Raw genomic sequence first — 72,089 nt, forward strand, 5'->3', positions numbered from 1 at the left:
GTTTTGAGTGATCATCATTTCCCTCAAGGACCACATAAGTGGGTAAACAAATATGAATTATGTGTGCGGTATAAACACTTCGGAGAGCCCTCGGGACATTCCAGTGACACTCTATGTGTGTGCATGCTGCTCCTCAGCTCCACTGTCTCTTCTGCTGCCTTTCACTTACACTTGTGAAAGCTCCCTCTCTGTGATTTCCAACGAATCTGTGTGCATACTCATGCTGTGGCTGATGTCTTGTATTGTCTATTATCCACATCAATGCACAATTTTCATATGACATGGGTGTTCTTCTGGAATGCGAATCACATTTCATGGTAGCTCAGGTAGGCACACAAGTAGGTAGCTGCTTTTTCTGCTGTTGTCTTACAAATACCATCGTAGTGTTGCACACTCCAATGGATGTTGCAAGGTGATGTGAAGGCCGGTATCAACATATTTCTGCTTCTGATCAGCTCAGAGTCAGAACAGAGAGGGTGTGAATTTAACATTTGGATTTTAGAGACAATTACATTTATTTCAGTTAGCCTGAAAACGAGCCACCATAACACAACAAGAATTCCCCCTCTGGGTACTGAGGTGGGTGGAGCGGTCACCCTTTCACCAGAAGATCAGCGGTTCAAGCTCAGTCCTCCCAATTCCGCATGCTGAAGTGTCCTTGGGCAAGATACTGAACCCCAAAATTGCCAAGAGATAATGAATATTGCCCCGCCTCATATAAAAAAATGCTGCCTGTGCATGAATGCATTGTCTCATCTCATCTCATTTTCATCCGCTTATCCGGGGTCGGGTCGCGGGGGGAGCAGCTCAAGCAGGGGGCCCCAGACTTCCCTTTCCCGGGCCACATTGACCAACTCTGACGGGGGGATCCCGAGGCGTTCCCAGGCCAGTGTTGAGATATAATCTCTCCACCTAGTCCTGGGTCTTCCCCGAGGTCTCCTCCCCACTGGACGTGCCTGAAACACCTCCCAAGGAAGGCGCCCAGTGGGCATCCTTACCAGATGCCCGAACCACCTCAGCTGACTCCTTTCTAAGTGAAGGAGCAGCGGCTCTAATCCGAGTTCCTCACGGATGGCTGAGCTTCTCACCCTATCCCTAAGGGAGACGCCAGCCACCCTTCTGAGAAAACTCATCTCGGCCGCTTGTACCCGTGATCTCGTCCTTTCGGTCATCACCCAGCCCTCATGACCATAGGTGAGGATAGGAACGAAGATCGACCGGTAGATCGAGAGCTTTGCCTTGCGGCTCAGCTCTCTTTTCGTTACAACGGTGCGGTAAAGCGAACGCAATACCGCCCCCGCTGCTCCGATTCTCCGGCCAATCTCACGCTCCATAGTACCCTCACTCGCGAACAAGACCCCAAGGTACTTGAACTCCTTCACTTGGGCTAAGGACTCATTTCCTACCCGGAGTAAGCAATCCATCGGTTTCCTGCTAAGAGTCATGGCCTCAGATTTAGAGGTGCTGATCCTCATCCCAGCCGCTTCACACTCGGCCACCAGCCGATCCAGTGAGTGCTGAAGGTCACAGGCCGATGATCCAATGAGGACCACGTCATCTGCAAAAAGCAGTGACGAGATCCTCAGACCACCGAACTGCAACCCCTCCCCACCCCGACTACGCCTCGATATCCTGTCCATGTATATCACAAACAGGATTGGTGACAAGGCGCAGCCCTGGCGGAGACCAGCATCCACTGAGAACGAAACTGACTGGCTGCCGAGGACGCGAACACAGCTCTCGCTTTGGGAGTACAGGGATTGGATGGCCCTGAGGATAGACCCCCTTACCCCATACTCCCGCAGCACCTCCCACAGTTTCTCCCGGGGGACCCGGTCATACGCCTTCTCCAGATCCACAAAACACATGTAGACCGGATGGGCATACTCCCAGGCCCCCTCCAGGATCCTTGCGAGAGTGAAGAGCTGGTCTGTAGTTCCACGTCCGGGGCGAAAACCGCATTGTTCCTCTTCAATCTGAGGTTCGACGATCGGCCGAACCCTCCTTTCCAGCACCTTGGAGTAGACCTTACCAGGGAGGCTGAGAAGTGTGATGCCCCGGTAATTGGCACACACTCTCTGGTCCCCCTTTTTGAACAGGGGAACCACCACCCCAGTTTGCCACTCCTTTGGCACTGTACCCGACTCCCACGCGATGTTGAATAGGCGTGTCAACCATGACAGCCCCTCAACACCCAGAGCCTTTAGCATTTCTGGCCGGATCTCATCAATCCCTGGGGCCTTGCCACTGCGGAGATGTTTGACCACCTCAGTGACCTCCACCAGGGAAATTGACGATGAAACACCATCAACCTCGAGCTCTGCCTCCAACATAGAGGGCGTGTTATTCGGATTCAGGAGTTCCTCAAAGTGTTCCTTCCAACGTCCGACAACCTCCTCAGTTGAGGTCAACAGAGTCCCATCCTTACTGTACACAGCTTGGATGGTTCCCCGTTTCCCCCTCCTGAGGTGCCGGATAGTCTTCCAGAAACACTTTGGTGCCGACCGAAAGTCCTTCTCCATGACCTCTCCGAACTTCTCCCACACCCGCTGCTTAGCCTCCGACACGGCAGCAGCTGCAGCCCTTCGGGCCTGTCGGTACCCTGCAACCGAGTCAGGAGTCCTCCAGGATATCATATCCCGGAAGGCCTCCTTCTTCAATCGGACGGCTTCCCTGACCACCGGTGTCCACCACGGTGTCCGAGGGTTACCGCCCCTTGAGGAGCCTAAGACCCTGAGGCCACAGCTAGCCGCCGCAGCTTCAGCTGCTGAAGCTGAATGCATTGTATGAAAGAATATGTAAACCTTACTGTAAAGGGCTTTGAGTGGGCATCAAGACTAGTAAAGTGCTATATTAATACAAACAATCAAAGACAGACAGACGGACCAATGGACAGACCATTGCCCCGCCTCATATAAAAAAATGCTGCCTGTGCATGAATGCATTGTATGAAAGAATATGTAAACCTTACTGTAAAGGGCTTTGAGTGGGCATCAAGACTAGTAAAGTGCTATATTAATACAAACAATCAAAGACAGACAGACGGACCAATGGACAGACCAACATTTTAATTTCATGCTCAACTAAAGTCCATTGCACGATGTAAATACATTTTTTATGTTGATCTGTTTAGGGAGAAACCACCTGCTTGTTAAGGAAGGAGGATTCAGTGGTAGATAAGAGGTCCATATTGTCAAACCATCATAGCGGCATGGTGTGTGTACAGAGCAGGGCCCTGTGCAATGGAAAGTCAGTATTTTAGGGGTGGACTGCAGACGGTCCAGTTACTAAAGGGGCTGGAAAGCCCAGGCTAGTGGCTGACATCAAGCCCTGGCCCTGTGTCTGTGTGGATATCACAGTGATGAAAGCTGAGGCAGACCCAGTCATGTAGAACTAATGGACAGGTGGGGCTGAGAGCGGGGAACTGTTGACACCCCGCTACACACACACACACACACAAACACACAACACCACAGCTCATCGCATCAATACTGACACTACACATATAGATACACACACATGGACATGAAACCCCATTGAAAATGGGTGGGTAGTGGGGGGTTGGGGGAACCAAGGAATAAGAGGTGAGCTAGTAATCAGAGAACACTTCAGCAGCGTAATCAGCAGCGCTTGTCTGATGAGGAAGAATGCTTCTGTTTTTTGGGCAAGAGCCTTCATTAATCATCCTCAAAAGAAACACCACTCCACTACAACTTGAGTGGAGGACCCACTTTTTTCCGGGTGCCGTCTTTGTGAAGCAGAGCTGAGGGTTTAAGAAAGTGGAAGCAGAATGCAAAGGAAAGCAATTCATGCTCTTTTTCCAATCAGTCCAATCATCATTGGTTGGCCTCGGTGTCCAGAGGTTTAATGTTTCAAATGAAGACCAGACATCTATATGGCTTGGTTTGACCGCTTTGCCATACTTTTGAAGACAGACCTTCCATGACAGTGTTCCCTGTTATTTTAGATCCACAAGGCTGTTCTCATTTTTTTTTATTCATCAACTCCAAACGTGCCGACTGCGGTAGTATTTCCGAAACTATCATGCTACAGTAATCCATTCCTTTTTTTCATGTGAATGAGATTTCACAACAAATGATATCCTCCACGACATGAAGTGGCCTTTATAGAGCAAACAAACTTGGACGGCTCAGGGTGGGAGTTTGGCCGTTCATCTGAGACCCTGAAGCCTGAGCAGTCTTATATTTCCAGGACACGTACATGCGAGGAGATGCAGTAATCTGACTCATCCAGGGAGTAGGACATAATTAATATCACGGTGTTATTTAATTAAAACCTGAGCATGAGTACAATAAGCAACAAATTATTATTATTTTCAAATGATCACACAGCCCAGCTTCAGCACAGTCCAACTTGGAGATTGATTAAGTGGAAAACTGAGCGAGTAATCTTCATGAATTGTTGTTTTTCTGATCTGAAGTGTGGTAATTTCTGCTCTCTCACTTACATGGAGAAATAAATTGCTTCAATTACTTCCTCATTTACATTTTATATTTTGATAATTAAGTCAACGTACTCGACATGCTCCTAAAGCTACAGTCTTTTTATCAATTGAACTGGAACGGGAGGGTTTGGGACCCCTCGGTACAACAGTGGCAACACGAACAAAAATTCAACATTTGATCTGCTTAGGACGGATGAACAAGGTGACGTGAGCAAGAAGAACTTCTTCAATAGCATAGATAATTATTGCTAACTTGTACTGTGTGATACACCATGCTTATTTTTGACAGTTACTCTGTTTTGCCACATCAGCTTTGAAACAACATAATGACTTTTAAATATATATATTTTAAATAAATTAGAAAAATCCCACAGGGATGCAGAAAAATTGACAATAATAACAAGTATCATTTTTCTACAGCTGGATTTGTAAGTAACGTAACTTTTAGCTACCTGGTTTGCATGTCAGCCATGTAGCATAGCTGTAGCTGTATACCAGCTATCTCTTGTAGCTAGCAAACAGTTAGCTCCAGTGTTGAGTACAGGAAAACTACGGGCATCCAAACACAGGCTTGGGAAATGTTGGCCTCCTAGCTGTATACAATTCACGAGGAAATTCATTAATATAATAAAGGATGGAAAGCACAACATTTCTCAGGGCAGCACATTTTTTTGAACCAAGGAAACTAATATAAAACATGTCCTTCAGAGTGGTTCCCTTCAGCTGTATGCCTGTCAGGACACAGCAAGTGCAATGCACATTTGGCTGTTGTAGTATTACTGACAACGATCTTGATAACGGTCGGGATAAAATAAGTAGATGCAGAATGTACAACTTGTAAGAAGGACAACAAATACTTTGTAAGTAAAAAAACAAATGACTGTGTTTTATGGTTACATTGATTTAAAAGTGCTTCTTGAGTAAAACAGTTTTGATAGGGGTTTTAGTTAAATCACACGGGTTTTTTTCTCTGTTATGCGATGAAACAGAAAATTCAGACTAGCAAGAGATTATTCTGCATGTGGGATGGCTTCTGAGTTTTAAAACGAGGTAGGAATGCCATGCATGTTTCGGTAAAATCTGAGATGGATTTGAGCAAGTTGCTTTTGCTAAACACAACCGTGAATTGCATCATCGTCATCATCATCATCACCATCTCTACCATCTGACTTCAGATGGCTCGCCAAAGGGAAGCTGGTTCAGACATCACATCAGAGTCGAGTGTGATATACTGCATGTGCTCATTAATTTAGGGTGACCCCCGAAGGATGTTATAAAAACTGAAATGTTCCTTGATAAAAATAGGTTCCTCAACCCTGCTTTAAAGTCATACACTCACCAATACCACAATCACACACCCAAACACACACACACAGATGTTTAATGCATTTGGATGCCTTTTTGTAAGTTCACTGTGTGACTGGGCAAACCACACTGTGTTTACTTAGACAATCCTGGGGGACTGCTCTGCCTCCTGGGTTTCCTTTTACATCCTCTCATCTCCAAAGTTTTTAAAAACAAAGTGTGCCTCATCCCACAAGTTTGAATGTAGCACTTAGTGGAAAGTGGCAAAATCTGAGACAAAGCTGTTTCTGCATGGCTGAACATTGTACTGTGAAGTAGCCTGTATCTTTATGCAGCAATGTGAATGTGAAAGTAGTCCCAGGAAAAGCACCTGAAAGAGCACAGGACACAAACACACTATCCAATTTACACTTGAATCCTTGCTGATTACACATTGAACATCTGAATGACTTTCAGTGAAGACACAGCTTTAAGGTAACACCAAGGTGAAAATGAGACAGACATGCATTCCAGACACACATGCACATAAGACAGAATAATGAGTTTGCCTTTGCTAATGATATCCCACACGTGTGCAACTAATAAGCTCCCAGCATTAGCTTATTTTATGTGTTGCCTTCCAGTGCATGTCACTGTCTGATGTGACACCATCCATGTTTATATGCCATGATATAGCCTGCACCCATTATGTAACTAAATCCATATTCTCTCTGAAGCAGTGTCCTTTCCTATTGATTGCACTGTGTCCTATGAGGACTAGTTAAAATGGTAATTATCAGTTAAAGGGTGGCCTGAGGGCCCGCGAATATATTACAGCCTTCAGCGAGACTTTTCTCAGCCCATGGAAGCACAGGGGACTCGCAAATATTGATCTCCAAAATATCAAAATGTCCGCTAATTCAGCCCATGTGTTAACTTCAAAGAGTGCAATGCAGATCTACCAGCAGGGAGAATGTTACTTTAATGTTGCAATGACACATTTCCCAGAAAGCTTATCAGTGAGGCGAAATTTAATTAAAAATATGATTAGATTTGCACCTAAACGCAGGGGCGGACTGGCCATCGGGAATACCGGGGACATCCCCGGTGGGCCGATGGCCGAAAATATAAATCCAACGGCCCATCACTATGATGTACCGGCCCACGCCCATCATCGCATCAGCCCTACAATGGTTGAAACAGCGGCACAAGCGTAATTTTCTCCAAGAGCTATACCTATCTATTCGCACTGACTGCTTTTATACTGCTACTCGCAATCGGTCTTCACACTCATGGTGACTATTTTTCGATTTTTTTTTAAGTGTCTTTTAATATGTGTTTTACAGACTTCGGAAGTCCAAAGTAAGAAAAGATCTCCACCTTATTAATAAACACCTCTAAATTGGTTCTTACACAGCCGAAGTGTAGAGAATTTGGATTTGCATACATACACGCAACGCGGCACCCAGTTATACGCATGCGCACAACCCATGAGGCCCAGCTCTTCGTTGCCTTCGTTGTTTTGGAGAGTGCGAGAGCATGCCGTCGGCACCAAAACGAAAAGGTGGAGCTGAAAAGCTAAGAGATAAAAAGAAAAAATGTCTGGAGAAAGGTGCCTCAAAACATTTAAAAATATCAAATTTCTTTGGAAAACCACCGACTGGTGACAGTGAAAAGGTAAGATAACCCTAACCCCATAGACCGTTATGATCTGGTAAAATAAGCAAGCTGGTGTTGTTGTCAACATCTAGATTATCTATTTTAACATGTTAGCCGTAGTCACTGGCTTACAATTGATGAGCAAGCTATCCATGGTGGTAGTTGTAAATAGGACAATCTTATAATTTCTATTAACCTGTGACAAATAAGTTAACCAGCTAGTTTGTTATGCTAAAATCTAAAATTATAAATAATGTTTATATGTTATCTAGATTGTTAATATGTTATGTAGAGGCGTTGACTTGGCCAAGTATAGCATGCATTTCACAACATATTAAACAAAATGTTAATATGTTATCTAGATTGATGATTCAGCTGCTGGAAGCAGCAGCCAGGGGCATGAGAGCCAAGATAAGAGCCAGGGTACAACGTACACCGTAAGTAACACTTTAATATACCAAGTACAAAAATAGTGTATTTCAATTGAGCAGATGTATTAAGATAAAGTCAGATTAACGAGTTATTAACGACGCTGCAAACCCATTTTAACGACGTCAATGTTTTTCTCGCGAGATTAACGTTCCTTTTGGTCAACAGGCTTGTCTACTTTCTATTGGTAACCTAACTGTTAAGGTTCATTGTTTCTTAAATAAGAGGCCTGGCGATGTTCACAGCAAACTTGAAAAAATGAATTATTAAGCCATGGTTTGACTGCACTATAGGCTGAGTCTTTGTGAAATGTGCACTTTATAATTATATTTTGTAGCGCCCTGTTTGGCAATGTTGTTTTTCAATAAAATAAAACATTTGCATAAAGCAAGCCAATCCACTTTTCCATGTTGATAAGAGCATTACAATAATAGGGACATTCAAAAATTGCGATTAATTGTGTTTAAATATTTTAATAGTTTGACTCATTTCAAGTATATTTATCTAATACACATTGAGTGTACTAACCAATAGTGGAAACTTAATTATAAAAAAGTATTCTTAGTACACTTAAATGTAATGTTTATTAAGTGTAGTTTGCTGATAGTGTTGTGTCAATGGTTTAACATACTAACATGATAAACCTTATTTACCACTCACGTAGGCTGAAGATGACAGTGATAGGGATATCAGCCAGGATGACAGAGAAAGTCAAGGCCAAGAGGATAGGGATAGCAGCCAGGATGACAGAGAAAGTCAAGGCCAAGAGGACAGGGATAGCAGCCATGATGATAGAGAAAGTCGAGGCCAAGATGACAGGGATGATCAAGGGCAAGAAGACACAGAAAGTGAAGGCAAAGATTTTGATTATTTCACCAGGCCGAAGTCAGACACATTTGACCACTTCTTCCGTTTTCACCCACAGCAGAAGGCAGACAAGGCTGTAGTGCAGAGAGCTTTTTTTTGTAAAGACGGCACAAACAGAAAATGGCTTTCATACAGTCAAGAAAAAGAAGCCCTCTTCTGTTCCCTTTGTCTCGCCTTTGCTAATCACACAGAAAGCAGCACGTTCATCACTGGCATGTCCAACCTCACACACATACACCAGAGAGTTGAAGAGCATGAGAAGAGCCAACTACACAGAGGTTGCGCTGAGGCATATTTTCTCAGATCTTCAAGAAGCACGATCCAGGACCTTCTCATGGGACCTCAGATGTCACTTCACAGAGAGCAAGTCCGCAGAAGGCGACAAGTGTTGGAGCGCATTATAGATGTAATAAAGCTCATCGGCAAAAGAGGTTTGAGCTACAGAGGCAGGCAGAAAGAGGCAGCATACACACTGGATGACGACACTATTGACCATGGTAACTTTTTGGAAATAACAGTTTTACTGGGAAAATATGATGTTTGTCTCAAGGAACACCTCACTCTCTGCATCGAAAAGAGCAAGCAGATTCACCAGTCTGGTTCAACAAAAGGTAGAGGTGCCCTTGTCACTCTCCTATCCAAAACGACCATCGACTACATCATCACCACCATTCAACGCCTCATGAAAAGTGCCATCGCTGCTGAAGTCCGGAAATCTGGAATGTACTCGGTCCAGATCGACACCACACAGGACATCACAGCCCATGATCAGTGCTCTGTTGTCATACGGTATGTGACAGACACTGTTCATGAGCGACTAGTTGCTGTGACCAGATGTGAGGCTTCCACTGGGCAGTACTTTGCCCAACTTGTGAATGGCGTGCTGGTGGCCATGGATCTGGATGTGAAGCAGTGTATTGGGAATTCCACCGATGGGGCCTCCAATATGCAAGGCCAATATAAAGGCTTCTCTGCATTGCTCTCTGAAAAGTGCCCAACACAAATCCATGTGTGGTGCTATTCACACATATTAAATCTTGTGCTGACAGACACAACACAGTGTGTGCTGGCAAGTGGCTCTCTTTTTTCTCTTATGAACCACATCGCTGTCTTCTTCAGAGAGTCCTACCAGAGGATGAACATCTGGGAAAAGGAGAGCAAAGACCCAAGACGCAGACGTCTCACCTCTATAGGAGAAACGCGCTGGTGGTCCAAAGATGCTGCTCTGACGAAGGTGTTTGGCTCTTTTGGAAAGCCAGACGGGGCCCTGTATTTTGATGTCCTTCACACCCTCTCAGCCATTCAAGATGGAGAGACCATCAATGCCACGGCGAGAGTAAATGCCCAGGGATACATCGGCCAGCTTCTAAAGTATGAAACTATACTAACAGCTCAGATCTTCCTGCGAATTTTCCAGGTCACTTCACCAGTTTCAAAATATCTTCAAACCAGTGGAATGGACATCCTGACAGCTCATCGGATGGTTGCGACTGCAGAAGCAGAGCTGAAAGAAATGACCAGAGATTTTCAGAGCATCAAGACAGCAGCCGACAAATTCATCCAGTGGGCCAACTATAAAATTGGGGAGGAGAGTGAGGAGACTGAGCTGGAGGTGGAGACCACTCTGCCACAGAAACGGGGAAGAAGGAAAAAATCGATGCCTGGAGAGAGGTCCCGAGATGAGGCTGTGACAGATGCCGAAGCATCATACAAGATTGAGGTTCACAATCGAATAATGGACACAGTCGCAGGAAGCATGCACCAACGTTTCCTCAAGAATGGCACTTTGTATGCTGATCTGGCACTTCTGGACCCAAAAAACTTCAGCCAGGTTATATCCTACGGCGAAAGTTTCCCAGAGGCAGCACTTCAAGAGCTAAGCAAATGTTTGCTGCCATTTGATGACAGAGCAACAGAGGCAGAGTTACAGAGCGAACTCAAAAGTCTGGCACGACAATGGGATAGGCTGAAGTCATCAGTATTTGATGAATACACAACAAAGACAACAGAACCCGGGCCAGAGGATGCTGAAGATGAGGCAGAGATAGTGTACAAAAAGTGCTCATCTTGCAAGGACTGTCCAATCTGTTGCTACCGAGTTCTGAAGCAGTACAACCTCCTGACAGATGCATACCACATCATAGGCCTTGCATACAGGTTCCTGCTTACCCTCTCTGTCACACAGGTAGCATGTGAGCGAAGCTTTTCAACCCTGAAATACATAAAAAACAGGCTCAGGAGGTCACTCTCTCAACAGCACCTGGAGGCTTTTATGTTGATGGCTACTCAAACAGATGTTTTGCAGATGCTGGACAGTGAGAAAATCATTGACGGTGTTGCAGAAAAGAGTGAGCTGCTGCAAAAACTACTCATGTAGTGGGCTTATAATAAAACTGTTATAGTATGGAGTATACTGATATTGTTTTTTATATCTATATATATATATATATATATTTATTTATAACCATATATATATATTTATTTATTTATGACCTTAAAGAACCTGGGCTGCTAGTTTAGGTTCTGTTATGTAACTTACTGTTTTGTTATGCACCTTCAGCACCCCTACACACACAAACAATCACACACCCAGCATGCAACACTACTGATACCACTGATGTTCACACCCCATCGTATGTTCTGTTCTATTCATTTCTAATATATTGTTCATACAAATTCTACCCACTGATTCCAGTTTCTTTATTGTGTGGTCTTTCTCTGCTGACATTCATTCCTTAAGGCTTGGTAGTTATACTTGTATAACCATCTGATACTAGCAAAGAGTTAAGCATATTCATCTAGCAAACTATACCTACCTTGGAGTGTTACAATAGCCAATAATCATTTTATTCCATGTGTCCATCCAGGCAAATTGGTGGATCCAAATGTTATTAAAAAACAAACATACATATATGATGTAATTTCTTTGTAATCATCCAAAATAATGTTAAGTGTATGGGTATTTTTCCCAGAAGGCCACTGACTGTTCGATACGCGCGATCCATTGAGTGGGCAACGCGGCTACTTAGTGGGCCGCGCGCCGTGTATTGAGTGGGCCGGTCTGACAGAAACTCCCGGGCCACTTTTTTCCCCCAGTCCGCCCCTGCCTAAACGCACACCACTAAATCTTATAAAGGGAGAAGCTGCTCGACCATATTGACCATTACACACTCTCTCCACTGACCTATAAAAGAGTTTGCCCTCTCGTGTCGAGTAAGGTCTGAGAGGCTTTTGAGGAACCTCTTGTGGCTGAGGGCGAGTCATTCAGGTGCTTGCTCACCCTTACCAGCAGCTCAGAAGAAACTCCGGCGCAATGAGTAGGCCATCGCTGACCTTGGGTTCAGCTATTACTGCATCCTCCCAGTCCCATATAACTCACATTTATCAGACTGTGGCTGCTTCATATTCATGGCACAGAGCAATCCTCAGCACATAAATAAGGCATTCACATAAAACACTGCAATAATAACTGACTTCCATTTGGACCGAACCTTAACCGGTGTGACCCCTCTAAAGGGCTCAGCTTGTTTGTGTGTGGTTTTCATGCATAAACAGGACTAGAGTTGTACCGTCTAACTATTGCCTCCTAGAGTTGTATGTTTTCATGACACTCAGCTATGCTAGTACTGAATGGAGTGCAGGATAAAACAACACAAAAATGTGATGGTTTTGCTATTAAAATCCTATTGTGGCTAGAAACCTAATCATGTCTGCTGATGGGTGGTGCCAAAGGCTACATGAGCATTTCAGGGTGACCTCACATGAAAACTGACTTCTCTAATTGGTTCATTATTGTGTATGTGCTGTCACTTACTTATAGCCTGTACTTATAATTACTTCTGGTCCCAGCCCGTTGTGTTCATTGCTTCTGTTGTTATGTTCAGCCTTTTGTTAAACAAAATCAAGAAGCTCTCCTTTTAAAGAAAAGTTATTTCCATGTGCATCAAATATACAGCAATATCATATTCCCTCCAATTTGGATACCAACCTCCCAAGACATATGCAGACAGATATCCATTTTCAAAAATGTATAGTGATTTCAGCTCCAGTCTTTATAAATACCATAGATTGAGGACATGCAGGTATTACTCAGTGCCTCTGGCAGTGGTCCCCAATGCATAGCAATGTAGTTACATACATACATAATAGAGTTGGAATTTAAATTCAAAGCATTGGAGAGGTGTAGTGAAAATTGAGTTGCAAGCTGATGCATAGCACGTAATGGTCCAGGGCAACAAAGGCCAACCCACGCTGCTCATTGGCTCACCCAGCCAACTTGGACGAATATAAATTATTTTTGTTACTAAAAACCGAAACAATAAATAAATAGAAACAGGCACACACAAAAACACATGTCATACTGACCATCAGCAGAAATTCTTAGTGGCCTATTAAAACATCCATAATGTTTATAACATCCCAGCCATGCAGTGTGCACAGTGTAAAAAATGATTCGTAAAAAGTGCCTTACACTGTACAGCAGATGTGCACTTGGTTCTGCCGGCACGTATGGGATATAGCGTCTATATAGCGTTGTGTGTTTATAGTCTGAGCTCACAAAGGCAGTTATTGCCTTTGTGTTTCTGTATTTGGCCTACGTCTACTTTTAATCCTTTTACTTTTTTTGATTCCGTGTTTGTGGGAAAAGTTGGGCCCACCCACTCTTTTACAGGCCTGTTCAAAATATTATTTCTGCCTCGGCCAATGGTTTGTTATATTGAACATTATTATATCGCCAGTGTTGAGAGCTGTAAAATATATCTGATTCAGACTCATGTTATACCAGGAGCGGCATGAAACTGCCAAGCATATCATGGCCAAGTGCCAGTTTGTTGAGAGAAATCTTGAAATCATGCAAAGTTGACATTTTGGTGTCATGATGGCACCAGAACAAAGCCGGTACAGTGGCCAGAAATAGAGAGAGTTTATTAGTTAGTAAGTACAGTTTGCCATTTAAATTTTCAGATTTCAAAAAATCATGTTGAGGGAATTCATTGATTAACCCCCCAAAAATTTGAAAGACCAAACAACAAAATATGTTGTCAATGCACAACCCACAATAGACTAAAAAAAAACATAAAATCCTTTGATTATGAATTCTGCCGAAAGTCATAGGGTGCATGTTGCTCTTACAATATAATACTCATAAGGCTATTGCCATAGGTAAGGTTTCGATAATGTTGTTTTTTATTCGCTTTGGACACTAAAACTAGTCTTCTAGTGTTTCCAAGGAAAGGGAAACACCAGATGTGTGCATGCAAAAAATGCAAAATACCCTCAAGATCAGTTGTAGGTATTTTTCAACAATAAACAAATACTGTCATATGTCACTTGAGGACTGTCTCAAACCTCAGTAATGACTGATGAGCCTTCTCTTTACAAATTTATGCAGTGCAGACATAAACTCTTTACATTTTTATTGGAGATTAGAAAGTTTCCCAAAAATATCAAATATTCATTTTAGGAAGCTTGAAATTAGATAATGCTTCATGTGCAGAAATACAATACCAGTGTATGGGTTCATTTCACTCCGTAAAACATGCTGTAAAATGCTCTAAATGTACTTTGAAATCAGAGCACACAGGATGGGAGGAAGTGCCACGAGGCGTCATTTAAAATTTCACATGAACATGACATTACCTTTGAATAGTTTGACATTGATGAAAGAAGTCTCTATCAGAATTCCCTGACTTTGCAGGATGATAAAATGCACTCTCAGCACAGTATGCCAATTTTTTTGATGTAAATAAAAAAGAACAGTTAAGAAGCTTTATTGAGACTTGTCCATGTATGTGTCACATTATTTTCAACAAATACAATATGCAGCTTTAACTTTTTGCTTGAAAATACAATTCATGAATAGAGAATGAGATGCAATATAACATGAACATATTAAAGAATTCCTGAAAACTGTGGGAATCCATTGCTATGAAAATCAGGATCCATTGTCAACCCTTTTCAAATTCAGATTTCACCATACTCTGCTGTTAACTTCCAGGCAGGAGACCTTTTTTACATGAGACATTTTGGCATAAAATAGTTGGTAAACATACACAAACACACACACAAACACATGAAGCAGGGTTACTTCTTCATCCTCTCATATTGGATACTGGATGCAAATTTGATTCTGAAATAGTAGGGTGTCTACCAGGGTGAAAAGTAACCAACTGTTAGTGTTAATGTAGAGCTTGTAGATGTTAAACAAACTTACTGACCTCCAACTTGTTTGCAGTGTATTCGATTTTGCTTGTTGTTTCATGCAATCAGTACAGGACAGGCTGGAGACAAGCAGCAGCACCAACTCCAAAACACTAAAAACAGGTAGCTCAACATTTGAGTGTAACATTTCCAAAGTATCACTGGACATTGTTGGGAGTTTGCTTGGAAATGTAACATACCTCCATACCTGCCAGATTCATTTTAATAATAGGGAATTATCAAGTGTCAAAACTTTTGGCCTCTGGTGTTTTAGCGGTGACACTGTCCCAGCTTTTTTCTGTGAGTCCATTCATTTAACTTATGTTTTTAAATGATCAAACACCAGAAGGAGCACCAGGGTATTTTACATAAACGGTGCAGAAAGCTATTGCAATACTCAGAGGAAGTGAGAGCATATTGTGTGTAAAGCCTCAGTCTATCCCAAAGATGCAAGCTGCATTGGAAATGTTTTTTGACTTTTCACCTGACAGAAAATAACTATAGTTGTGTTCAAATGCTTAAAACCCAGTTTTTTTGCATTTCCTGATAAAGGTATCTTGCGGTCGTGCAAATATTGGGTAGCTGTGGCTCAGGGATAGAGCGATCATTCTCTAAAGAGAAGGTCGGCAGGATGATCCCCATTCCACATGCATAAGTGTCCTTGGGCAAGATACTGAATCCTCAGAATTGCCCCATCTCACAGCGAAAGGAGCTGCACTTAAATACACTGTATGAATGTGTGAGAGAATGGATGAATGGAAAGAAACTGAACTGTAGTCCTCTCAGTGGTCATCTAGGCAAGAAAGGAATATATATAAAAAATAATATTGTATCGTCGAATCCTGTCTTTTTTCTTGTTCTTTGTTTGTTTATTGTTTATTAAAGTTAATACAGCTTACGTTCAGGTAACACAATAGTCCCATTTATTACAAGCTCAAAATTAGCCTAGTCTTTGTGTTTCCTGAGCAGCTGAGTATACAGGCCAGGAGAGAAGGCACTAAGGTAGAAGGACTCATGAATAATAATGCATAACTGAGCCCTGAGCACTGGCTATGAGACTTTTATCGGTGTGGGATAAATCCATACTGTGAGCTTTATCTGCAGGGAGCCGTACTTCCCAAAGCCGGTGTCATCCCTAATAATTTATCGATGCAAAACAGAGGAAAACATTAATCAGAAATGCGCCACTGTCTCCCAGCCTTGTTTCTAACAATCAAAATGAAAGATGACATTCAGCAACACACAGAAACTATCCTGCAGAGACACAAGACATCTCTCCCTTCTGCTTTTTTTTTTTGTACTATTGTTCCTCAAAGCTTTACTCCGGTCCCTGATGCAACACAAATGCCCCACTCCTGGCATTGTTCAACTTTGGCAACAGTGAAATAAAATATGTTTTCTCTCTGGAATTCATTGATAATCTGATATCAAGGGCTGCCAGAGGATATCAGATAACCACGGCTTTAACATGTATGTTCAGCCTGCCAAGAGCCTGTTCACATTCACATTTTTTGTTGACACTGACGCAAAACAGTGTTTTTTTTAAGTCGCAACGCCCTGTTTCCCCTAGCTCAAGTCAAAGTCAATCTCTGTAGACAGACCTCATGGTAATTTCCGTGGACAAATAAATAAAATATTGCGGCTTTGAGAACATTGAAAGTATATACGCCTCTCAGAAATAAGTATTATTAGAAATAATAGCTCCCTGATGTAATGTATTTCAGTTGTGTCCTGCCTCACATTCAAACTCACACACATTCACACCGAAGTGGTGCAAAATCCAATCAGTTTCATGCTGATTACCACCAAACGCGTGGATAGTTAACAAGGTTAAGTGCCTTGCTCAAGGGCGCCTTTACATAGTAGTCTGTAAGCAGTGAAACCTTTACTGTCCAATTCAAGCAGCAGTTGCTTTTTTCTGTGAGTCCATTCATTTAACTTATGTTTTTAAATGATCAAACACCAGAAGGAGCACCAGGGTATTTTACATAAACGGTGCAGAAAGCTATTGCAATACTCAGAGGAAGTGAGAGCATATTGTGTGTAAAGCCTCAGTCTATCCCAAAGATGCAAGCTGCATTGGAAATGTTTTTTGACTTTTCACCTGACAGAAAATAACTATAGTTGTGTTCAAATGCTTAAAACCCAGTTTTTTTGCATTTCCTGATAAAGGTATCTTGCGGTCGTGCAAATATTGGGTAGCTGTGGCTCAGGGATAGAGCGATCATTCTCTAAAGAGAAGGTCGGCAGGATGATCCCCATTCCACATGCATAAGTGTCCTTGGGCAAGATACTGAATCCTCAGAATTGCCCCATCTCACAGCGAAAGGAGCTGCACTTAAATACACTGTATGAATGTGTGAGAGAATGGATGAATGGAAAGAAACTGAACTGTAGTCCTCTCAGTGGTCATCTAGGCAAGAAAGGAATATATATAAAAAATAATATTGTATCGTCGAATCCTGTCTTTTTTCTTGTTCTTTGTTTGTTTATTGTTTATTAAAGTTCGACAACTTGAACCAAGTAGTTGGCGGAAGATGAGAAAAGTAAAAAAGCATTTTTATTTTGTCATATCGGTCATTGTTGAAGGAAAACAGGGGCCGTCTGAGCTTGAAAAGCTGCCTGGTTTGGAAAGCAGCAACAAACCACCTATAGTGTCATTATGATTTATTCGAGTTTTCTTTCACGGAACAGAATATAGTCTTGTTCCCTCCTCCCACCAAGACAGATCGACTGTACCTGCCATTTGGACTGATCACCTTCCGTGTTTCTCCTACTACCTTCCTATAAAAACGTCTGCCACTGTCACTGCTACACTTAAAGTAAATTATTTCAGTCTCTGCAGAAGTGGTACAGGATCCATGATTTCTTATTTTGTTCGCAAAAGGCTGTTATTTACATGATATTTTATGTGGACACATTTTTTTCTTTTTATGTGGATATTTGATATGGTCTCTGTCCTCACTGGAACCAGTGCTGGCAGCATGTGCAGCATGTGGACCTTTACTGGAATGGATGCTGGGGATGTTAATGATCTCCCTCGCATTGTGTGTGACCCGGGCACAGCTGGGACACTGAGAAGAGTGCTGAGGCCATTGTGGGGTCTGGCCAAGCACAGGTGACAGCTCCTGCCTGCAGACACAACACACACCACCAAGTTAGCCCCCGTAATTAACTGATCAGTGCAAGCGGCTTCATTTCCAAGAGGCCATACAAGGAATCTGAGTTCAACACGTAATCATTTAAATATTTCCAGCATATAAACCAACAGCATCCAATTTGAAAATAAAAGTAAACAGTTTCATAAATAAAATTCAATTCAAAGTTTCTGGCATTAATGTACAAACATGTAGAGGGGATGAAAAAGTCATGAACCCTGCCAGGAAGTTCACCCAGAGTCATGGGGTGAGGTACAATAGGAGGAATTCTAATATGACAGCTTGCACAGGCTTGCCTCCTTCAAAAGTCAGTGTGCGACCCTCTTGACCTCTATGAGATCACCCACTGGCCTCTGTCACAACCAGCCATGATGATTTATGCAGCATCAAAATAATGCGAAATGTGACGCCGCTGGGGGGGGCGAGGGCTGGACGGCAATGCTGATGGGTGTGACAGACCCCCCCGCCCCCATCGGAAGTTTCTCCAGATAGAGGCCATTAGTGTAGTTTTGAGCTGGAAGCCCAAACATGTTAAATGACTCCGGCTTTCAGAGAGACGGGCAGCTCAATAAGGGTAGTGACATGACATCTGTTCCCCTGGATGGCTTAGCCTGCATGTCTGTGCTAGCACCATCCTGATTCCTGAACAATAGAGCTACTGTAGGACTGGTATGCCAGCTTTGTCTGCCTGAGGCTGCTGGTTGGTGGATATCATCATTTTCCTAAAGCTTTCCCTTTTCAAGATCTTTTCACCATTTTTCTGGGTCCAGAGAGTCATGGACACATACTCCTGAGAATTAGAAGCTTTAAGGTACAGAACAACTCGAACATCCAAGGTTGGATAAGCTACTTTAAAAAAATGAAGCCCTGCAAATTTACAAGCTTTTTTTAAAGAAGGTATGATTCATATTTTTAGACAATGTATGTATCACTTAATCAGAACTCAACTGTCTGCTGTAGTGCTTCCCTTTCATGACTCTGGGCATAACTTTCAGTCATGGAAGGCATCTAATCAGAGGGTCTAAATATCCACTGTCTAATGCCTGCAACAAACAGCATCTAAAAGATAAATATTTCCCTTATCAGTTGGCTGAGACCGAAGACAGAGCTAATACAGCTTACGTTCAGGTAACACAATAGGTAACACGACATCAAAATCAATGAAAATTTTGTACTGCAGTTGCTGAATGCTGTATAAGCCACAGTTTGTGACTAGTCCAGCATTTTAACTTAAAAGATCATGATGTGTACCGTTAAGAAAACAAATGCTAAAAGTATTCATGATGTAATTTATTACAAGTACATTAAATGTGATTTTGAAAATATCCCAGCACTACTGAGAGTGTGCAGTGTAGTTAATAGCAACATATGTTATGGTCCTGCTATCCAAAGGTGTTGATAGACGTACTGGTGCAGAGGAAACCAAAGCAAGTTTAAAAACACAGATTCAGTTGCACCTTTTATTTTACAAATTATTCATGTAGAAAGTCACTTTTACATTCAGCAGACACTGGGTAATTTGCATTCATTTGGAGTTGTGTTAACCTGATGAATGCATCGATGATGCCGATAATATAATTTCGATTTTTATCTCATGTTTGGTCTTCATCAACCCCTCTAGAAAAATATCTGTGACAATCTCTGGCTAGATGTTCCATTATGTTCACCGGCTAAAGTGGCTGACTCTATCCTTGTGTTGTTTGGTTCTGCAGATGGAGTGTACAGTGAATTTATCATGCCTTTCTTTCATCAAAATAATGACTGCTGCAGCCAGATATAAGGCTGTTAAAAGCCCCTTTTTGAGGCCATAACACAAAAGTATAATTGGTTAAGAGAGGGTACTCCTGGCGAATGAAGTGTTAGGTGGTGTCGAATCGTCACCATGACTACACCTTTACTTATTTCCTGCAGTGATTTATTACCCATATTTTTTTGCGGTACGTTAAGCTCTTTGTTTCAAGATGTCTAACGACAAGAGCACAGTTCCTGTTTACCAAGGACAATGGCTCTATGAATATCATGCTTTCGAGGACCTCTCCAGACCATGCAAAATTCATGAATAGCCAGGCAGAGATAACAGCGCTACATTTTTAATGCACCTTGTCACCAGTGGGGCTACCGCAGCATTCTCCAGAGACATCGATTAGCAGGAGATGGAGTGACAGATGACACCCCCAGGGAGCGCAGGAAAAAAAAAGGCAGAGTGCTGTTGCGGCTGTTGTCCACTGAACACACTCATCGATATGTCATTAAACAATGACAGCGCCTCGGGCTGTTTAATGAAGTGTTTGCAATGTGATTTGCTTCTTAATAGCAGGAGCATTAAGGAGTATCAGGTCCTCGCTACAGCTCCTGTATACTTAACATCAACCTGTGACAGAGCCTTACAATGCACAGTTACCAACACTGTCAGGTTGGATGGGGAGGATGATGCTGGAGAAAAGAGAAAAACAAGTCACTCTGCATGAGTGCTTCACCTTCAGCTCCTGGGTTGTTGATTACAGGAAGGTAGTAGTGTTGTGTTGTTCGTGAACGATTCGTTCGTTTTGAACGAATCGTTACAAGGACTCGGGAGTAATGAGTCCTCTCAAAGAGTGATTCGTTCATTTTCTCGTGGCCGCGCATCGGGACTGTTGCATAGGCTGATGCAGGTCACGTGGAAAATGATCCAAAGACTCGTATCCGGCAGATGAACGAATCACTGATTCGAAGACTCTGTTGGCAGAAGAACGAGTCACTGATCTGAAGACACGGTCGTGAGGTGAACGATTCGTTCATCTGCCGGGTACGAGTCTTTGGATCATTTTCCACGTGACCTCCATAGGCTCAGAAGAGGAAACAGATACCTCATTCCCTATCGCGGGACCGCTGTTAAAAAGCAGCCATGACTGACAGCTTTTTTGTGGCAGATCATATTTTTTTTAAGAAAACCTCCTCTATTATATACAGTAAAACATGACAGTTTGTATGGTTTTAAATTGTCATTTATATTCACACTGGCATTTAATTATCACGGGAAATAATTACACTGCACTAAACTGTAAGTGTAAATGTAAAGTGAAAATAACAAAACCAGTCATTATGACTTTTGAATAGGGCTGAACGATATGGGGAAGTAATCTAATTGCGATTTCCCCCCCCCCCCCCAAATATTGCGATTAAGATTTAATATGCGATTCTTTTATTTTATCCTCTCTTTCCCCCCCAAAAAAACGTAATGAATGATTTAAATATGACCAACACAATATTAGATACTGTACAATATTCTTTCCCACATTTTTATTTAACTGCTCATTACAGAAACCAGAATAACAATTCGGTGTGCATTTAAGTAATTTAATCAAAGTCATTTTAAGTGTAAACACAAGGCAGGCACTTTTTAAAAAGTGTGTGCAAATTTACCATCTTGAGAATTTTTTTTTTTAAAATATAGGTGTCTTGCTGCTCTCAAGTCAGAAACATTTCCAGTGTTGGGAAGGATACTTTCAAAACGTATTCTGTTACAGAATGCAGAATACATGCCAAAAAATGTAATCTGTAACGTATTCCATTACATTAACTAATCTGAGTAACGTATTCTGAATACTTGGATTATTCCACATTGAATTACATTTTATAAGTGTAGGAATGCGGCGTTGTTATAGTCAGTGGATCAGCAGCAGTTTAAGCTCTTTGTCCGCAGATGCGGCGGGCCAGCTGGATGTGCTGGCAGCGTGCGGATCAGCAGCTCCGTAGATCCCCGTTCATGTCCAGGTGGACGTGCAGCGGTATGGAGGCGCCGGGCCGCAGCAGGAACAGCTGAACACCTCCGTCTCGCAGATGTGCATGTAGGTGACCGGGGGGCTCTGGAGCCCCGCCGCCCCGGAGCTCGGCTTGCTTTTCCGAGGAGCGATTTTCCCGTCCGCTGCCCGCACCGCGGTCACCGGCGAAATGAGCTCGCTCTGTGTGGCCGACACGTTGGCCGAAGACTCTGTGGGCAGATGAACGAAACACGTCGGGAGTTGAACGATTCGTTCATCTGCTGGGTACGAGTCTTTGGATCGTACCCCCCGTTGAAACGAACGAATGACTCAAAAAGAGATTCGTTCATTCTAGTGAACGAGATTCAAAGAACCGACACGGTTAAAAGATCCGAACTTCCCATCAGTAGAAGGTAGCAGGTTAATGCTTACCTGTTAGAAATAGAAGAAAAAGTACGGTCATCTGGAATTATACTGGGTTTACGCAGCAGGAGTTAACTTTGGGCCAAAGCTTCAAGGCCCCCAAAAGGGTACCAGCACTCGTGGTATCATATCAAGATATCACCTGAGATCAGGAGGCCCGAAGATTAGTTTCTTATGCAAAAGCTGAAAGCCACTCTGTGTGTCAAGTGAGAATAACAGAAAAAAAGAAACCAATGGAATAAGGTGTTTCTATGGAGATAAGGAACTGTGTATCTGAGACTCCATGCTTGAATTCCTGCGCTGATGAGTGATGTGTGATTGTCGTGGCACTTCAATCGTCTCTCTGTATTGGGCCTAGCGTTGCATGGTCCAGGAGCATTACATTAATTTACTGCACGGGGGAAAAAAGTCCCAATGAAAGATGTTGAGGGATCGAAGTCATAACGGGATCAGACTCCTATATTGGCCTGGTGTTTGACCGAAAAACAGATATCAGCGGGCTGTGCCTTCCTTACTATTGTAATAAAGGTGTCTGTCTGCACACAGCCGTCTGTGAAACTAATTTAATGCATCTCCAGTTTTTAATGTGCTGAGGGAAATGTCTGCTCATGCCAATATTAATATTAAGGACACTTGTGTTCATATGCAGAACGCGATCAGTCCCACAAACATCTCTGGTTTCTTCTTCTCACTGCTTCTCAGGCTTGCCTTTACAACCAAGAAGGTGAAGTGATCAATATGAGCTAAAGATCCATCTATTCCAGCCTTCAAAAAATGATGGTTCACCGTCACTGTCTTGTTGAGTCTTCATTTCGTTGCCTAATGTTGCCCTTATTTCAAAATAAAACGACTGTTATTCCAAGAAGCTTCATCTAATATGAACAAATCAGTCCTCTTCTTGCACCCAACTAATCACAACCTGTCTGGTCATCTTACTGCTTGTGTTTATCGCCCCTTTAAATTATTTCTAGCAATGCTCTCATGTGTTGAGCTTAGGTCAATACATTACCATAGCCCTCAGAACCTGCCTGCCATGCCGACACCAACAAAGGTTTACAGTATTGAAAATTTGAGTCCCACAGTATGAAACCCGATGTGGTCTTCTCCTAATGTATACCATCCGCCTCAAGGTTGAAAGTGGCGTTCATTCTTAGTTGCCTTTGTGCTGACCACAGTAGACAGTGATTTAACGAAGCCTTCCTGTAAGCTCCAACCAGTCTGACAATTCCATGGCCTCTCTTCAACAAGGTTTCTCCTTCCACAGAATGGCAGCTACTGGGTGAGTTTTTGTCTCCATCTCGAGAAAAACACTCTCTTACGGAAATGCTCGAACCAGCCAGACAGACACCAACCATCAGGCCACGGCCACAGAGATGTGAACATTAACTGAAGCTCCTGACCTGTAACTGCATTTCTTCATGCATGGAATGGCTGCCACTCATGCTCCAACAAGGCAAAATTAATAGAAGATCAAATCAACAGCAGCGTTGTCTACCTCTAGTGACTATATATCATAAGGTTAAGTGCTGTAGCAGATCTTTGTTATAATGTCGAGTGAAAGTAGTCGAAAGTACATTTTCTGCAAACCACCAGGCTTTCTCAAGAAAATCCCATTTAGAGAAATATGAGTGTAAAACTCGGAATGGTTGTTGGAGTCATAACAACTGTCAGGATTCTGCAGCTGCCCTGAGTCCTTCCAGACATCTGTGCCACTGTAGTGGAATCCTGCTGGCCAGGACTGATGGCCAGGCGTTGCCTACGACTGATAAGCCTTATCATTTCCTCTCCTGTTAAGCTCACTATATGCACAGTGCCTTGGTCCAGACCCTGGTTGCCAAGCTACCTTCGCTCAGGTCCTTCTTAGAGTTTTTTTTTATTAGTTCTGATGTGTGGTGACTGTGGTTTGTATTCCCAGTGTGTGTATTGGTTGGTTTTATCTTTGCAAAACATCCATGTTAAGATTTGTGAAGTGTAAAATTACATTTGTGATCTGCTCTCTGTACTGTTGTCTTGGGAAGCAATGTAACACTTTGCTGAACATTTTCTGCGTAACTTAGAAATGTCTAGTGGGTGAGGTCAAAATCTGTAAATGTGACAAACTTGCTTTTGCTTTTATTGGATGAAGAGCACAGACGCGGAAAGCAATTGTGGTTGTAAAGTGCAGGCTATGTCTTGAAATACTCCTTCAACTTACATTTTCCAAGGAGAAATTCTGGCAAAGTTACTTAATGTATGTCATGCACCAAGATTCAAACCAGACTTATTACAAAAAGCCATTAAACATGAAATCAAGTTGAACTAAACTGACTCTGACCTGCTTTATATTTCCCATTTTGCTGTCCTCACATCAATATGCACCTAAATCTACCTCTAATTTCCAAGTCCTTCTATCAAGGCCAATTTATAAACTGAGGAATTAAGTGCCACAAATAAAGTGGACACAGGCACTGGAATAGACTCCTGAAAATGGTTTATTTTCCCGTAAAATAAACATAACATAAAAATAGTAAAGTCAAATAATTTAGAACAAATGGAGGGTATGCCAGAGAAAGTAGGGGGATTAGAGCAATGAGCTGTATATGAGCCATCAGGGGGAAAAGTGAATCCGTGGGCAGACAGATTGTGAACCCGCCACTTGGTGTATGATTAACTGGGGTTTTATTCCTCAGCACTACATCACGACACAGCGGCAGTTCATCAGTTTTCTGTAGGAAGACGCTGACAGCATAATTAACCACTTCCTTTAGCTCCACAAATAAACAATCATTACTCATCTGAGTGTGTGTGTGCTTGTGACTGTGTGTGAGTGTGTGTGTGTGGTGACCAAAATAGAAATAAAAGAAAAATAACGTTTGAAGACATTGCACAGAAATTGATTTTGACTGTGAACTGCCCGAATCCATTTAGTCACACCGGTCTGCATAGAAAAATAAAAAATAAAAAGCCCCGCATTCCAGCCACTCCATTGCGCAACCGTCTCACATTCTGCCAAGTTACACAAAGGCAAACACTAAGTAAGCAGATTGAGTCTGGGAGGCCCGCATCCTATTTGTCCTGCAATATCTGGACATGTTATCGTTTGCAATACAAGCTCAAATTTCTTTATAAATCACTCGTCTCTATTTGGGAACCGTAAGAAACAGCTTGACTTCAGTCGTCCAGCAGACGTTTGGCTTTTCGTCATTGTCATAAATTACAATAAACAGGCAGGTGTGAAGAATGAAACAGCTGCTGGGGATTCTCAACATGCATACAATGCACATATGCATACATATTATAAGCACTTAAACATCCCTGCAGCAAACTGTACAGATGATAAAGAGATGCAGTTACAAGCTGTCAGCCTGCTGCTTACATGACATTCCAGGGCCATATTCACCTGTAACGAGAGCTATGAGGAGATTGCTTTTCCAATTCAAGTGCAAGTGATGGGGGAAGAAACCCACAGCACTTCAATCTGTGCAAAAAAATACATTTCAAAGGTCAGCTGGAGCTTATATTAGCCATCCACAGTCTGAATTAGTCAAATCAACTGCAAATCTCCTGCTAGTGGTATTCTTATACATCGCAATGTTCCCTCTGTGTGTTGGAAATAGCGTCAAGGCAAAAGTAAAAGAGAATTAATGCCCGTTCCCATCCACTGCTTTTGTGTGAATAGACAGATAAGCAGTTGGTGGAGTTAATTCTCCACTGGGGTGCCGTAAACCCACCGCAGAAGAGGACGCAACGAGATGACGTCATTAAAGGAGCTGCTGTTCGCCGTTCGTCTCTTTATTTCTATTCTTTAATGGTGAAAGATACAGTGGTGAGTCATTCAGAGATTATGACAAACCAGACAAAGTAAAATAGGGGAAATGTGTGTGTGAGTCTATGTGTGTTTGTGGTAGAAAGAGTTTGCTGTAAGATGAGGAAGTGTTAAGGGAAATACATTCGTTAAAGTTAAATAAAAACAAAAAAAAAAAATCATATTACATTGAATATAATACCAAATTATATAATTATATTATCATCATTGAATAAGCTTATATATAGTTGAGTTGCATGTAACCGTCAGAACATTTGTCTCCTCAGATCTGATGTGTTAGTCCATCATGTCTTGTGTACTTAGTTTTTTTTTTTCTCCTCACAATTAAAGCTTCCACTGACATGGAAACTGAAAATGTGCACACATAGTGAAACGGATTGAAATCCATGTTCCATCAGAGGAAACAACAGGGAATAACTGTAAAACATGTTCAGTGTGATCACACTAGACCAAATTAGTAAGGGATCAGGAACATATACACAGCCAGTGTGGACAGTAGAACGGTGATGGCAACATTTGCATGTAGGTATTGATTTAACAGATGCCTGTAATGAAGTGACTGTATTCAATCACAGACTCGCTGACAGAGAAGCACTCGTGCTGTTAAGGGGGTGGATTTATAATGTATGTAACAGTTGGTATAGAGAGCAAATCGAGTATGGAGGAAAAGAACCAGCTTTTATTGCCTAATTACTTTCAGTGAATATTGATTGTACAGAAGAACATCATATACATACTTCCCCACAAAACAGTATTGTGTGCTTTCCAGTACTAGAGGCTCAGATCGGAGGTGGTACATGCGGTTTATCATCTGGAGAGACTGAATACTCATCTGCTGTCATTTGTAGTAGATATGATTTTAAGTAATTATACATTATGGAGTGATGGTAGGGGTCAAGGCGAGGTCAGGTCACCAAAGTCTTGTGAATGAAGGAATCAAGTATGATTCATGAATTGTGAAAGTTTTATAAGTTTGGTTGTGTTAACAAAAATATATTCAAAAACAAATGGACAGGGAAGAACCTATTCGATTTTGTTGCGGATCCAGGATTTTGTTTTTCCCTTTCTTTAACATTGTGAGGAAGGGCATTATCCCACATTTTCCCAAAGAATATTTCCTGGATCTTGCTGAAAACAATCAGGCACATTCTACTGATATCTCTGAGTGTGTGAAATGTGGTGAGCTTGATTGCATTTAAAGTGTGGGGCCTTGATGAAGGTATATGCTCCACTCAGTGACATTCTGGCTATAGGAAATGCAAATGTAATTATTTTTTGAAGAAGCATGAACCAAATGAGCGGACAGATCCCAAGTGATTGATAATGTGTCCATTCACTTTGATGCCTTTTTACAATCTTCAGCTCAGATTTGAATGAAGCTTCCCAGTTTCATTTCCCACTATATCCAATCAGACGCTAATGCTGCAACATTTAGAACAGCACTTGAAGGCCAACCACACACAGTTAGCATAGCTTTCACTCTGATGTTAGTTACTAATTAGCGTTAGTGCCCTCTCCTTCCAAAGACCTGACCAGTCAGTGTCTGGTTTGGCTCCCTTCCCTCCTGCTGTCACCGGTTTCATCCAGGAAAAGCCTCCAGTAACCCAGATGTCCCACCGCTGGATTTCCAATTGTTGGCTGCTGCTTTTTTTTTTATATAATTACAATTCGAATGCTTTAAATGAAAAATTAAGACGAGTAAAGTTTTTTTCTATGTATTACTATAGTTCTCTCTATACTGGCTGTTACATGCTACACAGTAAAAGATGGGATTATAATTATAATACTGAAGTTTATATGAGACTTGAATAGTCTGATCTGAACATATAAAGTGTAAAAATACACATTTACCACATTTAAAGTATTGATGCTACTTATAGAAACCAGCTTTTGGTTGTAGCATGAATGTCAACAGGAATTAAATTGATAATAGTCTTCTTATTTCCATCCCCACAAGCGAATAAGCGTAATTTCCCAAAATTAGAAACTATATTCCTCTAAATTTTAATTTGTTAGGAATTAGAATGTTTGATACAATAATTTTAAAAGTTAGACCTCCATTAAATCATGTTTTCTCTACTTCAATATGGGTTAATGTGTGAAGTTTTACATTTAAGATCCAATCTTTAAAAAGACAAAGTGGGCATAAAGTGAGCCTGAATATTTTCTAAAGAAAATCACATTTGTATCACATTTTGTATGCTATCCAGGGAAAGGGAAAACCCAAGGAGTTAATTTTATACTGAAAACAGTCAAATGACTACCTCTGAATTTGGTTAACGTTTTTTTTTTGGGGGGGGGGGTGACTTAATTTTACATGTTACAACATGTAACATGCAGCATGTTCATCTACTAAATGCAAATAATTCGTTTTTATCAGACTTTCCTACTCCTCCAATCGACTACAAACAGTTTTTCGGGGAAGTGACAGACTTTTGGTTTTTTTTTGTTTAATTCCAGTTTCATAGTTTCTAGACCTTCTAAATGCTTCAACATGCCAGTACAGTAGATGTATTCTATGGCAGCCTTCATTTCGTTCAGCGTAGTACATCTGTTGGTGTTTTCTGGTGCTTTCATTTACCACAAATTCCTCTTTAAAACCAGGCGTTTGTTTGGAGCTTTATTGCTTTTAAGCTGCTCTTTTAATCTGTGGCTATCAGCAAAACATTTAGCAGAGAACTGTTTATTTTGGGTAAATAAAAAAAAAGGCTTTTGCTGGGTGACTCTAATGGCCTTGTTTTTTATCCATTCAGAACGTAATTCAGCCTTTGTCTGAGTTAGATGTGACCAAATGCTCATTAACCAGCCCATTCCTGCCCTTTGACAAATTGCACTGATCTCACCACGAAAGGTCTCATTCGGTAATTCGTAGCATCTGGATGATTGATTGTAATGATGGCTAAATTGCAAAGCTAAAGTTGCTTCCCTTCATCGCACTCCTCCATATGTAATGAGTCATTTGCGATGTAACCTTTATGCCAGATATAACTTCCTCACAGCTTGCCCACGGGAAAATGAAACACTCTTTCAGAAATGTGTTTTTAACTCTTGAACCTTTCAAATAGAGAGAATGGAAGTGGCTAGAGCGCCGAGTATGGGTGAGTCTTCGCTGCTTTTTTTTCCATTAACAACTCCTGAGGAAAGGGAAGAAGTTTGAGGGATTCAGTCCAGGTCACTGACTTTGCGTGCATTGTCTTCCGTGTAACACTCTCTGATTGCTCAACTTCTGGGTTGTTTTCTCAGCCTGACCACTAGCGCCTGCCTCCATTTTTTATAAGACTAATGGACTACTACACTGGCTCTTTCCTCGTCAATATTACCTTCTGCCATTCCTGTCGTATTTATAGGCATGCATAGCCCCCGGTAATGTCCATTGTCTTCTCTGGAGAAGCCCAGAAACAGCACATCACGTGAAGGTCCACTGAAGGCCGATTCAAACCTTCTATTCTGCAAGCTATGATTCAGCTTTTCCATTTCCCCCGGTCGCAGCCACACAGCTCTTGGCTCTTCCTGACGAAACACCCACAAGTGACCCAAAATGTCACGGCTGTGGCTTTCCATCATGGTTGACCATATGAAAACACATTTAAGACTTGTAAACTGACCTCAGCAGGGCTTTTAGAACATATGGAAGCTAGATTGGGTGCAGTATTTTTATCCATATATCACTGCTGCTCTTAGCTCAGTGGTTTCACAGTTGGTTTTTGCATGGTTTTATAAAGAACACGTATTCAGCGTATTTCTGCAGTTCTGACGCTTTACATTTTTTTACTTAGTTTGTTTGTCTTTTACCGGCCAAGAAGCCTCACTTCCTCTTTTAAGTACCATGTGAACGGCCATGCCCATTTCTCACAACAAGCCCTGCAGAAATGCAAATTAAACTCTGGTTTTATTTCTCATCCCATGCTGTGTGTAAGCTTCCAAATTCCTCTCTCCCTTTTAAACCATTCATGAAGATTTCCTTTTTTTCCCCTGCAATCTTTGTCATGGACCTTGTGTTTCCCTCTTTTCCTTTCAGAACGTGCAAGGGTACAGACTGTCTGCTGCCATCTCAGGCCCAGCCCAGGGCTTCCTGTATCCTGGCTCCATACCCTGCTTCTCCTCCTCATCAAGCATTCTGTCTGCATTCACGCCTGCCATTGCCCTCCCTCATCCCTTTAACCCTTCTAGCTCAGGTTCAGCAGCTATAAAGGCAGCGCACTTCAACGGGCCCACTATCGATCTGTATTGCACAGAACATGCCGCGCTCTTAGCTCAGCAGCAGCGGCTGCAATAGTTTCTGTTTAGCAGCAAGGTCATCAAAGCAGAATTGTCGAGGAGGGAGCCATGATGCCTTTATTGTTGCGTGTAGTTGTTGTCTGCAGCTCACAAACCCTATATACAGTGTTTGTGCATAGTCTCAGTGTCAGTATGTGTTTTCATAAAGATGGGCGGTCAACATCAACAGTACATACCTTTGCTTGAAGATAAAGGGATCAAAAGCAACATTATGCTACGTTTGATTATGTTGGCTGTAAACGTCATTTTGACGGTTCACTGACTTGTAAATAGGGAGAATGGCTCCTCTTTCATTCCGACTCTGTGCTCTGAACACCTGTTCTTGCGCAAAGTAACTATACGAGCCTCTATGATCTTAAAGGAGAAGGGCCTAATGACATGATACTCAGAGGCATAAACTGCTGGAATCAGCTCCAGCAAGACAAGGAGTTATGTCTGTGAATCAGACGAAAAGACTGATATGTCATAATTGTATGTGCCTAAGCAATTTTGCGCATAAACCTAAGCAAACCTGGACTTTCTCATAACCTTATCAGGGTGTTTGTTGTTCTAACCAATACTACGGAGGTCACAGTTACTCCCCTTCAGGTCATATCAGAGGGGAGAAAGACTGACTATGGTATTTCGGGTTTGAGGACTTGTTGGCCACAGGTATGTCAATGTAAGTGCTGGTTAGTTTTGTTTAGAGTTACAGGGTGTGTAAACCACGCAGCTGAGATCTATACTCTGGAGAACAGTGTCCAGCTACTGACTATCCTGGCTTCAAGATAGGTCAGAAAAGTCCAATAATTTGTTAGGCTGCTTCGTCTTCAACCACAGTCTCTTGTTTTCCCATTTCAACTTGTGATCAGTGGAACATTTGAGATTTAAACTACCATTCCTTCAGTTGAGGAGTCAGTTTCGGTGGTTTAGCTTGATCTGATGAGGATGTCTCTATGGAGCCACCCATTGGAGGTCCTCTGGGCTCGTCCGATTGAAAGCAGACCCTAGGCTAGACCCAATAAACACTGGAAGGATTATATATCTCATTTAGCAAAGTAACACCTCAGGATCCCACAGGAGGAGCTGGTAAACATCTGGACTACCCTTCTTCCAGTGTGACTGACCAGAGATAAGAGGCAGACAATTGGCAGATGGCATATGTCTAAAGACTTATTTGATGAAGCTGGGTTACAATTGAAAATCAGGCATCTAAGAACTTCTTCAACATTGCTTGGAAACACTTTATCTTTCACAGGGTGATACAGCAGACTTTCACTTTTTTTTTATTTCCTTACCCGTGTTGAGGGGTGAGGATGTCACACCTTGTTGAAGCCCCATGAGACAACTTGCATGAAGCAATTTCGGTGTATTGGCCACACTTTGTATATTAGGATAACATAACAACAAATTATAGCAAACATTAAAACCTTTTTTCAGAGGGCTTCCCGGATCTCAATGCTCTGCATCAATCAAATATTAAACACATATACTAGTATATATGTTTAACTATGCTATGAATATGCAGCAAAGGAGATACATACAGTCTCCCCGGCACTGTCTTGTTACGCCCTTAAAATAAAACACCAGTGAAACTGTCTAATTCCAAAGTTGTGCTATGAACTTTTCGGCTGTAATTTAAGATAGGATGCATCATGGCTCCCATTGTCACATAATCCGCACATAGGGAGCAATGTAATCTTCACATTGTCTACACTAAACATAATCTGTTCCTTGGAGTTTGCACTCATTCTATCAACATTTGCAAGGCCGATGTGTTTCACCAAACAATGATTGTCATCACTTCAGTTTCATGAACTCTGGTTCACCTTGTGTTGCTGTGTCAGTGCAACTTCTAATGCCATCCACAGACATGGCGGTTAAGGATGTAGAAAATTACAATTCACAGCAATGTTTATTTACAAACTCATGTTAACTCGATGTACTGATGTGTTTTGTTCAAAACTTTCTTGACACTTTCTGCACAAATTGATGGTCAACAAAAGCAATACACCTCTAAACCCAACACGTTTAAGTGCCTGCAGCTTTTGAGGCAATGTTGCACTTCCTGTAACATGTGCTAAATAACATCCTTCTCTCTTGAGTGTGGGCAGAGTAATGACAGGGTTCCACCCAAGGTGAAGGACACACTAATTCACTCTGGCACGGCATTGTTTTGATGTAGAGATAGCGACAGTCAGAGGTGAGTGATGGAGCTGTCCGACAGGAATGAGAGGAGGCCGGGCCCTCTGTCATAGCAGGACAGACAGATGGGGCATCATGGGAAACATGCCTGAGATCATAGATGGCTCTGCAGGACATAATGAGAGACTTTAGGGGGTGGGGGGAAACGGAAAAACTCCCAGGAAGGCATCATTTAATGGCTGTTAAAGAAAAACGGCACCCGATGAGTGTTGAGAGAGTGATCTCTCTATCCGCTGCCCCATTCCAGGGTTCTTGACAAACATGCACTTGGAAAGACTTTCGGACAGCCGGTGAGCAAGAGAGGCGCCTTTTTTTGCCTTTGATTTGGGTAGCTGACATCTTTATGAGGTTGCATCACAGATGGATGGTCCACCACGGAACATCCATCAGCCCAAGAGCTGAGGGGTTTTGAGTTTCCAGACTCTCCCAGAGTGTCTTGTTCTCTGTCCGTAACACCCCTTTATGAGTCACCTTGTCAGAGCCTCTGAGGCCAGACAAGCTTATTTTACTGTATGGACATGTCTTTGTTTTCTATAGGCAGTGGAGGGGAAGATATCCAAGCACTGGGGCGGAAGAAAAAGATCAAATTTGAAAGGAATGCATTAGGCAGCAGCAGAGGAGGAGGGAAACAAGAGTGCAGTTATACACCACAAAGTGTCAGCGTCTGAGGCCTAGAGTGTGGCTCTCACGGCCTCTTATCTTGAAAACACTTTTGGCATTTTCATATGGACATCCAGCCTTTATCAAGATTAACTCCCGCTTCATGCAGAGTCCAGGGGAGAGGCTTAACTTCTCCTCTCAGCTGTGATTTCCATCTCGCTGGACAGCTCTAAACCGATGGACCTGTTCATAGCACGGCTGAAGAATTTGGTGGTCCACTGAATTTCATATATTGATGTGACCGTTATCAAATTAAGCACATCTCTTGATATGTTAAAACGCCATTGGAGATTCATAGCACACTTACAGGGGCAGGAGCCACAGGGCACTGCTCCACCCCCTGCCCCCCACCCCCACCCCCCCACAACCCCTATCACTCTGCCTTCCATCTGCCTTTCACAATACTGCCGCTCACGCCGAAGACTGGAAAGGTCACCCGTGAAATCCTCGGCTGAGGATAATTCAGCTCGCTCTTCCTTGTGGTCCGAAATTGGAATTTACATTACTCACTCACAGGTCCCCAGTGCATCAGGACAGAATAAGGTGCTACAATATGCCGTAAATGTTACACCTAAGACAAACTCAGCGTTTCTATTTTATACAATCCAGCAACAGGTCTTCAGGCCCTCGCACAGAACCCTCATGTGGCTCGTATAAATGTATTATCCAGGCGCCGCAGTTGTTCCACTTCGGCTGCAGTCCACTAGTCATCTACACTCGCTTTCATACAAACTCAGCTGTGTCACAGACCAATACACATTAATGTAGTTACATGTCCCATTACGTAGTTGTTGTAGACGGCATACTGATGTAAAGTGAGGCACATCAGGCACCCTGGCAGAACGCAGGTTAAGACCCCGACCATGTATCTGCAACATCCCTGGTCTGAGTTAATGGTTTGAGACAATTGTTGCATGATCCTGCCTCTACAATTACCCCCTCACAACTCAACTGTCAGCTATCGAATAAAGTCAAAACACAACTGTATAACAAAAGATTCCCCGCACAAAATGGCCAACACTGACAATATGATGATACGATTTAATCATTTCACTTATTTCAGGGTCATGGCAGAGTTTCCAAAAACGGACACACCAACTGGCCTGTGATAGCTATGGCCAAGGAGCTCGGGCCTGAAGAGAGGACAGGCGGAGCCGGAATCTTTTTCATCAAAGCAATAGCTATGTTTTCTTTTGTAGTGCAGTGAAGAGTGCAGCCTTAAGGACAACTAGTTGAGACCTCGTCATTTAAATGAAGCATCCAGAAGAGTTTTCCACTTATGCTCATGATTTCAGCTTCGGTGGTTTTGTGAGACTAATGTCATAAAACAAACGTCAGGGAAATACAGTGTACACCACAGAAACAAGTGCGGTGGGACATTATGGATAAGTCTTCTCTGTGAACAAACAAAAATACTACTGGTTCATTATTGTTACTTTGCACCGTTCTGTGCACTGCATCTGTTATACTGTTAGAATATATATGTTCTGCTGTTTACATGGACTCAGTCAGCAGGGCCATAGCCAGCAGAGATTTCAATTACTGCTCTATATGGAATTGTTCTTGTATAGTTCAGTCATCTATTGTGATTTGTGGATGGGACTCTGCAACAGGCCTGCTGCTCTATATATATATATATATATATATATATATATAGAGGCATATGTTTTGTTTTAAAGTCCTCCCTCTGTGTTGTTACCTTGCCGTGGTGGGGAGGCTTATGTACTTCTGTGACCCTGGAGGCTATACCGGCGGGGGTTATACCCCTGGCAGGTCTTACCAAGCCGGGCAGGTTTTAGGGTAGAGGTCCGACTAAAGGCAACACCTGGTCCTCCAGGTTGGGGGTTAGGCGTGGGGCATACAACCCCACCCCATAAAACAATACCTGTTACAGAAACGCAAACAAGAGTAAACCAAGATATCCCGCCCCGGAGTGAAGATGGACCTCCGTCAGAAGGATTTATGATGCAGGGTGGTGAAAGCCAGAAGCACCTGGAAGCCACTCTGCCGAAAACCATCCTCTCAACCGGTGTTACAACCACCATCGGTACATGGAACGTAAGGACCATGTTCGAAGCTGGAAAGACCGCACAAGTTGCCACCGAGATGAAGAAGTACAACCTTGCCATACTCGGACTTAGTGAATCAAGATGGACGGGTTCTGGACAGAAGAGGCTTGTCACAGGAGAGCTGCTGCTGTACTCAGGCCATGAGGAGGACAACACACACCACACCCAGGGAGTCGCTTTGATGCTATCCAAGGCTGCTCAGCGAGCACTCATGGGATGGGAGGCACATGGCTCGAGAGCAATAGCAGCTACATTCAAAACAAAGAAGGTGTGGGGATTGTGGAGTTTGTTGTTGTTCTCATCTTTCCCTGTAGTGTCCCCTCGGCGCGTGTGGGGGTCCGGGGCGTGGCCTGATTCCTGGCGACAACAGACGAGGCACACCGGACCCGAATCATCTCATTCACCTCCTCCATAAATGCCGGGCTCGATCATCACTCCAGCGCCGGATTATTCAGTATCCTCGGTAGCTATACGACGCGACCTTCTTAAACTCAGGCACCGTGTTGGAGGTATTCTAAAACCTTGTTCTTCAACTTCTACAGATCTCCGTGTGCCTAACCGCTGACGTCGCCTCCTCGCTTCCACCCTGGACTTCTTAACCAGCCGGCACCCTGCCACTACTGCCAGCTGTTATAACTGACAAAATAAACATTCCTCTTACGAACTCTCTCGTCCGTGTCTGTTGTGGGGCCACGATCTACTAAATCCTTAACAGAATAATCCGGCCACGACATGGACCCCGCAGACACGGAGAGATTCAGACTGGCATTGGCCTCCTACGAAGACCGGGTTGGACAACAGGAGAAGACACTACTCGAGACCATGGCGGCCATCACCACACTTACCTCCCAGGTATCGCTGATCGGCAGTCGGGTGGAGCAGATAGGGTCGCACCTCGCCTCGCATCCGTCTCCTCCAGCTCCGGGTCCAGCTCCAGCACCGTCATCAGCCGCTGCTTCGGGCTCGTTTCCCACTCAGCCCCGGGAGCCTGTTATCCCCACACCCGCCAGGTTTTCTGGTCAGTCTGGTGCCGGTAGAGAGTTTATTTTTCAGTGCGGACTCGTTTTTGAGCAACAGGCTTCAACATACTCCACAGATAGGTCGCAGATAGCTTTTGTGATGAGTTTGCTTTCAGACAGGGCCGCGGCTTGGGCTGTTGCACTTTCTCATAGTCATTCTCCGGTTTGCTCTTCATTTTCCTCGTTCTCCGACGAGTTTCTCAAAGTTTTTGACCATCCGCTACGCAGCAAGGAGGCCAGTAGCCGGCTCCTGTCTCTTCGCCAGGGAGCTAACTCCGTGGCTAAGCACTCGGTGGACTTCCGCATTTTAGCCATCGAGAGCGGGTGGGACGAGACAGCGTTACAGGGGGTGTTTCTCCGGGGATTACGAGACGACGTGAGAGACGAACTAGCTGCTCGTGACGAGACCACCTCACTGGACGAGCTAATCTCGCTAGCTATCCGCTTGGATTGTCGCCTCCACGAGAGACGCAGAGAGAGATCCGGGGGTGTCGGTCATGCACCTCCCGTGACTCGGACAATGGGTCCCTTCCAACGGGGATTTACGTTTTCTCCACCACCTCCATTCGGCCCGGACAGGATTCCTCCGCGGACCACCTCTTCTTCCTCTTCTTCTTCTCCAGGCACCGAGGAACCCATGCAGCTGGGGAGGACGAGACTACCTCCACGGGAGCGTCAACGTCGCCAGCTACAGGGTCTCTGCGCCCACTGCGGGCAGGAGGGACATCTTCGTGACAACTGCCCGGTTTTGTCAAAAGGGGGGGCTCACCAACCACTGGGGGAGCGTTGGTGAGTCAGTCTTCTGTGTGTTCGTCTCCTCCTCGCCTGCTGATCAAAGGTACTGTTTCCTGGAATCAAAACTCCCGTTCGCTATCCATCTTGGTGGATTCGGGGGCAGATGACAATTTTATCGACTCAAGTTTTGTTACGCAGGCTCAAGTTCCCTGTCAGCTCCTCTCTCACCCCAAGAGGGTCTTTGCTTTGGATGGCAGGCTTCTGGCGCAGGTTACTCACCGCACAAGGCCTATTTCCCTGTTGTTGTCCGGGAATCATCATGAGGCCATTTCTTTTTTTGTTATTTCTTCTCCAACTTCCCCTGTGGTGTTAGGTTTACCCTGGCTAAAGCTACATAACCCCCACATTGACTGGTCCTCGGTGTCCGTCCTAAATTGGAGTTTATTTTGTCATGCCCACTGTTTACGTTCCGCCGTTCCCTCCACTCGTTCTATGCCACAGGCTCCTCCCAAGCCCGTGGATGTGAGCTCCGTACCTGCCGTTTATCACCACCTCCGGGAGGTGTTCAGTAAGGACCATGCTCTGTCACTTCCCCCTCACAGACCTTATGACTGCGGGATTGAGCTTCTCCAGAACGTTCCGTATCCTTCCAGCAAGCTCTATAATTTATCCAAGCCAGAACGTATCGCCATGGAGACATACATCACCGAATCGGTGGCCTCGGGTCTCATTCGGCCATCGTCATCTCCTTTAGGGGCGGGGTTTTTTTTTGTGGAGAAGAAGGACAAGTCTCTGCGGCCTTGTATTGATTTTCGGGGACTCAACGACATTACGGTTAAAAATAAATACCCTCTCCCTCTCATTGACTCTGCTTTTGGGTCCCTTCATGAGGCCACTATTTTTACTAAGTTGGACCTCAGGAACGCCTACCACTTAGTTAGGATCCGAGAGGGGGATGAGTGGAAGACGGGGTTTAACACCCCCCTGGGGCATTTTGAATATTTGGTGATGCCTTTTGGCCTCACCAATGCCCCCGCTATTTTTCAATGCTTGATTAATGACGTGTTAAGAGACATGCTTAACTGTTTTGTTTTTGTTTATTTGGATGATATTTTGATTTTCTCCCGTAACCACCAGGAGCACGTGCAACATGTCCAGCTAGTGCTCAGAAGACTCCTGGAAAACAGGTTATATGTAAAAGCAGAGAAATGTGATTTTCATGTATGTTCTATTAGTTTTTTGGGTGTCATTGTGGAGAAAGGGCAACTCAGGACCGACCCTGCCAAGGTTAAGGCAGTGGCCGAATGGCCCACTCCTACATCAAGGAAGCAACTTCAGAGGTTCCTCGGGTTTGCCAATTTCTACCGCAGATTTATCCAGGACTATAGTATAGTTGCTACACCTCTGACGCAGCTGACGTCGGTTAAAATTCCTTTTGTGTGGTCACCTGCAGCGGAGGGGGCGTTTGCTAGACTTAAATTGTTGTTTTCATCTGCTCCTGTACTCATTCACCCTGACCCTGCCTTACAGTTTGTGGTGGAGGTGGATGCCTCGGACTCCGGGGTGGGGGCCGTGCTGTCGCAGCGCTCCACCATCGACCAGAAGGAGCACCCATGTGCCTTTTTCTCCCGCCAGCTCTCACCGGCGGAGAGAAACTATGACGTCGGGAACCGGGAGTTGCTGGCGGTGGTTCTGGCTCTGCAGGAGTGGAGGCACTGGCTTGAGGGATCCACGCATCCGTTCATTGTGTGGACCGATCATAAAAACCTGTCTTATCTCCGCTCTGCTCGTAGACTCAACTCCCGCCAGGCCCGGTGGGCACTCTTCCTGGGGCGCTTCCACTTTACACTCACCTACCGGCCCGGGTCCAAGAACATCAAGCCAGATGCGCTGTCACGTCAGTTTGCGCTCCCTATGGAGGACACGGCTGGAGACACCATCCTGCCAGCTGCCTGCGTGGTGGGAGCGGCCAGGTGGGAGATCGAGGGTGTGGTCCAGGGGGCCCAGAGGGACCAGCCGGTTCCACCAGGCTGCCCTCCGGACAGATTGTTTGTTCCTGAGGGAGTGAGATCCCCGGTTCTGCAATGGGGACACGCCTCCCGGATCGCCTGCCATCCGGGTTTTCGGCGAACTCTGGCCCTTCTCCAACAGCGTTTCTGGTGGCCCTCCATGGCGGCCGATACCAGGGGGTTCGTCGCTGCCTGTTCTGTCTGCGCCCGAGGTAAGGCATCACATCAAGCCCCCGCTGGTTTACTGCATCCTCTGCCCATCCCTCACCGCCCGTGGTCACATGTGGCGGTTGACTTCATAACTGGCTTACCCCCATCGGAAGGCAACACAGTGATTCTGACCGTCGTTGACAGATTCTCCAAAGCAGCTCACTTCATCCCGGTACCTAAGTTACCTTCCGCCTTGGAGACCGCTAACCTTCTCATCACACACGTCTTCCGTTTGCATGGCATCCCGGTAGACATTGTCTCGGACAGGGGTCCTCAGTTCACCGCTAGGACGTGGAAGGCGTTCTGCCAGGCGTTGGGGGCGTCGGCCAGCCTATCTTCCGGATACCATCCTCAGTCCAACGGCCAGACAGAACGGGCGAACCAGGATCTGGGGTCAGCACTGCGCTGTGTTTCAGCCCGACATCCGGTTTCCTGGGCCACACACCTCCCCTGGATCGAATACGCTCACAACTCCCTGGTCTGCTCCGCCACAGGTATGTCGCCGTTCATGGTTGCTAATGGGTTCCAACCTCCTCTGTTCCCATCTCAGGAAGCTGACGTGGCAGTGCCATCCGTGGGGGAGTATCTGCGGCGTGCTCGTCGGGTCTGGCTCGAGGCCCGGGCAGCCCTGGTCCGTACTGCATCCCGCAATCAGCGAGTGGCTGACCGGCATCGCACCCCTGCTCCTGACTATCAGCCGGGACAGATGGTCTGGCTATCATCCCGGGATCTGCCTCTCCAAACCGAATCACGTAAATTGACACCTAGATACATTGGGCCATTTGAGGTCGATCGGATAATAAATCCGTGTGCGGTGAGACTCAAACTCCCCCTGTCTTTGAAAGTTCATCCCACGTTCCACGTCTCTCATCTCAAGCCAGTGTCCACAAGTCCATTAAGCCCTCCTGCGGAGCCTCCCCCACCCACCCTTATCATAGATGACCACCCGGCATATACGGTTAATAAGGTATTGGATGTACGCCGGCGTGGTCGAGGTTACCAATACCTCGTGGACTGGGAGGGATATGGCCCAGAGGAGAGACAATGGGTTTCTCGTTCCCTGATTTTGGACGGTACCATCCTCGATGACTTTTATGCTTGTTTCCCGGACAAGCCGGGTCGGCCGCCAGGCGGCGTCCCTTGAGGGGGGGGTACTGTGGGGATTGTGGAGTTTGTTGTTGTTCTCATCTTTCCCTGTAGTGTCCCCTCGGCGCGTGTGGGGGTCCGGGGCGTGGCCTGATTCCTGGCGACAACAGACGAGGCACACCGGACCCGAATCATCTCATTCACCTCCTCCATAAATGCCGGGCTCGATCATCACTCCAGCGCCGGATTATTCAGTATCCTCGGTAGCTATACGACGCGACCTTCTTAAACTCAGGCACCGTGTTGGAGGTATTCTAAAACCTTGTTCTTCAACTTCTACAGATCTCCGTGTGCCTAACCGCTGACGTCGCCTCCTCGCTTCCACCCTGGACTTCTTAACCAGCCGGCACCCTGCCACTACTGCCAGCTGTTATAACTGACAAAATAAACATTCCTCTTAAGAACTCTCTCGTCCGTGTCTGTTGTGGGGCCACGATCTACTAAATCCTTAACAGAAGGAAAGAATAAACATGAACATCATTCAGTGCTATGCCCCAACCAACGATAGTGACGAAGAGAGCAAGGACGAATTCTATAGCAGAATACAGACCATCATCCAGAGATACTCAGAAAGAGACATTACCATCTTAATGGGAGACATTAATGCAAAAATAGGAAGTAACAACAGAGGCTAGGAGAGGATAATGGGGCAGCATGCTCTAGGCGAGATGAACGAAAATGGAGAGAGATTCGCAGAACTATGTGCAAATAACAACCTTGTCATAGGAGAAAGTGTCTTCCCCCACAGGCGAGTACAAAAAGCCACATGGGTATCACCGGACCTCTCCACTGAGAACCAAATAGACCATGTATGTGTCACAAAAAAGTTTAGGAGGTCCCTCTTAGATGTACGAGTCAGAAGAGGAGCTGACATAGCATCAGACCACCATCTTCTCGTTGCCAAAGTCCAATTAAAGTTGAGGAGAAACTGGACAGGTGAGAAGAACCAAGCAAGAAATTTAATACAGCACTTTTAAGAGATCCAGCAGCAGCAGAAACATTCAAGATCAAACTAAAGAACAAGTTTCATGCCCTGCAAGAGCTAGATGAAGAAGGTGAGGAAAGAAACATAGATGGGATGTGGAAGGTAGTAAAGGAAGCCGTAATTACAACCTGCAATGTAGCACTGGGACCACAGAAAGATAACCACAAGGCTTGGATATCAGCAGAGTCAATTAAGAAGGTGAAGGAGAGGAAAGAAAAGAAGGCAGCTCTAAACAGCAGTCGTACAAGAGCAGAGAAAGTAAAGGCACAAACAGAGTACAGGGAAGCAAATAAGAACGTGAAAAAAAGCTTGAAGACCGACAAGAGGAACTATATAGAGGCCCTTGCATTAGAAGCAGAAGAAGCAGCCAGACATGGGAAAGGTCTTCTACAGGATCTTGGATGTGGATGAAGGATGTGATTGACCCCCAGCTTAGAGACCAGCAGGCTGGCTTCCGCAAAGACAGATCGTGTACAGACCAGATTGCTACACTGCGCATCATCCTGGAACAGTCACTCGAGTGGAATTCACAGCTATTCATCAACTTCATCGACTACGAGAAGGCCTTTGACAGTGTGGACAGGGAGACCCTCTGGAATTAACTAACATCATCAGAAACACCTATGAGGGAATGACCTGCAGAGTGATCCACGAGGGACAACCTACCGATGCCGTCAGTGTACAAACTGGAGTGAGACAGGGGTGCCTACTATCGCCATTCCTGTTCCTGCTGGCAATGGATTGGGTAACGAAGCAATCCACAGCAGGAAGAAAAAACGGCATACAGTGGACAATGTGGGCGCAGCTCGATGACCTGGACTTTGCAGATGACTTGGCCCTTCTCTTTCATACCCAGCAGCAGATGCAGGAAAAGACCAGCACCATCGCAACCAACTCCGCTCGCCTCGGTCTCAACATCCACAGAGGGAAGAGCAAAGTCATGATAGTCAACCCTGCCAACACTGCACCCATCATGCCGGAAGGCGAAGCTCTGGAGGAGATTGAGGAGTTCACCTACCTTGGCAGCATTGTCAACAAGCAGGGTGGAACAGATGCAGATGTGAGAGTCAGGATTGGCAAGGCCAGAGTTGCGTACCTCCAACTAAAAAACATCTGGAGCGCAAAAGACCTGGCCATCACAACAAAGATCAAGATCTTTAACAGCAATGTGAAGTCAGTCCTACTCTACGGTGCTGAGACATGGAGGACTACGGTGAATACAACAAATAAAATCCAGTCATTCATCAATACCTGTCTGCGACGAATCCTCCAGATCCACTGGCCTAACACCATCAGCAACAAAGAACTGTGGGAACGTAACAGCCAAAAGCCAGCGTACAAAGAGATCCTCCAACGAAGTTGGAGATGGATAGGCCATACTCTCCGTAAACCAGCCACAAACACCACAAGACAGTCCCTCAAGTGGAATCCCCAAGGGAAAAGAAAGAGAGGTCGGCCGCGAAACACCTGCAAGGAGACTTGGATGCAGACGCCAAGAAAATGGGCTACACCTGGGGACAGCTTGACATGTTGGCCCAGGACCGGGATGCATGGAGAACTCTTGTTTGCGGCCTAAGCCCCAGAAGGGGTAGTAGGCGATGATGATGATATGTTTTGTTTTAAAGTTCTGCAGTAAAATAAGTAATGGACTCCACAGGTCTAACAAGCTTATTATAGATTATTGTATTATTTTTACTTTTATTTTAATTGTATTGTTTAAGCTTTGTTAAATACTTAAAGACTTTTCCTTCCTTAACTTTAAAAACTCAGTTAAGTTTAAGGTCATTAATCTGGTTCCTTTAATACAATAGCCTGGGCCCTGTTATTATATTGGACTAGAATAATGATTGAAGGAGAGCGTGCCCTAGGGGATAGAGCGGGTGCTCTGCAGCCAGAAGGTTGCCGGTTCGAATCCCACTCTCTCCCATCTCCATGCCTAAGTGTCCATGGCAAGATACTGAACCCCTACATGGCCCCTCATAAATGCTGAGTGTTCAAAAAATGTAAGTCGCTTTGGATAAAAGCATCAGCTAAATGACAAGTAATGTAATGTAAAAAAAAATTGATTAAAAATACAACAACTGAGAATCTCCAATGTTAATGTTAGAACATGCAAATGCTTTTATTATGTCAGATGTGTGAGGGAATTCATGGAGTGTTACAACAATCCTTGACTTTTTGAATGTAAACTAAATTCTGTACGTTGTTGCGAAAGTCTGTGTTTATGACAGCTCAGAATCTGACGACACATTAAATAATCCTATCTATTCATTTTAGAGATAAAAATGCATCAGAAAAGATCAAATGTCCTATTTGAAAAATGTCAGTAACTGTTGGGAGTCTGCAGTAGTGTTGCTAGCACTGATTTGGATGTGTAATGCCGACCAGATTGTATGTGGAAAAAGAAAGCTCATGAACATCTGTTACATTTTAAGTTTAAGGATGACAATTACCACTAAAATATACTATATAGAGTATTCTTCATCTGTCAATTCTTAGTGGCAGGTACTTGAGGATTCACCATGTAAGAATTACAAAGAGTTTCTGTGTGTATCCCCTTTTGTGTGTGTGTGTGTGTGTGTGTGTGTGTGTGTTTGTATGTGTGTGTGGAATAAGTCATGACAGCTCAGGCTCTGACCTCAAAGTTCAGCATGTTTTTTTTCAACTTTCTGTTAAAGCCTCAGCTTGTATAAATCTCTCACTAGAGTTGAAACCTTCTACAATTCGCCCCAGTTCACATTGCTCACTTCAGATTCACATATATTACGTTATTACAGGCTTCCTCCTGCCAACTCTTTTATTTATATCAAGTTCAATCAGAACACGTTTTTATTCATTTATCACATGAATTATAATGAAATATGAATGACGCCCGCGACCCAGTGGTTCGGTAATAGAAATGCATCATCCATCCAAGCTTCATTAAAATCACTTTAGAGACGTGACCGTTACTTGATTTGAAAGTTGAACATTTAATTAACTTTCAGTTGTTGTACCCTCATCAGGCCAATCATTTGTAGGATAGTATGTGTGAGTACGTTTGTGTGTATGGCTGTGTGTGTTTGTAAGCCCCAGAATATAAATGTGGCTTCATCAATTCAAGAAAATCTGACAAACGTATCATGTTGAAGTTACATGGACACTATTTTCAGAAGAGAATCTATATAACAAGTCTAAACAATTTACCTGAGTGACTGACCAACACAAATTTACACTTTATTTGTGAGCTGCAGCAAAAAGGTTCATTAAGATGCATCACAGCAGTATTGATCACCGCACGGCCCTCACTTCTCAAGCTTTCATTTAGCACCTCGCCTGCAACTAAATAATGATATGGTAATGGAGCCCGTGCTCATAATTCCTACCACACTCAGAACAGCTGCCCTATTCAAATTCATCCTAGAGGGCAGTGCAGGCTGCAAACATGTGGCAGGACCGGTGAATAAGTGTTTGGGGCTGGTGTAGGACAATGAATCCAGGTGAAGAGTAGCCATGCAGTGAGGCAAGTGAGAGAAAGCAAAGGGGCCTCCGAGGAAGCTGGCAGGCAGACTGCAGATGCTCGGTCGAGGCAATTTCTGTTGAATTAAGAGCAAAGTCAACGCTGCAGATGGACTGAAATCCCAGTCAGTGATTTATACCCATTAGTTTGGGTGACCACTCAAAGCGCTTTACAGTGCACTTTATTGCTATTAACCCAATCACCCACACATTTGTCTATTTATGTATTGCACTTTTTCTACGAGGGTCAATTCACGGTTCAATATCTTGCCCAAGGACACTTTGGCGTGCAGATGGAGAAGACTGGGATTAAACTGTTCACTTCAGGTTAGAGGATGGCCGCTCTACCCCTCAGCCACAGGTACAACTTCAGGTCATCATATCATCTTAATGGTAAGAAGTGGAGTGCTGGCACCCAGAGCTTCTTAGCTTTTTGTGTTTCAGAATACAAGTGGATTGACTGTGTCCTGCTGACGTGGAACAACATATGAAGACCAATCTACAGTACAATGGGAATTATAGTATCCAGGATATTTAAATCCTGAATACTTACAATCAGGATTTCTTGTCCCCCTATGCATCACCATTATTTGTTTTAATCACAAGTCAGTTAGCTATAAGGAAATATATTATAACTATTACTTTATTACAAAGCATCTACACCCACTGTAAGACCCCAATGATGTTTCCGTTATTCTATATGAAAAATGCTGCAAAGAGATAAATCTGAGTGAAGCCGCAACATCCAAACCGGATGTGGCTGATCTGTGTGTGTGTGTGTTAAGAGCATATTGGATAAAGCAGAGGAGGTGAGATCTGGCAGCATTGATACGATTCAGAGGGGAAAGGACAATGACAGCCACCGGAGCAGTTCAGGGATTCTGGGTGTCGCCGATGTGCACGCTCGGAAGTTGTTGTTGTGACAGCAAAGATCAGGAAGTGTTGTGATATCTCATCTTGGCAATCAGAGTGAACTCTTGAGCCGCACATCACTGAGCTGATGTAGTGTTCAATCCACGGAGAATCCATGAAACATTTCATTAAAAACCCGCCGTGTGGTTGCAGCTCGTCAGTGAAGCTCACTGCAGCTACACGGGGTTCGACAAAACACAATCTGTCCTAATTACGAGTTTCCTAAGAGTACATATACTGTTCATGCAGGCTTGAAGCTGATGGCATATGCCTGCATGGGAAATGAGTCTGACTGTTGTGAAAAACAATATTGGATTTGTTTTTACATTTAGGATCTGGAAAAATATTGAATATCCATTATTGAAATCAATAAAAACAAAAGGTCAATATATACAACCCATCTATAAGTGGCCTACAGATTAATAAATGTGAAGCAGTATTTTATTAAAGTTCAAGTGGACATACTTTAATTATTGACACTGTTTTTTAGCATAATATTTAAAATACAGGGTTTTTTGGAGTAAAGTTTTGATGTATAGTACATTTAATATTTTAAAGAATATTGCCGCCATGCCTTTGTATGCCAGTATGTTGTTAACATTACAGTTTGTAGCTGTTTCCATCCTGTATTGTTGGACTTATTGTCTCACTAGTGTGGCATTCAAACGGGGTTGTGTTCGCCATGTCTTGAGCCAATTGGTCCTCTGATAGCCTCCTCGGAGCAAGTTCATGTAGGCATGGGCACACCGGAAAACTGCATATCCCAAAGGCATGCGCAGGGTGATCCTGCAGGTTTGGCATTTTCTGGTAGCATCGCCACTTCCACTAGTAGACATCTGGACTTCAAAAACTGGAGAGATGAAAGCGATTCAAGTCAAATTTGATTGTCTTGGCTTGCAGTCACTTGGCTGACACCACAGAAGCAGTATGGAGGCATGTTATGTTATGTTTCTGTTGTTGTATTACGTCTTAAGAAGTGGTCGCCCTTTATTTCAATTGTACTTGATTCTGCTGCAACACTGTTTACCCCTGAGTGGACACATCACCCACCCCTCCATCAGCATAGTGGGGATTAGATAATGAAGGAACTTTAATCTTTCTGTGAACTATCCCTTTAATATGTTGCAATCTTACTTTTCTAGAGATTTTCCAAGAATAAAATATGAGTAATCCTTACAGTTTCATCTTTGCCCTCTGTCATTAGATCTTTGCAACATCTAATCCATAGACTAGCATTTACACAAATGTAAATTTTGCTGTTGACTACCTACTGTGTTCTCAGCTAAAGATCAAACACACTCTGTTCACAACTTCCCATAATGTAATAACAAGCTCAGTGTTTTCATTGGACAGCAGCATAGGCCTCGGACTCCTGTGTGTACGGACATCTACCAACTCCTGATTCATCATGGTGAGATTGATCATGCCTCATTAACGTATAGTAACACTTACCTCTGCGAGAACAACTCTGTGGTTACAATGATTTCTAAAAAGGTTTGAGTGTGGAGCTAACAAAAGACTGGATGGATTTATTACATGTGAGGACCAGCTTGGAATTCACCCAAGGTACGGTTGAAAAGATAGTAGGGGATACAAGGAAATTGGAAATAAGATAAACTAAGCTGGAAATGTATGGGATGTTTACCAATGTGCGACCACACTGAAAATCAGTGCAGGAGGACATACCTTTTCATTGATGGGATTACAGACGAGAGAAGAGGGAGCTGAAGTGAATAAGAGAAAGAAGTTGGACAAATGCTCTCAAACAATCTGGGACTGGATGGCACAAAGATGGATACTGAGTGCACCCCGGGGAGCTGGCCGGTACCAGGAATCTATTGTAAAACTGTTGTAAAACTTTTACACTTTAAAGACAGACAGAGTGTCCTTTCTTCTGCCAAGATATTAAAGGGCAGAAAAATCTATACAAATGAAGATTTCTTGGAAGCTGTGCAGCTGATGAGAAAAGAGCTGCTGCCTGTGGAGGAGGTTATGTAGTCAATTCAGCGTAAACTGGGCATCTTGCTCAATCATCTATTTATATATAGAGTATTTTATCATATTTTTGACTTTTTTATTGTTTCATGAATCCAAATATGAAAAAATGCAGTTTGCCATTAAGTTTACAAAGGAAGGATTCATTAGATCACTAAAAATGTGCAAGTCGAAGGATTTACTACAACTCGACTTGGTAGTGGAGTTGCATTGAATCCTCAGGAGCACATTTCAGTTATGCTACAGAAAGATTTATAAATAAGTTAGTGTGTTAATGATTAACAATTGTATGATGTTTGTCATAAAAAAATTATGTTAACACAGATTTGAACATATTTAAGAACTAATTTATTTGGATTTTTCCACTAAGGCGATATTAAGTTTGAAATAACTTCAGTCTTCTACACCTACGCCTGGTTTCCACCGGTTTTAAGCCGCTAATATGCAGTTTGAAAAAGCTGCCACATTTTATCCTGAAAACCAGGCATAGGATTTTGGTCTGAATGAGCAGAAATGGAAGTGTTTTGAAATTATGATGCAGTCCCTCACGCTAATTTCCTGGTCAATACCTGTGGTTAAAGCAGGCTTACTGTCAGCTATAGTTCCACCTTGTTGTGGGCGAAAGAAAATAAATGTTCTTGTTCATCTACACAGCAACTGCAGAGTAAACAATCTGCTTCCTGTTTACATTGGTACACTCATAGCCAATATACCATAATGGTCATGTGATAGGTGTTTTCAGGTGTGTTGGTGGACCGAAACTGTTTCTGATAAAGAGCGACAATGCTCATCTGGATGGAGATGCTTTCTGTTTGATAAAGGTTGTTTTTAGATATACATTTTCATTTGAAGCTGAGAAATGATGATAAAAAGTTGAATTCAAAAGGATGTCCACATTAAAGACAAGTAGAGGTTTTTTGAGAAGTCACGCAATTGCAAGAAGTATGTGGAACATGCAGCTCAGTTCCTCACCAGGTCATAATCTTGATCAACAGTGAAGAGAAACAAAAATCGTGCATGCAGTTAGATGATGTCATCTTAACATTCAAAATTATTCACAGTCTAATGAGAGATGAAGCATGTTATTTCACATTTGATGAGCTAAACCACGACACATTTGAATTGATGTTGCATCATTCTAGAATTGTATTGAATTGGCTGCTAAGACTTTATATAAACCAATATATCATTGTTACATGTGATGGATACTCAGTGGAGGGAGCAGTGGAACGAGTCATCAAATAAGGTCTTTACCAAATAATGCAAAAACAGGTTTTACGGGCACCAGTTAAACATCTAGTATCTTCCCTGTGCTGAGTAAGATATCCAGGATCTAAGATTTTTTATTAACTTTGATCAAAGACTTTTGTGCTGATTTGGCGGAATGACCTAATTGTCAAGTAACGCAACAATATCCACTTCATAATCCCAGCTCGTTATTTAGAGTTATTCAGAAACATGATTTGTTCCTCAACATTTGTGTGTGCCTCATGTTTAAGTTTGACCGCACCCTGGACTGGTGGTTTATCACAAAGCCAACATACAGAGACAAACAACAATTTGGACTCAAGTTCACATCTACAGTCAATTTAGCAATGAGCCTTATAGTCTTTGGACTGTGGGAGGAAGCCCGAGTACCCTGACGAAACCCACACCGACACATCCACGCAGAAAGGCCCAATTGTACCATATTTGAAACATGGAATTATTTGGAACACACTAATCACCACACAACTGTGCTGCTCTTAAAACCACCAGCCATATCATAAGTCAATGAACTTGATGAAAATTGTGAACATGGAGTCTTCACTACTTTTACAAATGCAGCCTTTACATAGTGAGATAATTTTACATAAATCTATATTATAATCATTTTAGCAATCGCCTGCTAATGAATATGTCTGCAGTAAACAAGCTAGATAAAGACCAAATGAAAAAAGTTAATGTATATTTAAATCTCATACACTGAGGTAGTCGGAAAAAAGGAACTTCCAATGTGAAAGTATGCAGTATCTCATGCCAGAGTAATTACAGCCAAAGTGGGCTCTCTTCCCTGCAAGTGCATTCCATTAGCTCCCCAATAAATGATTTATAAATATGCAGCCCACTCGGCCCTGTGATTACAGTATGATGAAGAAAAAAGAAAAAGTGGAGATAGAGGAGCACACCTCTCAGGCTTTTTCCTCCCCGTGTTTTCTTTCTCTTTTTTATGCCAAATGGAGTAAGATGGACATGTTTAGCTCTCTGCCCTGACAGGTGGGATACAGGGCTGATCTCAGGCCTGTAAATGTACAAGAGAAAGATGTACTGCAGGGATTGCTGTGATGATGGAGTTTTGGCGGTAGAGCATACAGATCAGCCGTCCCTTGGACAATACTCCCAGCTCTTGAGCATAAAAGTTTTTTTTCACGCTCCTCTTCAATAAAACCTAGTAAAAATAGCTGGGGTTTTTTTAGACGCTAACATTCCTGCTAGGGGAATAATGCATTTCCTCTATCTATTATTCTGGTGTATCTAAATGGACATAAATGACTTTCAACAAAGCACATTGTTGCTTTCAACTTTAAATCATCCATTCACGAACCTGCATAATGCATGGCTCCACATTTAATGCAGCACCTTTCTCAATGATGGAATAATTTGGAACAACTGAGTGCTTTATTGTAAATGTATCTGCCTAGTACTCAGCTATCCACTGAACACAATGACTGAGTATTTCATGTAATCACACCACCTTGTACATGATATAGGGATGAAATCATTCCGATAGAGTATTTGGAAAAACATTGTTTCGGGGGGGGGGGGGGGGGTAAAGGGTTGCTATTGTTTTTGGTGAATATGACAAATGTTATGACAGTGTGACGATACAGGTATGTATTGTATGTTGGTATATGTTGTCACATGTATTATCTGCTGTGACATACTGCAGTTTATTTAAAAGCTGTTTCAAATGATCTGAATTTGGAGTAATCTGCATAACAGGTACATTTTGCATTAAAGCTATTGCATGGGCAGATCAAACTACCTTCACTGAGAACATTAAAGCTTGCAAGGTCTTATTTTCAACCTGTAGCTGGGTAAAACAATTCAGTTTTACACCCCTCTACTGGCACAGCTCAGATCTATAAATAGAAGTGCCAGAAACAGAGTCATTATTGCCATGTATGGTGGAATGGAGTGAACACTGCAGCCTCAAGATGCCCCAAGCTGCTGTGGGACAGTTAAGCTACAAAACAAACAGTGCAGCATAGTGGGCTGCAGTATGAAATGCAGGTGATGTGACACCAAAAAGGACTTTACCAGCCACCTTGACAGATCATGCTTGTCCCAGTCATAAAATAAATGGCTATAAAAACCGAGACCAGAAACAAAGGGATTCTTTATGTCATAAAACAATAAAACAAGTAAGGATAAAGAGCAGAATCAAGCAGAAAAGTAGAACAACAGTAAATGTCTCATGAAGAAATCATCATCATGTTCTCTTGTGGCAAAATGTTGACGCTGTATCACATTGACACCCTTTGATTTAATGTCTCACACCAAATTACCAGTCTTCCAATATTACGTCAGCTTGTTGACATGAATGTTGAGTGTACTAATTTTAAGTCGCTTTGGACAAATGTAATCTAATCATATAGTGACACAACATGTAGCTGTTTTATTGGTCAAGTCACTTCAATTGGTTTGGATGATTAAGATCAGGGGTGTCCAAACTTTTTATCCCTAGGGCCACATACAGAAAAAAATTCTAAGGTCTGGGCCACTCACGCCGCCACGTCCCCCTGCCCTGGAGCAGACCGTTGACAGTGCGCCTCAATCGCGTCGCTCAGGGCGGGGGGCCTGGCGGTGTTCTGAGGGACAGCTGGCAGGTCAGGGGTGAGTTGGGCGCCACCTAGTGTCTTATCTGAGAAGTACAATATAGTGGGCCATAGTCCATTACATTACAATTCATCTAGCTGACGCTTTAATCCAAAGCGATTTACAATCAATGCATTCAAGGGTACCCTAGGGTACAAACCCCGAACAACAAGAATCAAGAAAGTAAAATTTCTTCAAAAATAGAGCAAAACTACAACCTGCAATAAGTAAGTGCCATTTAAGTGCTACTAAAATGTTAGTTTAAAAAAAATATAAATTTATTTTGAGGCGGGCCAATTTAAAATGGATGGCAGGCCGCAGATGCCCTGCGGGCCATAGTTTGGACATGGACACCCCTGATTTAGATAATAAGTCTACAGTAAGTTGAAGATTTAAGAGACCTGCTTATTAACGCTTGCCCAAAGGTGCCTTCCCTGCACAAATGCAAGAATCACAGCCGGGGTCATGTGATTGCGGATTACCTCAGACACGTGCACAGCTATTGATGGTAAATGTGATTTCACAGCAGATGCCGGGAAAACCCTTTCACAGAAGAAGACATGAAGCTGGTCTTTATCCACTATCAAATGAGCATGAAACCTTCTATTGTTCGAACAAAGCTCCTGGATCAGTTTTTCGAAATGTCCTGTAATTTTTCCCAACATGAACAATGGAATGCTCCTCTTCACTGACAAATCGAGCTGTAAAGCTTCTGAGCGATTCACGGTGCTGGAAATCCACTTATCTTTGTTAAGATTTTTTTTCAGTGAGACTCACTACTAATTGGACAAGTGGTTTCAGGCGCTTCACACTCGCAGATGCAATTGTCATGCAACCTCCCAGATACCTCGGACAAAAGGATGTATGCTGCACGGCTGGTGTTTTCCACATATCTGCAGATAGTCCGTCTGAAAGGCCCCCTATGGGTCAGTTAACTGCCCTGCAGCTTTTCACAGAAGTTGTCAAACAAAGTAAGAGATGGTAAACCAATGCTAACAAATTAGTTATTAGGTATCCAACACTATGTGCTGGTTAGTTTTCTCCACAGCGACTTTTTTGCGCACTGATTGTTTTCATTGCTGACATCCCTCGTCTGTGTGGCTGTCCATTGTGAGGCTATATTGTGTGGTGTGATGTGGACGTGAAGCACCTGCTCCCTGCCAGAGGAGGACTCTGATGTGCAGGGTCCCTGGGCCTGAAAACTCAGCAACCTGAAAAAAACACACAGTGAGCAACTTTCATTGAACGAATGGGGTGTTTTTCAAACACAGCAGCTGGTTGTTTTAGAAACATCAATACTTTGGATCGACATTAGCAGTGCTTTAAAAAATAAATAATTTCCTTTGTGCGAATGACACCCCAGGGGTGCAGAAGGAGCGCACTCAGAGGGAAATACATAATAATAATATGTTGGGCCACAGTCCAGAGGCTGAACACCAGACACTGGAGCCGACGGTGAGGACAAAGGGTCGTAAAACTTTTGGAGGGAAAACATTCTCCAGCAGGCCTGAGAATCTCCCCCTGGTGGTTGGGAAATGTCCTGAAGAGCCTTCAGGACCCCCGCTGAGTTCCAAGCCCCGCCCACTGAGGTCCAACTCTGACACTCAATTGGCTTAAAGCCAGCATCATCCTATGACCAGCACCTCAAGGAGGCAGAACCTCTCAGGTAGAATAAAACCACTGAGACATCAAAAATCGCTGCCATTTTCCCTGCTCTGAAGACGTCAACAGACCCCTCCGGGTCTTTCCAGATGATTTAGTTGCTAAAGGGGGCAACCAGAGTTATTTTCTTTCATTTCTTTCATTTTCTTTTTTGTTAAGTCTGATCTTACTTTGATAGAGACTATTTTTGTTTTTAACTTGAAAAGGCCGTGCACAGGAACTCACTCGCTCGCTGGCCGAGCTCAGAGACTTTCTTTCCAAATCCACAGCGGCGTTACCGCTGCTCATCCCTGCAGAAGAGACGAAGCCGATTTCGTTCCAAGAGCAAGAGACTTCGCTCTTTTCGGTCCAGCGCTGACCTCCGTTGCAACCACGAGACCCACCGGAGCACCGCTTAAGAGGCCAGGACACTGATTTGTTTTCCAGGAATCCGCCCGTTCGCACGCATCCTGAAGTTTAACGACAGATTCACTGGACTTCCGGGAAATCCGCGCACCACGCGCAAGCAACACCGCGGAGGTCACAGTAAGAGGCTTTATTGTCTGGGCAGAGACTAGTTTAAATACTTAGCGTGTCATTTGTTTGATTGTATGTTTGTTTGTAGATCGCTGATCTGTTTTTAGCCGTGCTACACGGCGGGCCGAGACGACACATCCGGTTCCTTTGTTTATTGTGTTTACGAGAAGAGCGCGGTACAGAGCCGGCCCTTCCCTTTTTGCGTGTTACCGTCAGAGATATTGTGCGGAGATTTACATCTGTTAAAAGATAAATCTCACGTAACTGGACTGCCTGCTTTGCTAGTAGTTGTCTCTGACGATGTTTCCTGATCTCTCTCTCTCTCTCTCTCTCTCTCTCTCTCTCTCTCTCTCTCTCTCTCTCTCTCTCTCTCTCTCTCTCTCCTCCTAAACCTGTTTTTACACACGTCCCGACCTACATTTATACATTTCATGTTACATGGAGAAATCTAGATTTAACGAGCATTTATACATCTCGACGCCATTCGGCGCCAAAACCACGAGATAAGAAATCTCTTTGTCTTAAAGATCCCCTTTGTTAAGGTCAGTGACCAGCAGCCATTTTGCTTTTCGCAACGTGGCTTCACTAAAGTAACCGCCATCTTAGATGTGACGTGACTTCGTCATCGCCACGCCCCCCTTCTTTTTCTCTCTCTCTCTCTCTCTCTCTCTCTCTCGCTCTTACACACACACACACACACACACACACATTGATAGACACAGACAGATACACACACACAGATACACATAGATGAATACATGTGTTTTCTAAATTGTGTTAAGCGGCTGCTGTTGTTATCTTTGAAATATGGGAATTTGTTAAAATGATGAATCATTAAATAACACTAACTGTATTTCACATGCACACACATAGACACACACACACAGAGAGACACTTTGACACAGACACACACGCATACCATGACAGACATACATAGGTAGACCGCCGGTTTTACATGTACTTTCTGAATTGTGATAAGTGCTGCTGCTGTGTTTATCTTTGAAATATCGGAGTTTGTTAAATGAAGAATCATTGAAATAACATTAACTTTATTTCCCCTTTTTAATAAATACTTTTGTAATTAAAGTATTTGTATTTCTGTGATTATTTGTGCATATGTATGTGTATATAGCTGGATTACTATAGCCTGTGTTCGAACTTAAAACCCTTCATTGTTTATTATATAATCATTAATACTAAATATTGAGATTATTAATATAACCTATATCATTGAGACTGATATTTAAAGATTGAATTGTTGGTCCCTGTAACCAGGGTGGTGCCCCGCTACAATAAGCAATGATTACAGATTTGTATTATTCTTAATTGATAATTTTATTGTTTTCATTAATTATTTTAACTATTATTAATGGATAACCGTATCATTTCTAATTAAATGTGTCACTATTCTTAATTAATAGCTTTATCATTTTTGATTATTTTTAAGAAATAATTGTTATTTTAATAATCATATTTCATGATTATTAATAATTAGCCAACGTCAATTCTACTCCTACTATTGCACAACAAATACTACCTGTAACCAGTGCGCAGAACTATAGGTTCGGTTGGAGCCCAGTGTGAATGCCAAGACACAGGAGACACAGGTAGCTTTTAAATATAGTTTGTATTATGCACATTAATTCACTCCATGCATTCATTCAGCTATATGATTGCAGTTAATTAAAGTCTGTTGGTCCAAAGAATGTTGTTCCAAGGTTACGGGGTGTTCTCTCCTACCGCTCGCAGGGCAAGGAGGCTCGTAGGGAAAGGTTGGTTCTTAAGATTCCATACAGGGATAGCTCGCCATCAATTGTCAGAGAAAAAAAAGAAAGGTGGGGGGGTAAAAACCTGACCTGAGCTGATCAGTTTACCGGGTGCTCCAAACACTGAGTTACAGGTAGCTTCACAATGCGCACTTCGCACTGCTCAGCCAGCAAAGAGCCATTGAGGAAAATAAAAGTCCGAAAAAGTCAGGATTACATTTAAATCATACAAACCTTTGACTAAGGTTAACTGCTCATTATAAAATAATTGACTTAACAAAGAACAAAACATTCAATGAAAGTACAACACAAATGCAAGTAAATACACACACACATTACTAATTGATCACTGATTCCCCAAAGGGGGTTCGTTGCCATTGTCAGCATTAAGCTAACGGACACAGACAGAGTCAACACACACACAGGCTAACTAGCACCACGCTATACTACTCCTATACAACACATAGAACACAACTCACCTTCGCACTGCTCAGCCAGTAATGAGGAAGTGCGCCTCTCGACCTGGACATTTATAGTGCCGGAACCGGAAGTAGTTGCACTTCCGGTTCGGAAAATATATATTTTTTAATTATTTTAAAGTCATGAGACCTGGGTTACATACCTCAGCCAGTAGTCAGTCAGATTTACCTTTAGCCACAGTGCTCCCTTAGGTTCAGCTCTAAACGTTTTGATTAAATGGCAGAAACACCTGATGACCCTAAGGTACAACTGAAGATTATTAGAATTATTATGACAACTAGTCTGACAGAGACTCTGCTCACTCCGACCGGTCGAGGCAGACGGCCGCCCACACTGAGTCTGGTTCTGCTCGAGGTCTCTTCCAGGTAATGAGGGAGTTTTTCTCTCCACAGTCGCCAACGTGCAGCTCATTGTGGGAACTGTTGGGTTTCTCTACACATTTTAGGGTCTCAACCTCAATATAATATGATCTGGTGCTTAAAATGAAATTGAATAACTTTTACTGTTCATCGTATTTTGTGAAGCACTTTGTAACCTTGTTTAGATAAGTGCTATACAAATAAAAGGTATTATTACAGCAAGTAGTTACTGCTGTGGTAACTTGCCAGAGGACAGTTCTTCCCCTTGATGCATGAATCAAACTGGACATCCCGGATTGTATTTCATCGTATTGAAGAGCCCCACTGTTTCAGCCATGAATTCTGCCTCAGCCTTGACAGAAAACAATTGCAATAGGAATGTATGAAATTAACTTGTGAATTTCAAGCATAAAGGAGAAGGTCTCACATTATTTCTCCATATATCAATGAGGGAAAGAGAGTTTTCACTCATGGCTCACATTCACGGCTGCTAAAAAAAACATCATAAATCATTTTTTAATCTGTCCTCATTAAAACCTCTGAATGGAGTCATATGTTACATTGCAAAAGCCTGGAGGCCACAGGTTTTAAAACCACTGGATCAGTTTCATGAGTTTGCTCTGTTATGCGTCGGCATCATGTGAACTGCTCTCTGTACTCAGGCCTCATGAGAAACACTGGCTGAACTATCAGAGGCCACCAGCTCTGTATTAAGCTTTCATTGAATGGGCTAAATGGTGGAGCAGATCTACTGTCGTGTCACTCTGAGGAAAAAACCTGTGTGTCCTTGTTTCACAGTGCAGCTGCAGAGTCTTCAAGGCAAAACAAGCCCTCGTCCATTCACCGTGGCCACAGCTCACTCTCTGTCAAAGCCTGAGGCCCTTTCCAAGCACATGTCCGGACATTCCCTTCAAAGCAAAAGGTAAACCTGATTGCGGAACCACTGTGGACAGAGCTATTTATAGAAAATACTTCCACTAGGATGGAATGTTTCATAATTTCCTTTCCTTCCAGATGTAACAGGCACAAATTGTAAACCTCATCCTGCACAGTGTCTAGGAATTAAGTTCTAATTGGACAATTAAACGGCTCCCAGTTACAATCAATGCCTCCCTTCAGTGGCAACCCATGGAGTAGTGTGTCCTGTATGTTGTGATGGAAGTAATGGTCTTCATACTGGCTTGCAGGAAGCAGGAGTTTGCATTCTCGCACAGACCTGCAATTTGCCTTCTCATCAACCATAACCACAGACTGCACCCACTCATAAAACTATGTCATTACTTTTGAACAAGACACTCCTGGTGTCTCGTTGGATCCCTGCAGCAGTGTAACCATGACAGCCATGTTGATGTCTAGATAACATATACTGCAGTAATTCATACGGCTATGTTACATATGTGCCGCTCCTTGTAAATGTTTCCACCGGCCACGATATGTCCTGTGTTTCACATGACCTAAAGCTGCTTTTCTTTCCTGTATTTTTTTTACCAGCGAACTGTGAAAGCAATGACAGTGACTCGTCATCCAGGTCTCCCACCTTAGCTGTGGTTCAGAGTCAAACTTGTTTGAAATGCTTCAGCTGCTCTGTGAGGCTTCCACAGACCCAGCAGAGGCAACAGAGAGTGACGGAAGGCTGGGGGGGTGAATGAGTGATGGAAAGAAGTACATTTCTCCTGAGCAATGTAATATTCACCTGAAAATCTGCAGCTCAGAGTCATCTCTTTTTTTGAAACATGAGAAACCTGGATTGATCTGTCCAATAATCCAAGATACTTTCAGACATGCACTGAACTCTGGATTATCTCTTGCATACTCCCTACGCTGTCTAGTGCCCCTGAGCAAGGCACCTTTTGCCCCCAACAGAATGAAGGAGGCACAAAGTTACGTATAAATTCCGCTGCAGAGATCATATTTTGTGCTCAGCACCTAGACACCAACCTTGACCCTTACCACCGAAAGCATTTAGATCTAACCCTCTTCTCAGTCTCTTCTATGTTTCTGGCATCTCTTCGTCATCCTAAGATAGTTGCATTCTTTTTGTTTTACTTTACAGTTTTGTTTCTGTCTTACAATAGAGGCCTAAACAACACGCCCACTTTGTGGCTGTGAATCCTCCAGAGAATCTCCTGTTATATTCTCACATGGGCTCATTGGGACATTAGTGCGTTTTTTTACCACAGGGTTGGAAGGAGAAACTCGGAGTCCATCAACTGACTTGTCAATTTGCACTCCCACACATAGCCCCTGTGGAATTATTGCAAGAGATAATACAGAGTTCAGTGCATGTCTGAAAGCGGCTTCAGAAACTTGTAACTTGTAACATCCGAGATAAAGCACACACTTAATCACTCCAATACACTCAGGGGTTGTTTTGCTACAGCCTTGCTTGGTAGCTTATGATATTTAATGTAACCAAACCCGTATCAATACTGTAACTGCTGTTCTTTTGCATAATGCATCCATCAGTTATCCATACCAAGGATAGCCGGAGCTAATCCCAGCTGACATTGGGCGAGAGGAAGGAAGCATTCTGGAGAGGTCGCCAACTCCCCAAAGAAATACCCAGATCGAGTGTGTAGATTCCACTGCATTGGTTCTGCGTGCCACTTTCCAAACATTTGACCACACTGTATGATCTTATTTCCACTATCCAACATGAGACTGGCCAACACTAGCAGGATAAACCCAGATTTTGTGAAGGACGGTTGGACACAAGCTGAAATGAGAGCAGCGACCCCCTTTTTACCTCCCGCTGAGTGAGCTCTGTTGATTGGCAGCACTGCCCATGATAGTGCATTTCGAGAAGCTTTTTATTTTTTCACAGCACAGATGGGGGTAAAAAAAAAAGAAAAAGAAGAAGATAATCCTAACAGCAGCCTCACAAGCTGTGCTGAACACATCCTTCTTAAACCTGCAGGAGCTGCCCCGGTTAGTTCCAGTGGCAGCTCCGGGAGAATGGTAACGTTGACCACAAAGTGACAGCTGCTCACAATCTGACATGCTGAAGAATAACTGCAATGCTGGCCTCGGCCCTACCCCCCACTGTGGATCTCTGTATTTTTTACATGTTAGTAATAAAAGTTGAAGAATAATTGTCTAGAAATAAATCTAGTTTCTTCCTGCAAAGATGCTGCACAACACCAAGATAATCGACATCCTCATCTGATCACCTGTGTCATTGCTTGTGGGCGGAATGATTTTATTGTGACTTGAAAATCTTAGTTGAACAGGGTGGATTTGGGATTATGACATTAAAACAGAAAGGTTGCTGAGTACGATTATCGGACGTATAAACTGTCCTCGCAAGCTGATCCAAGCAGAGGCTTGGCTTAACATTTGTAAATATGTATATGTATTGCGTTTCCTTTCTTCACTCACTTACAGAGGAAAATTAAAAAAAACTGCATCATTCAAGGTTTAGCTTTGAGAAGGGAAAAGATTTGTGGGACAAGATGAAGAGATTGTGAGAAAAAGAAAAGGAGCAAGTGAAGGAGATGGGCGAGGAAGAGCATATAGTGCCGGCTGTGAGGATTGGTTGGAAGCAGGCCCAGACACTTCTTTTTTCCCTCTGTTCTCCCTGTTCTCTTGTGAGTTGTTTGTTCATTGCCTGTGTAGATTTGTCCTGTCGGGTGAGGCCTCTGGAAACCTGCTCCTGACAACTTCCCTGTGCACCAGAGACTCACCATTCAGTCTACTTGCCATCAGCTGCAGTCGGAAAACCTGGAACTTCCTTCCAGTATTCACCAGATCATTCAGTCACCTAGTGTGGTTCAAGTGGTAGGGCCACACTGTTTTGACAGTTAGTTTTTCTTGCTCTATTTTAATACTTGTTCCGTCTTTTGGTTTACATCACCCACCTGCAACACATGTCAGCTTGAAATCTTTGCCAGTATCACCATCTGCTTAACCGTTGTCCAACTTGCTTGGTTTCAAAACACACTGTCAGCCTGTAATGCTCCAGTCTCAAGTCCAGAACCTCAGTAACACCAGTTAAACAACATTTTTTTACTTAATTTATGTCTGAGCCTGTTTTGTGCAAATGATAAATGGTTTGAAGACGGAGAGAAACAGTAGGGCACAGACAGTGGACGCAAGGTAAGAGCAAGAACAAAAAGAAAAGGATGCAGAGAAATGAAGAGGAAGAAAGAACTGTTGTATCATTGGGGACAAGAGGAGATGAGCAGGTGGACAGCAGAGAGACACAGGAAATGCAGCTGAGAGAAAGTAGTTTAAAAATAAACCTTTAAACAGATGCACATAAATACTGCCTTCTCAAGAATAAGTGGTTAACATGACAATAATTAAAGAGGGAGATGAAATACATTCACTCAGTCAGTTTGAGAAGATTCCACCAGCACACATTTCTTAAATGAAAGATTTGGAGCCTGGGAAATTGCTACTGAAGACAGTCAGAATCATTTGGATCAACAGTTGAAGTCCAGGGCACCTAAAGGCCTCTGAACATCCATCCCAGCTATCGTCTACTACATCCTCTGCCTCACATCACTGGTGGCCAACCCATTCATGGTCAAGGTCGTTGTCTGCTTCGAGGCACACATACCTAGCGACAATCAAGCGCGGCGGAAATGACAGCCAGTAGGATTCACCGTGTTTGTGAATTATGTTCTTTTAAAAACACCACAGCATCCCACAATTTCCCCTAAAACTGTGGTTAGAACTGCAGTGAGTACCACTATGTAACAGTTGGGGCAGAACAAGATTTGCCCTTCTTGCTTTTAATGTCATGTTGGGATCAAGGGTTGACCTACAACATGCAAAATCAAAAGGACCCCCCAATTCAAGTGTTAAAACTCACATGATTGTTTAAACCCTGACAATATACAGTCTTTTCTGCCAATGGCATTTGCCTTCTCCATGAATAATCAACACACACACACACACACACTCACAGATGCACACACAGGTCACTTTTAGACTTTACATAGACTTACAAACGTTTCCTACACTTCAGCATAACAATAACCACTACTTGCCTAAGCCTAACCCCTGACCCTGAACAGCTTTTGTCAAATGGAGAATTAACTGGTTTTAAGTCTGATATCTATTCCAAAAGCTGCCTTTCATATAACACACATGCTGCCTTGGTTATAACACACAAACAGAGACACACACTTACACATAATGTACCTATTTCCTAGATTTAGCTGGGAACTACACTGTGAATGTACCTTAAGATTAAGATTAAGATTAAAATATGTTTATTTATACTAAACACATGCACAGACATGCACAACACACTCATGCAATGGTAGGTAAATGTATCCTCTGCATTTAACCCATCTGGTGCAGGACACACAGAGCAGTGAGCAGCCATGTACAGCGCCCGGGGAGCAGATGTTGGGGGAGTAAGGTGCCTTGCTCAGGGGCACTAGACAGGGTAGGGAGAATTCTCTTGGATTTTTGGACAGATCAATACAGGTTCGTCTTTTTGTTGTTTCTCTGTGGAGTCGAACCAGAGACGAACCAGAGACCTTCTCTGCCCATAGTCCAGGTTTCTACCACTAGATCACCGCCTCTCCAAAAACTTTAACTTAAACTTAAACTTTAACAAGTTTTCGAAATATTGAAATATTGTCGAAAACTTAAACTTTAACAAGTTTTCGAAATATTGTCGACATTCATTTTCAAATTTCTCCTTGTCACTTTAACCTATACTCCCAGATTGTATTGTAGATAATCCAGGACATTTAACCTGATTCACGTACTTTACTGCTTGATATATACTTCAGGATTCTTCCCCCTGCGTACCTCACGTGATGCTGTTGACAAGGTTATTAACATCTAATGCAGATTGCCATCACCAATTTGTCCCACTAAGAGGCCACAGCACTGACCTTGCACTGACCACAATCCAGGGGGAGCTTTAGGCGATCGGAGAGGAGGAAACAGACTAATGGTCGCTGCAGAGTGGAGAGATGTCTACCTGTCACACTTCATCTAGACTGATGCGTCAGAATTGTTTCACCGCTCAGGCCAGGCAATTACAGTCCAATTCCAATCTAGTCCTCTGCGCCACTGTAATGAAAAATAATTAAGAGGCTGAAAATGAGTTTTTTCATGAAATGGTTTCAGTGGTTGAACACAATCGTACTTGGCAGATGGCCGCACAAGTGTTTTCTGATACACAAGAGATAGTTGATCACGTACATGGTGCATGTGGCGTCGGACTTTTAATGCAAATCCTGTCAGCAGACAAACACTAAGATACAGTATATTATATATCTATCATCTATCTATTTTCCGTCAGCATGTATCCATCTGTAATGCTGTGGTTTAAAAAAAGGCTAATTCGAAATTCTGTAAAATCAATGGATTATTTCTAGAAGCAGGGGTGTCATTAATGTACTTAGAATTGCAGGAGACAAACAGAGACAAGTCAAACCGGAACCTCAACAAGAGCAAGATGAAGAAACAGAACGAGGATGTGGATTTTTCTTTTCGTTCTATTCTTCATTAACATATCAATCCCTTTCATTTCTGAGCGGGCCAGGGTCCGGGGGATGGGGGAGGGTTGCAGTGTTTACTGCATAGAATGATTTTGCGAGAGGTGTTCGGTGGAGGCAGACAATCATATTCTGTTAGTGGTCATTGCTTTGGGAACTTGATACTGGGCTGAGGTTATGGAGACAAATAAGTCTTATCATAATAACATGTGTTTGACATGATTTAAAATTACATGTACAGATGTGTTCGATGATTTGAAGACAAGTTTTAACAAAGTGACATGAAAATGTGATGTGTGTTATGACCAACACAACATTGAAGGCAGGGGGCTTATATTAAATGAATCGAAAATTTAGAGATGTCATATATTGTATTCACTTTCTGGAAGATTGACAGTTAATCTATGAGTTTTGTGTTTATCGGGTTATGTAAACTCAATACTGTATAACCTTGTTAAGGTGTTTACAGAACCCCTGCAATAATAGCAACGTGAGTTTTATCTTGATATAATCAAATTACAAGTGTCAGAGTAAATGCACTTTGCTGCACCACACTCTCCGGGTCGAACACCTCTGGTCAAATCTTCAACCCACTGGAAGCAATGCAACAATGCCCTATCTATAGAATTGTTTTAGCTGGGTTAGCCATACCATTGCAAAAACGCAAAAGGTTTATTTGGCTAATGAGGAGCTTCATATTGCTTCCACTGGACCTTGGATATGGATGCTGCCATCTTGATTTGAAGCCAGAGTTTGCACAGTAGCTGATGTTTAACCCTGTTGTTATAACACCATCTAACCGATGACAACCAAATTTAAAATGAAAAAAAAAACAACATAACAAATATGTACTTTGACTTATTAGTTTGAAATGTGTCCCATCCACTGACATTGAGGGAGCAGGGTTAATGACCTATACTTTAAAGTCAGCCACAAGGGGACAATAGAGATGTGTTGGCTTCACATTGAAGGAGCAATGATGTCATCCATCTTTATATACAGTTATTGGTTTAAATACATGCAGAGACCCTTGTGATCAGATCTCCTCAGTTGGGTATAAGTTATATCCCTGCAGACCATATTCGTAAATTCCCCCAGAAGTTTGAAAGGTCACTAAATGCCACGTCTCCCTGACAGCTCAGAAGCCACATGACATGTACATGTACGTCTCTCCAGTCTTCCCGCACAAAACATGATTGAGAAATGAATCTGTGGCACTGACTTGACTGACTGGCACTGACACATCATCTCTTATCATCATCTCACTGGATAAGGGATGATGATATTGGGATATTATAATAAAAAACAGAAGTGATACAATCTGATTATCTACTAATACTAGACCTGAATGCTAGGCTGCAAACACATGGGTAACACAAACAGTTCATCAGAATGAATAAATGATACTGGCAAAAACCATACCAGTTATTATCAGTCAAAGCATTATCCAAATGAGTGTGGATTTATCAATTGTCAACTTTTCAGAATGATAAAATAATAATATTGTTTTTTTACTCGACGGTTAATGTATCACACAATGCAGAGCAATGCCAATGAGAGGCAAATTAAAAGACACAGTTTTAAATTCAGTGTTTTGCTCAAGGGCACATTGACAAGTGGGGAGGGTAATTCTGATTTTATGATTCATGAGGGACCTGTGCCACTGGAGCTACAGCTGCCACAGTATTTGCCAGCAGTCCACTGAATGTGTGTCAGGGTACACTTCACAACGGTGAAACCTGTCCCAGTAGACCATGATATTTCCACTTTGTCATGCATCTGAGAGAAGCGTCCCGGTGACAGTCTCGGAAAAACAGCAGCACCTGAACACACCATTAGATCTGATCCCTGAGGCAGGAGCATCTCATTTAGAGAGGAGGTGCAGGTTCAGTTGGCTGTGTTCCTGATCCAGCTCCTAAATGAGGGACCTGCCAGTGGCCCTTAGAAGGACATAAGCCCACATGTGGCTGAGGGACATCTTTTATCCCTGAATTTTGAGCCTTGACTGGTCTCTGTCAGAGAAGACCAGCTATCTTCGCTGACAGTCTCATTTGGGAAAGAGAAACATCTTGTATGCCATTCTTCAGTGAGCAGGTTCAATAGAATTGGGTGTATACGGGTTAAAAGCTTCAAATTGAAGTTTTTATTCCAGCAGAAACTTCAGCTGGACAGTTAGCTCTTAAAAGGTAGGAAAAAAATGTCAGCAGTTGACATATCTGGCACCGGAGCAGGAGCTGAGTCACTGGTATTGATCAGCAACTTGAATTGAAAAGAGGAAAAAAAAACTGCCACATCCTAGTGCAGCGCTCCCAAATACACACAACTCCCAGGGGTGGGGGGGAACTGGGCCCATCGCTGTATGCTTTGTTTTACTTACCAGCATCGAGTTCCCCTGCTGATACTGACTCATCATATTATTCCGCAGGAGCAAAAAAGCTGAACGCTGTTTGCTGCTGACAACAGGAACTGTTTGCTGCATCACTTCAGATTAGTTTTACCTGCATGTTTGTTGTTCCACAATAAAAAAAAAGAAAAAAGGAGAAAATAGATGGGTGACCTTTTGGTTTGAGGTAATACTGCCATCATAAGGAATGAGCTCTTTAAAACAGGACAGCATTGATTCACAAGCGAAACTGATCACAGTTAAAGCAGCACCACTGCAGAACTTTTAATCTGCAGTGAGTAATGGCTGCTGCACGAGTGAAAACGCTGCCAACTTCCTCCCTGTGTCTTCTCATTTTAATCCAGTAAACACATTAAAAACATTTTAATCGTGACTCAGTCTTGAAGACACTGTTGTACACATGCTACATTAAAATATCTGGATAACGTCCTATGAGCCCATGTGACAATACAGCAGGAGATCATCTTTACTGTCTTTAGGCTAACCTGGTCCAAACACGTGTTTTACAGCTCATCAGGCTGAAATCTGATGCTTGTGTCTAGCATCAGTCTTCAGTTAAATGCCATCTATGAATTCCGATTTGTTTTAGGGATTGGTTTAAAACAAAATGGGTATAAAAGTCGATTATTTGGCCTTACTCTCCAAATGAATGCTAATGTTTCTTCAAGTCTGCTGAAAGTGCAGGAAATTGCACGCCGGGGAACAGGGGCAATTCATCATCTCTTCTGCGGGACAGTTTGAGGAAGTGTTTATTTCTGTTCCCCATTGCTACAACAAGAGAGAGGATTTGTCCTTTAATCTGTTACAGCGTGTCTTATCAGAGGATAGCAGCAGAGTAAATACATCAGACAGACAGTTAACACGGCTGAGACGGGCCCAATGGAAGGGACGAGAGTTTGTTTTTCATGTTTCGTGGAGGGATCGGTCTGCTGTCCAAGCTGTGCATTATTAGTTCTGTGTGAAATCACAGATTACAGTCTTGGCTCCCTGGTTTCATTATTTTGGAGCGGGCTGTTGATCGTTCAACATTTGTTGAGTCATCCTTTGCTATATGACACATAATCTCAATGTATAAATGATGTCAAACACCAGTTTCCATATGACGCAGTCTTTTGAAAGAGAAGGCCCGGCCTCCAACTCCAACATATATTTGAATTAATGATTTTTATATCACATTATCAATCATTTGGTCTTTAAAATATATGAACTTATTTTAGTATAACTTTCCTGACACTTCAAACTGTTTTTTTTATCTTTCACCCTAAATATATTACATTTACAAGGAGAAAAAAAGCAGAGTTCTCTTTGTGGACAAAAATCTGAGGGAAATAAATATCCTTCATTTCAATTAAAATGCTGCTGATTAATTTTCTGTCAATCCATACTGACTAATCACTTTGGCACTGGTGAAGATGGGAGAGGAGGCTACCTGCAGCCAATCTGTAAGTAAATGCTGCATCAGCATGGTTATCATAAGAGTCTCCTTCATTAGAGGGAAATATAGGCCAGTTCTTCTGCTTTTTTGGACCAGAAATAGTTGGTCAATTTAGAATATATATTGTGAACAGCAGCAGTTTAAATAATCAGGCATTTGCACTATATCATGTATATTTATATGAATTACCAATGATTTCTTTAAGGGTTTCAATTGGCTCCTGGGAAGAGGCCAACATGATATTCACCATTGGTTTGGCTTATATTCTGTGAAGCAACATATTTTGTGTCGCTAAAAAGACAAGGTATCCAGTGTTTCTCCAGGGTTTGCTAAAGTCCTGTTATCTGAGCTTCAGTTTGAAAATGGGTTGAAAGTGCAAACTCTCCGGTACTGAGCTTCGATCGAATGACACACTGCTAATGTGGCTTTTTGTTAAGCGCTCGGAGCTTTCAGTGCTTTTCAAAAGGTCTCTCTTTGTTTTGCTCTTGCATGACTGATCTTGCATGTTTGTTTGAAAACAAGGCCACGCTAAGTGTGGGGGTTGATCAGGATATTGTTGGTTGATGATTTGCAGGTCGTCAAACCAAAACAATGAGCTAAAAGTGTCTCAGAGAGCTGAGGGGAACTGCTCCCTCATTACACGCATACATGTCATGTTCCATTAAATAACCTGATTCGTCAATAACACTGATAAGCAGCACATTTTTATCAAATACTGACTGTACTATCCACTCCAGCAGCACAAGAACACTTTCCTAGTGGACTCTGACACAATCACATCATTGCATTCCATTCCTGTATCTGTAAATATGTTCTCCGTATGTGATTTGTATGTATGTCAGTGATGTGTTTAAGTGTACAAGCTACTGGATGATCTGAATTTCCCTCGGGATTAATAAAGTATCCATCTATCCATCTATCTATCTATCTATCTATCTATCTTGCATCAGTTTTTATCATTCACTGAGCTACAAGGAGAAATAATTACAATATTTATACATTGATATTCATGAAAGATAATTTAATTTAGCTGCATCTTAAATGAAAGCTTCATTTCAATCATGTTAATACACTTGTATTATGTGGACATGAAAATATCCCAGTACAACATTAGTGATTATATGAAACATTCTGGGACTGTTTTCTAATGACAACTTTTAGAAAATGGTTTTCCTTCACTCGTTCTGCAATAACTCACTCAAACACAGAATGACAACAAAATGGAAACATGGAGGACTCGAACACAACAGTTAGTGCATGTGTTGGCTGACTGGGCATCAGTGAGAAGAAATATGAGGTCCTCTTCTCATCTGTCACACCTTTGACATCTCTCCTTGAGATAAATGGACACCTCAGCCGGAGAGAGAGTAAATCGTGTGCTGCTCTCAGCGGACGGCGAGAGAGAGAGACCAACAGGAAGCGGTCTGTCGACAGAGTCGACAGCCACATCACTCCTCATCTCCCACGCTCCCCACGGCCCACAGGTGAAGCTGTAATAGCCTCCTTTTTAAAATGGCTGCCAATGAGAAGCTGTCGAGGCAGGCGGCCTGTCATCTGGAGTCACTCGCAGGACAGAAGCTGCTCGAAGTGCTTGTGTCGTTTCATTGGCTCCTTGGCGGCTTTGGCGCACCAGACATAAATACTGCATCAATGGAAAAACCCAAGATAATGCTGTCTCCAGATCAGTTAGGCAGCAAAGAATGCACACCTTTATATGACACAAATGCACACCACATGTGTTTACGTTTGGGAGAAAGGTTGGTCTGCTTCTCGTCGGATCACAGTAATCGGTCAGGAAGCTGCAGCTCACAGCGGAGAACCAAATCCCCCCCAACACACACACACAAAAAGCTGCTGGGTTGATGTTTCCTTCACTTCCAGAAAATCAGCAGAAGGCTGCAGCACTGGCCTCATTCTGGACATTGTGCTCAGAGGTCAGGGGGTCAAACAAACCTGTGTGTGGCCGCCTCTCTGCTGTCAGACAGGATGTTAACCCTGTTTGACTCAACATTTGCAATCTGCTCCTGTCAGACTTGAACATGGGGCTGCCCAACGGGAGCAGAAGGAAGAAATGAAATGAACTTGTGAAATACAAAACATTGACGATATATTTGAGAATGACATCATCAATCATCAATCAATATCATGTCTAGAAAATGTGTTCCCTAAATCAAGCGTTTCCAAACTAGGTGTTATGACCCCCTGCAGGCGTCTGAAGCTGGGAGGAGAAGATGAGATATTATTTCCCCAAAAATCTGACAGAATTTGAAACAGCATATTTCAGCGATGAGTGTTCCAAAATATATTACTTTAATACATCCCTCCGCCAGTGTTGAGCCTTGGAGACGCTTTGTTCGTTAATGTTAGGTGTTATTTTTATGTAAAAAGGATAAATGCACATTTTGTGGTTTTATTTTTATATGTGGTGAAATTTGCAGATAATCACATGAACCCTTAATTTGCCAAGTGTAGTGTGATCATCTGTCTAATTATGTTGTATTTAGCAGTTACATTTCCACACCTTCTTCTATTACAATAAGGTAATTTTCTTGTGTGTTTACTTTTGGTTGCAAGGAGGAAGAAAATATGTTGGCTGAGGATAAACAACAGCCTTCATTTTTACTCCTACATCAAGTTATTTAGGGCCTAGTACATCTCTTTATCTATCTATCACTGCATGTAGAGCTATGGATGCAGGGCAGAGAATAACATGTTTGTTCAAAGTTCTTTAAGTGCATGGCATTACACTGTGATACCTGTGGAGCAAGATTACAGATGAAAACATTTTAATATCAGATCACTATTTATCTAATTGAAACAGATATTCAGACACAACCCTCAACATGTCGAGGCTGACACATGAAAATCAGCCAGATACAGTTTATTTTAATATGTTACCTTTTCCTTGATGACATCACTTTTATTTGAAAAGCTAGTACAGCAATGATAGCTTGTGATCCATGTATGCATCAACAGTAGAGTCTGAGCACCTGACCAAGAGCCCTTCAGCCCCGGGTTCGGACAAACAATTTGAAATGACATGTTGCCATTGCCTGTAAGGAAGGAAAAAATTGGGCTTGGGTTGGGTTTGGAAACAAAGCCAGAAAGGGTGTTGGGTCTAGGTTGGGCTTGGCTTATTTTCTTTCATGCTCAGTCAAGTTTGGACAGAAAACTGCAGCCTGAGCTGTATTCTAATCCACAGGTGAACCATGTGTGTGAGTGTGTGTGTGTGAGCGTGTGTGTGTGTGTGTGTGTATGTGTGACTGCCCTAGTGGTGTAACAGCACACACCATATGCTACATTTGTCACACGACCAAGCTAACTGCTCCTCACACTGACACTACAGACCTCAGGTAGATTTTTGAAAGAAATATCACGTCACACGATTCAAATAATTTCATTTTTAACAAACCTGCTTTAAATCAGCCGCATGTAGGGGAGAGCGTGGCCTAGGGGATAGAGCGGGTGTTCTGCAACAAGAAGGTTGCCGGTTCGAATTCCACTCTTTCCCATCTGCATGCCTACGTGTCCTTGGCAAGATACTGAACCCCTAAAGTGGCCCCTCAGAAAATGCTGAGTGTTCTAAAAAATGTAAGTCGCTTTGGACAAAAGCGTCAGCTAAATGATATGTAATGTATGATATGAGGAAGCAAACAAAGCAGTGGCTGTTACCTGTGGTGAAATTCAAGCCTATTTCTTTAGAGTGAGTGGTGGAAAGTGGAAAATCTTTAGAGCGTCTCTGGAAATAGATTAATGCGATTTGATAGAATGCTAGGGACTGCAATGTGCACGTCAAGGACAGAATCAGTGTCCACCTGTCACAATCATATACACAACAAAATACACAGTCATCATGACATGACTTTCATTGTGCACTAAATTTCAGCTGACTTCTCTTTTTGCTCAAGTTGAAGGAACACATGGTTTTGAGTATTATGTGTCACTTGAGTGAATCTCAAGGCAAAATATATGTTCAAACAAATTCAATTGTTTAATTAGTGGTGCTAGTGCTATGTAATTATTGTCTTCAAAGTGCCAGTGCCAATTTTCATATATGGGGATATAAGTCTCAAATAATGAATGGATATTTACTCTGGTTAAAATGTCAGTTTTTGCTTATTAAATGAAGCAGCTCATTTGGTTCCTCTTATTGTCAAGAGAAAGGGTACTAAACTATATACTTCACATGTCTTACATACTCTGTGCAGTAACCTGACCACATACTGACATACTGACTTACTGCCACCAGAAATGTCCCAAGTGCTTTTCAAAGCATCAACATACGGCTGCCCTGTACGAAGACAAGGACCAAATCGTGTTTATCCAAGCCAAAGCTTGTTTCACCATATAAATCATTCAATAAAATTGTATTTGTAATGCCCATTTCACAAATCACAATTTGTCTCATGGGGTTTTAACAAAGTGCGACATCCTCTGCCCTCAACCCTCAGCAAGAGTTAGAGAAAAAAAAAGTACAGAAAAACCATTTAACAGGGGAAAAACTGATAAACCTCAGAGAGGGCCAACATGAACATCAGACACTATCAGTGCAATCTGCATATACACTCACTGTACCCATACAGAGTACTATGCAACAGTTACGTATACAAGGAGGATGATCTCGCCAACACCTTCGCCCATCCCCTTCCAGCACCCACCCCTCATCCCCCAGGGGAAACATCATTTTGTTCCTCTAAGATGTGACTTGCTGTTTGTTTGGGGTGTTGGTGATTTCATGTTTGGTTCTTCTCGAAAATCACACTCACTTTGAATTTGCGGGAAACGACTGCTCCCCAGTTTTGCTCGTGTTAATTTTGACCGCCTTAATTTAATGGATTCATAACATAATGTGACTGAAAGTACGACCACTGGAGGCAGTTGACCTCCAGTGGATTCATATGCACGCCGTATATCATGCTTTGCTTGCATCATCTTAATTGAAAACACAGTTCACTTTTATCCCCCGGTCAAAGACTCACATTTTCATGCTACATGTGAGTCTGGCGGTGGATTTCTTAAAAGGACAGATGTGGTATTTCCGCACGTGTCACAACAAGCATATTTATCGGCCAAATATCTGCCACTGTTGTTTCCTGCTGTGATGCAAGTCCTGGCAGGTAGTTGAGATTGTTAATTGCCCCAGTGTGAGTTTCAATCAGCAACTGCAGGTGGAGATCTTACCAAGGCTACTTTGTCGTATATATAACAGCAACTGAGCTTTTCAGTTGTCTGAGCAAAGGCCTGATCATTTGCAGTAATGGAGGGTGACCTGACGTGTAGCGGGGTGGAAATATGTCTTTAAACTTTGGTGGCATTTCGTCATAACTGAAGTACATTTTCTAACTGCCAGACCTTCCTCTGCAGGGAGCGGGTGCTGCTTCATTAATCATTAAGCCAAATTCCACGCAGCTATG

General features: G+C 42.9%; 1 pseudogene; it reads left to right on the plus strand.

The window, feature by feature from the left end:
• Window positions 1–35,118: 35,118 nt before the first annotated feature.
• Window positions 35,119–42,928, plus strand: LOC133973888 (uncharacterized; annotated as a pseudogene).
• The last annotated feature ends 29,161 nt before the right edge of the window (window positions 42,929–72,089 follow it).

The sequence above is a fragment of the Platichthys flesus genome, chromosome 18 (genome assembly GCF_949316205.1).
Source record: "Platichthys flesus chromosome 18, fPlaFle2.1, whole genome shotgun sequence".
Lineage (NCBI taxonomy): Eukaryota > Metazoa > Chordata > Actinopteri > Pleuronectiformes > Pleuronectidae > Platichthys > Platichthys flesus.